Here is a 71,296-nt window from a genome sequence, read left to right on the forward strand (position 1 = left end):
AATTTTTTGAGAATAATCCACTCGAAGGTCTTCATTTCATGCCCTTTTTCTGAGAATCACCCTCTCTTCTTGCCAAATGCCTTAGAGGTCAGCATTATGTTATTGATATTATGCTTTAGAGGTCAGCATATATTTTGTCTTTGAGGCCGAGTTCATGATCTGCCCATATCTTGCTAGGTAGTGCAATTTATTTGATCTGCAACTGATTGGACGTTCGATAGACGTCCCCTGGCTAGTCTTCATGTCGCTTCTATCGATCAGACTTGTACTTCACCAGCTATATTTAGCTTTCCTTTGATCCTTACTGATATCTCACTTTTGTCTTGAGGTATTCATTGCATGCACTGCACGGATGTGACAGTTTTGAAAAATATACTGATAATTCCTAGGCATCCCCCCCAATGGGTGTAGGCAAGGGACGACTTGGTACGCTGAGTGTTTTATCAAACTGCTTCTGAGAAGTAATTTGATGTGACCGCGGGTGTAATCATATCGCCCGCGCAGTTGACTGGAGTCCCAATGGGTGTTGTGTTGCGTGAAGCGGCGTCAGCCGCCTAACGTGTCTTCAGACGGTTTGAAGTGCATATTGAATTTTTGCGACTGTTCAGTGACTGTGGTAGGAGGTGAGCGGTTGCCTTCTTCTTCTATAAATAGTGCCTTTTGCTTCTCCGGTTTTTTCACATCTCTTGCTGTTGTTTACTCTCCTCTTCTTCCCTCCACTGCCACCATGGGCAAGAGTAAGAAAGGTAGCGGTTCTTCTCCTCGCTCTGGTGACAAGCACAAATGTGAGCCGACTCCTCCTTCGGAGGACTTCGGCGACTCGGAGTACTCAGAGGAGGAGTTCTCCTCCAAGTCCGAGGGATCTCCGGCTCCCGTCTCTCCCCCGGCGTCGTCTGATGATTCAGATGACTCCCAGGGGATTGCCGCGGAGGTCTGGACTTACATCTGGGTCGTTGAGCGCTCCGGGCTCGAGGGCTCGGATGAGTCGGAGTACTCCTGGGACGAGGAGGACTCCTCGGACTCGTTCGAGGAGAGCAGCGGCGGCGATGGCGGTGATGACGGCGACGACGGAGGCGACGGTGGTGGCGGAGGCGACAGCGGCAAGAGCGGCGACGACGGCAGCAAGGGCGGCAGTGGCAGTGGCAGCAAGGGCAGCAACAAGGCCAGTGTCTAGATGCCACTGGTTTTTTAAATGTTAGTATAGATTAGAAGTAGTATAATGAAATAATGTAGTAGTAGTTAGTAGTATAGAGTAGTGAAGTGTAATGTAGTAGTAGGGAGGTCATCAACTCATAACGAGTTGATTTGTAAGTTCTGTAGCTTCCCTTTATAATGAAAAGTGATTTCGCTCCACTTCTGTGTGCGTTATGTTGCTTTCTTGATGTTCGCCAATCTTATCATTGCGCGAGGAGTATTTGTGATCATCGAATCACATTTCTGATTGCCTTATTTGTAATGATAGCGCTTTGGTGGTTGCGGCCGAGTCATCCGAAATCCCGTCGTTGCTTTAAGAATGACGACCGAGTTACGGTGGGCCGTGTCGGCGTTTTAGAGATAACAACCGAACGGTTGCTGATGATACCAGCGTTTTAGAAGTAATGGCCGAATCCTTTGGAGCTACCTTACCGATTTAGTGATAGCGGCCGAGTGATGGATGTGACATCGGTGTTTTAGAGGTAATCAGCCGAGTGACTAATGGCAATGTCGGCGTTTTAGAGGTAACAGCCGAGTGATTTACGGCAACGTCGACGTTTTAGAGGTAACAGCCGAGTGATTGACGGCAACGTCGGCTTTTTAGAGGTAACGACCGAATGACTGATTGTGACGTCGGCGTTTTAGAGGTAACAGCCGAATTAGAACGGGCCGCGTCGACCGTTTTTGAAATAACGGCTGAGTGATGACATGGCACGCCAGCTTTTTTAGGAATAGCAGCTGAGTGATGACATGGCAGGCCAGCATTTTAAAAATAACTGTCGGGTGATGACTGGGCGCTTTCTGGAAACGGTATCTGGCCTGGGAAAACCCCATATGTACTGCATTGTTGCGCGCCTCTGCTTTCCGTGCCCTAGTTCTTGCTTTTCTGCATCCAAGCCTTCTTTGCGCCCGTGCGATACTGCTTCCGCTTCGCTTGCCAGCAAGATTGAGATGGCGCCCAAGCGGAAAGCATCAAGTTCATCAGTTGCTGTCATTCCCCCCATCGATCCCAACAGCCAGTTGCCTTTCGCAGGTAACCATATGTCTGTTGTTTCTGAGTCTGATCTTCTCCATCTCGTGTCCATCGGAGTTCTTCCTCCGAAGGAGCTCTATTCTTGGCGGATTCGCCACGGGTCACTGTTCCAATAGAGGACACCCACGAATCCGTTGTTTATGTTCCTTTTCTTCTCCGCGGTCTTGCTCTTCCGATATCCCCCTTTTTCTGCGGTCTTCTTGATTTCTATCACTTGAATCTGACCCATCTGAACCCCAATTCTATTCTGCAAATCTCCATCTTTGTTCATTTATGTGAGGCTTTTCTTGGCATCCTGCCACACTTTGGACTGTGGAAATATTTGTATCATTGTCGCCCTGGGATGGCCGGAGGACAGCATCAGCTGGTGGGGGCACGAGCTTGGAGATGCACCGCGGAAGGAAGACTGATTATCTCAACATCCCCCTCAAGGACAGCATTAAAGGATGGCGCTTGGAGTGGTTTATCATTGAGAATCACGGAAATTCTCTCCCTCCACGGTCAAGTAGATAGCCGGATGTTCGTGCTCCTAGCTGGACCGAATCCCCCACAGACCAGGATGTGGCTGAGGCAGGAGTTCTGCTAGCTGAAGTTGGAGTGTTGAAGGAGAGGGGTCTGACTGCAGAGGATGTGGTTGCTGACTTTGTCTTCAAGAATATTCAGCCATTGAAGGACAGGGCATACCCGGCCTATCTGTACCGAGGCCTAGCTGACTCCACCCGGGTCACCAATAGAAGAATTCCTGCTATGGACTTGGTGAGCCAGCTCGAAATGATACTTAGAGGCAAGGTATCAAATGTTGGTGCCCCTGTTGCCTACTCGGCCTGGAACTTGCCTCCTTCCAAGGCCTTTACCCATTTCGTGTCAAATCCTCCTGCTGGTGATGGCGGTTTGGGCCTTAGAGTGCGACCCTCTGCCGAAGAAGTTAGTGCTTTGGTTGCTTTGCATGAAGAAATTCCTGATGATGAACGGCAGGTTCACTTTGAGGTGCCTTTGGATCCCAGTGATGCAGAGATAAGTGCTATGCTTGATATGTTAGCCGAGGATTCTTCTGATGCTGCTCCTGCTGGAACATTGGCAGTGGCGCCTCTCCTAGAAGCTAGTAAAGCCTTGGATATTCAGAGGTCTGTCAGTGTTCGCCCAAAACGCCCTTGCCGAGCCAATCAGCCTGCTTCTCCTGCTGATGGGCAGAAAAAGAAGAAGAGACGTCTTCACCGAGTGTCTAGCTTGGATCGGGATGCTGGTCCTTCGACTCCTGCTGCTGAGGAAGTGCCCGTGCCTGAATTTACTGAAACTAATCCCAATGGGTGTGACCCATCTGACGCTGACCCCAATGGGTGTGCTGTCCGTGTTGCTGATGAAAATGAGGAGGAAGAAGAAGATGAAATCCCTCTGATTCGGAAGAACAGTCGGCGCTACATAGCCAGTGGGGAAAGTAGTGGAGTTCCTTCTCCTGCTTTGTCTGCCCTCATTGGTCTACAAGAATTATCTCTGGCGAACTTTGATCAAACTCTTGAAGATATGGTTCCAGAGGATCTGTTATCAGAACTGGAGGATGGTGATGCAATGGATGTTTGTGCTGATGTGCTTGACGCCGGGCTGGGGTCATCCTGGGCAGCGTCCCGCGCCTCATCGACCTTGGAGCGCGGTCTTGAGGGTCAGGAAGCTGGCTTGGATTGCCCTGCTCCCATGGAAGTGACTGAGGGACCTTCAGCCTTAGAGGTGGTTGTTGTAGAGAACTCGGCCTTCAAAGGTGGTGTTGGCGCTCACCCAGCCCTCGAGGGTGTTTCCGGGGATGATTCGGCTCGGATGGGTAGCGCAAGCTGCGACCCAGCCCCCGAGGGTGTTGCCGGAGATGATCCGGCTCGAATGGGTAGCGCAAACTATGACCCAGCCCCCGAGAGTGTCCGAGCGGGTTCTCCCTCTTGCACTTCCATGGATGTTCATGTAGGGTCTTCTCCTCCACACTCTGGTTGCATGGTGGTAGCTCAAGCCTTTGGTCAAGGAGTCGCTTTAGAGGACAGTGTACCCGACGACAAAGTTTTGGGTTCTGCTGATGACACTGAATTGGCTCCTGCTGATTCATTGCAAGTTGCTCCGGGTGGTGATCCTTCGTCGAGCCATCAGTTGATCTCTCACGATTTGGGAGTCCCCTCATTCTTCTCTAACCTCCAGGTATTGTGGTTTATCCTAGTCTGACTTTTACGTCGGATAAACTACTGTTATTATACTCATCTGTTCTTAATGTCAGGCATTAGTGGACGGGATGGCTAGTCAGCTGAAGTTGCAGGGTGCTTCTGTTCCAGAAGGAGCTTTGTCTCTGGCGCGTTGGAATCTGGTGCTGCTTCAGTAGCGTGTTTCTGACTTAGAGGCAGTGAATGCTGGTTAGAGCTCTTCTGCTTCCTTTTGGCTGCTTTATTAAACTGCTTCTTACTTTAACTCTTTTGCTTGACTGTTTCTCGCCAGATATGGTTCGGCAGTATTCTGTTCTTGAAGAAAAACATTCTCAAAGTCAGGCTGAACTGGTTCGGTGGTGCTCTGATCTTGAGGAAAAGTATTACCAAAGCCAGACTGAGCTGGCCCAGGTCTCTGCTTCTCTGAATGATGCTAACATGTTGAACTCTACTCTCCGCGCTCAGCTCGATTCTGAAAAGGTGACCTGTGAATCTGGGCTTTGTTTTGCCATGTTCTTATTGCTTGCTTGACGTTTGAAGAATCTGATTCTTGTTTGCAGGAAGAAAAACGTGCCCTTGTTACTTCTCATGATAATCTTGACAGGATATACCGTGATTCCAGCAACTCGTTGACCATCTTGGAGAGGAGTCATCGCTTCACCAGGGAAGAGTTAGACAATCATCGTTATAAGCTGCAAGAATCCTTGGATGACGTGATTCGCCTTAGACAGTTGATATCGGCTAAAGATGCTGTCATCAAGGAACTGCGTGCTTCCAAGAAATTCGTCGCCCAGGAACTAGAGACCGCTCAGTTGGCTGTCAAGGTTGCTGAAGAAACTTCCGCTATTCTGAGGGCCCAGCGCAACAGAGCTATGGATAAAGACATTCACGTAGGGCGGATCTTGATGAGGAGACCTGGTGTGGTTGTCCCCGACGACATAAGAGCTGATGTGAACGCTGCTCTTGATTCCTCAAGCCGCCCTTCTTCGTCGGTTGCTCCTGAGAAGAATGTTGCAAAATAGAAAAACATTGCGTGCTTTGAGCGCGCGGTTAATGTGCTCGGATATTTTGTTAGAGGGCACCTTCTTAGTATTGAATGCTACTATTATTCGCCTATTGTTTAGAATTCAGCAGTATCTAAATTTGTAGAAGTAAAATGCAGCGTGATGGTTTCGAGACTTCTTCATGGGACATAGAGGCCGCCCCTGGATGAGTAACTGTATGCGCGCCGAGTGTGCTGCGCCAGTTTAAGCTAGAATTAACTCAGACCGATCGCTCCGTTAGTGTGGTTTAGTGGCCACCCCGAGTTAAGCAAGTGCGAGCATGTTGCACCGTCTTAAGTCATCGCCGACTTAAACCGATTGCTCCGTTGACAGGGCATAGTGGTCACCCCGAGTTAAGTAAGCGTGAGCATGTTGCACCGTCTTAAGTCGTCGCCGACTTAAGCCGATTGCTCCGTTAGCAGGGCATAGTGGTCACCCCGAGTTAAGTAAGCGTGAGCATGTTGCACCGTCTTAAGTCATCGCCGACTTAAGCCGATTGCTCCGTTAGCAGGGCATAGTGGTCACCCCGAGTTAAGTAAGCGTGAGCATGTTGCACCGTCTTAAGTCATCGCCGACTTAAGTCGATTGCTCCGTTGACAGGGCATAGTGGTCACCCTGAGTTAAGTAAGCGTGAGCATGTTGCACCGTCTTAAGTCATCGCCGACTTAAGCCGATTGCTCCGTTAACAGGGCATAGTGATCACCCCGAGTTAAGTAGGCGTGAGCATGTTGCACCGTCTTAAGTCATCGCCGACTTAAGCCGATTGCTCCGTTGACAGGGCATAGTGGTCACCCCGAGTTAAGTAAGAATGCAGGTCGACAATGAATAATTTGAGCGCTCTTGAAGCCTTTCTATTGATGATATATTTCCCAGTTTACAGAGTACATTGTCGCCCCAATAGCTTTTGGAATACAGCTAGGGGTAAAACTTCCTGAGGTGTTCTATGTTCCATGAGTTCCCAATTTCCATGCCATCCATCTGAGTGAGACGATATGATCCCGGCCCAGTGACTTCTGCTACTATGAATGGTCCTTCCCATAGAGGTGACAACTTGTGCTGTCCCTCCCCCGTTAGAATTCGGCGGAGGACGAGATCTCCTACTGCGAAGGATCGATGTCACATGGTCTTATCGTGATAGCGCCTCAGAGTTTGTTGGCACCGTGCTGATTGAATTACCGCGTTCAGTCGTTCTTCTTCGAGTACATCAACATCCTCCAGCCAAGTAGCCTCGGCTTCTGCTATGTTTTCAAAGATCAACCTTGGCGCCCCAAATTTGAGATCAACGGGTAGTACTGCCTCTGAACCATAGACCATGAAGAAAGGAGTATTTCCATGCAGAGCTCGACTGGGTTGAGTTCTTAGGCTCTGTTGGGGACTTGTTCTCAAGTGCTATGAATTAAGAACAAGGCAACATAAAATGTTAAATATTAATGCCCTTCGTCCGCTGAAGCATTATCTCCCCAAGGATTTAATGAACTTCGGACGAAGACCATGGGTAGATTATCACGAAGGTCGTACCTTCGTGATTAAAACTTACAAAATAATATGAGATAATATATATAACATGAAACATTAAAGATAGATGTATTAGAAATAGGTAACATCATTCACATATTTTATTATATGAATCTAAAATGTCAGAACATAGTATTTAAGTACATTTATACCTTTGCCTTGACAGATAATAATTTCCGAGCAATGCGTTTGCAATTACAGGAATGCGTGAACAGTAAAGGAATACTGTTCACTATTTATAGACACAGGACATAGCCTGTAAGGAATTACAATCATGCCCCTTATAAAAGTTTACAAAAATGACTCAAACCCTTATGGGCTAAAAGGTCATTCTATCTTTAAGTCGGTTCGATCCTTCGTCTTCGGACATGCTATAACACCGAAGCTTCATGAGTGGTAGCTTCGGTCATCATGTATAAACAGCTTTAGCCGAAGCTGTTTCTTCCTGCAGGACCTTCGGCGACGAAGCATGGTCCCAACAGGCTCCAAAACGACGTAGGGCAACTCCCTTATCCACTTTCCTGCGAACTTTTCATTTTTATCGAAGACTTTTTTCCTGAGTGCCTCCAATATCATCCTGTTAGCTCTTTCAACCTGCCCGTTGGCTCTTGGGTGTGCCACCGAAGCATATTTGATCTGAATGCTCTTTTGTTCGTAGAAATCGAAGAACTCTGAACTTGTGAAGTTGGATCCCAGGTCAGTTATGATACTATTTCGGTATTCCAAATCTGAATATTATGTCTTGTATGAATTCCACGGCCTTAGCTGAAGTTAAAGAAGCAATGGGTTTGAACTCTATCCATTTAGTGAATTTGTCGATTGCTACCAGTATATGAGTGTATCCTCCTTGAGCTTTCTTGAAAGGTCCAATCATATCCAGTCCCCAGCATGCGAACGGCCAGGTGACTGGTATGGTCTGCAGTTGCTGCGCTGGTAGATGATGTTGTTTTGACAAGTACTGGCAGGCTTCGCACCTCTGAACTAACTCGGCTGCATCACTTTTTGCTGTTGGCCAGTAGAATCCAGACCTGAAGACTTTCCCGACTAGTGTCCTGGATGCTGCGTGTATTCCACATTGCCCAGCATGGACCTCATCCAGAAGTTGCTTTCCAGTAGATGAGAGGATGCATTTCATGAGGACGCCCGATGCGCCCCTTCTGTATAGTGTTTCCCCAATGAGCGTGTAGTGAGCTGACTGTCTAGCAATGCGCTCGGCTGCACTTTTGTCATCTGGTTCCTCTTCATTCTTTATACATCTGATGATCGGCTTCCTCCAGTCATCAGGATCTGAATCTAGCTGGCTCAAGGTAATACATTCTTCTGCCTGATCCAGTGAGATGCTTGGATGTGGTATTTCTTGAACAAAGACTCCAGGTGGGACCTGAGTTCGACTGGATCCTAGCTTGGACAATACATCAGCTGTCGTGTTTCGATCTCTCTCTATATGGTGAAATTCCAGACCTTCAAATTTATCTTCTAGTTTCCGGACGGCAGTGCAGTATTTTCCCATTGAATCGCTCGAACAATCACATTCTTTGTTTATCTGGCTTATGACTACCATAGAATCTCTATATACCATCAGTCTCTTGATGCCCAGTGATATAGCAATGTTCAGTCCATGAATCAGAGCTTCATATTTAGCTACATTGTTAGAGGCTGGAAATAACAACTGAAGGGCGTATCTGAGGTGCTCGCCTCCAGGTGCGGTAAAGAGGATCCCCGCGCCTGCTCCCTGTAGCTTTAACGAGCCATCAAAATACATTCGTCATACTTCTGTGGTTTCTGGGTTATCTGGTACTTGTTGTTCAGTCCATTCTGATACGAAATCAACCAGTGCTTGAGTTTTGATGGCGGTGCGAGGTCGAAATTCAATGTCATGAGACCCCAGCTCGCAAGCCCACTTGGCTATTCTGCCAATGGCTTCATTGTTGTGAAGAATATCCCCTATCGGAAAACCAGTGACTATTATGACTTTGTGGTCGTCAAAGTAGTGACGTAGTTTGCGTGCAGTTAGAAGTACTGCATATAATAGCTTCTGAACTTGAGGATATTTTTTCTTCGAGGGACCTAGAACTTCACTGATGAAATAAACAGGATGTTGCACTAGGTAGGCATGTCCTTCTTCTGTTCGCTCGACTACCAACGCGGTGCTCACCACGTGAGTCGTGCAAGAGATATATAGCAGCAAATCTTCAGCTGGTTGAGTCGACGTGGCCCGTCGTGGCGATTTCAGCACTGGTGGTGTTGTCAAGAACTTTTTCAATGTGTCTAGGGCTTCCTGTGCTTCTAAAGTCCACTGAAACTTGTCCACCTTCTTGAGTAACTTGTAAAATGGTAAGCCTTTTTCTCCCAGCCTGGATATGAATCTGCTCAGGGCTGCCATACATCCGGTAAGTCTTTGAACTTTCTTTTGTGATCGTGGTGCCTCCATTTTCATGATAGCTTATAACTTTTCTGGATTGGCTTCAATTCCCCGGTGGCTGACAATAAACCCGAGTATTTTTCCCGCTGGTACCCCGAAGACATATTTTTCGGGATTAAGCTTCCATCGATATCGCCGTAGACTGTTGAAAACCAACTGTAAATCTTCAATGAAATTTTCCGAATTTTCTGTTTTGATTACCACATCATCCACGTAAGCTTCCACACGCTTGCCCCAGTGATCGGCTAAGCATGTTTGAATAGCTCTCTGATAAGTCGCTCCAACATTTTTGAGGCCGAACGGCATGGAGGTATAGCAGAAAGCACCGAATGGAGTGATGAACGCTGTTTTTCCTCATCTTCTTTCGCCAAGCTAATCTGGTGATATCCAGAGTAGCAATCCAAGAAAGACAGCACAGAACATCCAGCGGTGGAATCTACCACCTGATCTATCCTAGGGAGCCCGAAGGGATCCTTTGGACAGTGTTTGTTGAGATCCGTATAGTCGACGCACATGCGCCAATCCACTTTATTCTTTTTGAGTACAAGAACAGGATTGGCTAACCACTCGGGATGTAACACCTCTCTAATAAATCCAGCCGCGACCAAGCGAGCCAGCTCAGCGCGAATGCCCTCTCTTTTGTCGGGCGTGAAACGACGTAACTTTTGTCGAATAGGCCTCGCCTGGGGGTAGACCTTCAGTTTGTGATCGGCCAGTTCTCTCGGGACTCCCGGCATATCCGCAGGTTGCCATGCGAATACGTCTCGGTTATCTTGCAGGAACTGGACGAGCGTGCTTTCCTATTTGTCGTCCAGGCTGGAGCTGATGATGGCGGTCTTGCGTTCATCAGCAAACCCGAGGTTGATCCTTTTGGTTTCTTCAGTCGGCCGCATAGAGGTCACGGCTTGAGCTTCATTTGCAGGTACTGCAAGGTCTTCCTCAGGCTTAGAGTTTGCCTGCACAGAAGAAGTCGCCGATGGTTTGGTGGTGAGGGCCGCCTGGATGGCCACTCGGAAACATTCTGCGGCGCCTTGGAAGTCAGCGTGCACAGTTATGATCCCTTGCGGCCCTGGCATCTTCAATATCATGTATGTGTAATGTGGAATGGCCATGAATTTCGCCAATCCAGGCCTCCCGATGATGGCGTTGTACCCGCAGTCGAAGTTTGCCACTTCGAACCTTAGGAACTCGGTTCTGTAGTTCTCCGGGGTTCCGAAGGTGACCGGCATGTAGATGTGGCCCAGCGGGTATTCTCCTTCAGTCGGCACGATGCTGAAGAAAGGAGTATCTGACTCGTGGAGCTCTTTGAGGTGAACTCCCAAGCCTTGGAGTGTCCGGGGGAAGGTGACGTTGATGCTGCTCCCCCCGTCCACTAATACCTTCTTCACCCTGCTCTCTCGGATCATCGGATCGACGAGGAGCGGGTATTTGCCTGGGTGGTCAAAGTTGAGCCACTGATCCGCCCGAGTGAAGGTGATCAGGTGCTCTGACCATCGGTACGGAGCGGGAGGACCGGTGGTCGCCACCAGTATTTGGCGATCGTTGAGCTTTTGTTGTCTTTTGTTCTCCTATGATCCATGTCCGCCGAAGATGACGTTGACCTCTCTGTCGACGCGCGGGAAGGCTCCACCTCCTCCCTCCTCCTGTTGCTGGGGTTGTCGCAGTTCTCCTGGTCCTCCCTGCAGCGGAGGAGGAGGTAGAGGTTGGAAGGGTCGGCCGTGCCCGACGGAGTGCTTGAAGTCTCTGCAGTTCCAAAGGGTGTGGCGCATGTCCTTGTGGTACGGGCACTGGGCGTCGAGGATGTCGTCCAGCGTGCGTTCGCCTCCACGAGGTCCTCCCCGAGCGCGAGAGGCGGGTGGTCCGGCGGCGTGAACTTCTTTGCGAGGCCTCTTCTCCCAGCGTTTGTCGGGTTGCTGGTTCGTATCGCGTCGTGGTGCTGCTGGTGCAGGCTTCGCTCCTCCGATGAGGTCCTGAGCTCGCTCGTCGACGGTGATGTAGAGGTCGGCTTCCCGGAACAGTTGCTCGGAGGTAGTCGGCGCCTTCTGTAATATGGTGCGGACGAAGGCCGAGTCGTTGAATCCTCTGTAGAAGTCCTCGATCACTGCCGCCTCCGCGACCTCGGGGATACGATTTCTCATGGTCTGGAACCTTTTGAGGTATGACTGGAGAGTTTCGTCCCCCCGGCGCTTGATGGATTTGAGGTCCCATGGTTGCGTCGGTTTGTCGGAGAGGGACTGAAAGTTGGCGGTGAAGCGTCGACTGAAGTCGCTCCAGTCGTCGATGCAGTGTCGGGGTAGATGTCGCAGCCATTACAGCGCGTCTTGCCTGAGGACAATGGGTAAGTATGCGGTCATTACGTCCTCGGTCGCCCCGGCAGCTCGAGCAGCGGTGGTGTAGACGACCAGCCAGCCTCCTGGATCCTACTTAGGTTCATATTTGTCGACATTGGATACCTTGAAGTTAGGAGGCCATTGAATGGCCCTGAGGCGTGGAGTAAGTGCAGATACTCCACACGTGTCTTCCTGTCGTCGGGGATGATGTCTGTCCCGGGGAGGGGAGTGGTTGTCGTGGTGCCTCGACCGTCCCCGAGTGGTACCGCCAGTCGAAGCCGTTGTCAACTCAGTCCTGGCGACTTGACTCCGGGCTGGGATGCCGTGGTCCCTGTCGTACTCTTCCCGGCGGCGGATCTCGTTCTCGTGTCGTCGTTCACGTGAGGCATTGATGGAGCTCCGTGCATCCCGGTGACTGTTGATGGCGTGTCGTAGATCGTTCGGCGGGTGAGCGAGAGGTAGAAGGTGATTGGCTGCCTGAGTGAACAGCCGCCGATAGCCCTCGGCGTCGGGAGTCCGAGGAAGCCCATCAGCTATCCGAGCCAGCACCCCTCCGACTTCACTCGGCGTGTTCATGGCTCGGGCGAAGTCGGGGTTTAGGTTGCGCCCGAAGAGTGGATTTTCCCGACGTTGCCTTGCCTCCTGCTCGGCTTGTTCCTGAGCCCGTCGGCGATCACGCCGTCGAAAATTCCTTCGTTCCCTGAAGACATGTTCCTCCGGAGTTTCTCCTATCTCTAAGACCTCGTCTCGCGATACAGGCTACTCCGGGTCCCGCTCTCCGGCCTCGTGATGTCGTCGGATATTTCGGCGTCGGTTCCTTCGTCGGCGGGATTCCCGCTGAGGAGGTTCCTCTCCGGGTGCAGTCGGCTCGTCGTCGGAGACGGGGGGCGACTCCACTCTCCCGATGAAGAGGACGTCGGGGTAGAATGGTGCAGCTGTTGTGGCGATCTTCTTTCTATTCTCCTTTGAGGGTGGAGGCACAGAAAGAACAACTTGCTTCCTCCCGGTTTTATTTGTTTCTTTCTTACTTGCAATTTGTGTCCATTCTTTCGTCGGAGAGGTAGATAGTGGAGTTCTCCGGGTCAGCGGGCCTTCGGCTCCTGGCTTGCTGGAGGCGACCTTTTTTCGGAGCGCTGGAGGTTGCGCTTTTCCCTGCTTCACCCCGATATTTTCGGAGGTTGTTGGAGGAGACTTCCTCCTTGGCGGATCTACGATGCGATGTAGAGTTCCTTCCTCATCCGCTACAGATGAGATAGTTCCGAAGCTGAACACGGATTCGGGGCGGAGGATGATATTGTGCTGGAAGGTGACGGCCATTGAGCTAGCTTAGATCGGCGACACACCCCCTACCTGGCGCGCCAGCTATCAGTGTTTTGGGTCCGACCGCACACCCGAGGTTGCCCCTCAAGGTGTTTTTAGGAGTAGGACGGTGTTACCGACTGTAGCTCAATGGTTCGTGTCGGGTGCATGAGAAATAGTAAACAATGGTTTAGAGGTTCGGGCCGCTTTGGGATGCGTAATACCCTACGTCCTGGCGAGAATGCTTTACGTGACTGGTTACAAGGGAGTTCTCTAGTGTGAGAAACATAGAGAGTTGAGGTGGATGGCTGAGTAGTGAGTTCGATTGTTCTGAAGGGGTGCCCCCTAGGCCTTATATATTCGATCGTGGGGCATTACATGCGGATATGATAACAGTATGCGCCTAAATGATAGTGAACCAATTGAGCCTATCTTCCTATAGTTCCGCCGACCCATCCTCGCTTGGTTCCGTCGTACGGGGTTCCAACGCGGGAAGGTCGGGTCACTGTTGTGATTACTTGCTCGAAGTCATTGGGCCATCTGGGCTCGCACCGATCCGGCCTTACGCCAATCTGCTTCACTGGTCGTTCCTCCCCAAGCCCACGAAGGGATGACCTTATGATTTATTGGGCCCTTGGGCCTTTCGTGAGGTCTTTTATCCTTCCAGTGGACCCGGGGGATATCTGTCCCCCACACTATGTGTCTCAATAAATTCCTATTTATCTGAATAACCTACACTTGTTACAGCCTCCAATCAATGTTCGCACAGCATGGATCATAAGTATCTTTAGTATGTACTTAGAAAAGGAAACACATGGCAAGTTAGATGACAGTAGAAGGGGGAAAATAATGAAAAGAACATGTTAGCTATTAGCTGCAAGAAGTGGAGAACAATTAGGGCATGTTTGGACCACAGCTAAAAATTGAGCCATTTTGCAAGACGATACTGTAGACTGCCCCCGCCAAATACATAGGAGGTGAGCAAATGTTGTATGTTCTCCTCTTCTTGATCATACAATGGACAACTCTCATGATGCTCAAGTCCCCAGTGAGCTAACCTGACTGCAGTCCAACACTGATTTAGAGCAGCTAACCAAATGAAAAACTTGCATTGGAGGTGCAGTCCAAAACTTCTAGATTTCTTTCCATGGGTCAAAATCAACAGCCCCGAGCCCCCGACAAAGAAACTACAATAAGCAGATTTGGTTGAGAATTCTCCTATAATGGATGGTGATCAAATGTGCCAGTAGGTCGTGTATTCCCGGGTGAAGATCAATTTCTGCTATAATATCCCTTAGATCGATGGAGGTATTCCATCAAGGTTGTAGCTGACAGCCCCCTGATGTACCATACTCAAGCATTACTGTCCAATGCATCCTGCACCATTCTTCTTTTGATTGCTCTCTTTGCCACATGTGTGAACGGTAGATTTTCTCTGAAACCATTTATCACACCAAAAAGGTTTTCGAAGCCTCAAGTAACAAGTAAGAAAACACGACAAAACTTATATCTTAGTAAATAAACAGTGTACAAAACTGCAATATATATAAGTGTAGATCACTTCTGCTTAAAGCCAAACTAATTACTGCTCTGCACAATCATGCAATTAAATCAATATGAAATACAGTAGACACCAGCCAAAGAAGACTCGGATTCTCACCAGTGATAGGATAATGCTGCCCACAAACATTGTCAGCTTCTTTAGGGATTATCAGATGATCTTCTGTTACAGAGGTACAATTATGTTGCTGGGGTTCAACAATTTTAGGTGTTGAAGAGCAAATGCCTGTACCAACTTTAAGTAAGTCATCATCTGCATCAACAATGATAGTTAAGTTCTCAACTGGGTTGGCTAACATAAGCTTGCTCTGTTGATTTGATTCAATTTCACCATTCAAGGTTTCTTCGTTACGAATGATATTGAGTATCTCTGTAAAGTTTGAAGTATAATATGAAGTGATATTTATGCCTGAGCATATAAATTTCAGCTTAACATAGAAGTTGGCAGTGAAATAGACTTCTATTTAGCATATAACATAGGTAGTGAAACAGACTTCTTTTTACTGAAGGATAGGCAGATGTGGCAACATGATTGCATATTATATAGTATATACTTGCATTTTAGCTGCCATGTAAAAAACTTAAGGTAGATGATGAAATGATAGATACCATCATAGTAAAGTACACACAAGTCAGAATTACTACCAAGAGTTCATCTATAGAAGATTGGACATGCATATCCATCTTGGGGTGTGCAATTTGGATGTTTACACTTCACATAAACAGCTAAACAGTTCTGTGTCATTAATAGCACAATCATCACAAAAAGATGACAGCAAAGTAAACACATTCATCAAGGAATTACTAAAACAGTCATAATATTATCGTAACACCAAAGATGACAATGAAGTATGCACATTCACTTATTCACCCAACCCAACAGATAAGAACACTCTATTCCAGGCTCCAGTGCAGTACAATTCATAGAACCATGGAAGTTCTTTACACGGGGAATTAGAAAGAAAGAAAGCAAGAACTCGTTGCCTAAGACTGGTCACTGTCAAGACTGCTGGAGCTACCCCTTCCCTCGCTATAAAGTCCTACCAGCAGCAAATCAATCTGGAACAGTCACATGCATAGTATGAAATGTTCAAAGATCAATAGAAAAATATGAACTCCTGTACACAATGGGTATTGTACATAAAACAAAAAAAATGTGAAATATTATTGCAGAGTAAAACTGAAGCCCCAAGATGGTAACAAAGGCACATCACCCAATCCTGAGTTTCAACAAAACTTAAAAAAAATGAACAGGAAGTACCTCATTATAATTAATAGAACCATTCTGAGAATCTATAGGCATAAAGTCTTTTTACTGTCTTCTGAAGAACATGATTCGCAACGCAACTTAGAGAGAGAGAGAGACTGCCTTTACTTCTTTGACTTGTGCTAAACTAAAGTGTACATATATATTCTTTAATACTCACAGGACAACAACCTTTCATATGTTAGCTAGGTCTAAAAATTGTGTGAGACCATCCATAGGTCAATTTCACGCTCTCTCGCTGCTATACTCAACTTATGAGATAAGGATCACAACCTAATGTGTCGGTTGCTTACTAATGAAACTAAAGAGAAATTGATGAATTGATTATAATGGATCTTAAAAAATGGAATAAGACAGGCCCAACCAATTGCCTGACAGCATAGACACATCAGGTTCAAGAAGGCAGATCAGATTGGACCTAGAAAGAGCGAGCAAGGGGTGTCACACCTTCTGCTGGAGTGGCCTCCGACACCTCCGTCTCGTCGATCACCAGCTCGGTGTACTCACGCAGCGCGATCTCGCGGATGTTGTCCGGATCCTTGGAGACCAGCACTAGGCCGCCCGGTGGTGCCCCGTGCGTCCGCGAGACCGGCCTACCACCGGCGCCGTCCCCGAGGTGGCAAAACAACCTAGTCAACCTTAGTAGCCGTCCCAAAACCCTCTTGACACACTTTGTCTAGAGACATATTTTCTATATAGCTATGGGAAAGAGGGGTCAAAATGAAGATTTTGATGAGATACTGTACAAAGTGCAAAATAAAATGAAGTAAAATGTTGGTATGAAGCGTTTTACTAATACCGTGACAGAGTAGGAGTTTTATGTCAATATTAAAATTTGGGATGAAAACTCAAAGTACAACCCAAGGGTTTACTTAAAAATCATTTATCCAGCTAAGCAGTAGGTACGGTGCAAAAATCAGAAGTAACAATTAGCCATCAAATTCACACCTTTCTTCTTCTTTGTCCCATCTTGGAACTGCTGTCATCAACACCAATAGTAATTCTCAGGTAATCAAAAGTTACAAACGTGAAACAACAGAGAAATAAGATAATTCCCAACAGAGGAACTGATAAACTCAGAGTCATGAACCAATATCTTACATGGAATATTTGCCAACTGTTTAAGATGGAGTCTCAAGAGATTAGATACATTTCCTGCATCTTGTTTGCGCAGGTCAAGGCAAAATTCATTTTTGACTCCGTTTTCCTACAGGAAGCAGATAGCTTGATCATATAAGTACACATTCTGAGGCAACAAAAATAAAGAGCAGTCCAATAATTCCATTAAACACAAACATCATATGTCCTTAGAAACTATTTTTTTTGTTTGAATTCCAGCACGATGAATGCCTTATAGGACTGTGACAAGGTTGTTGAGAGAGGAAGGCAATTATATGCTGATTTCAAAATGATCTCAAAGGAACTTACCATAAAAGAAAATGCTCTTGCCGAACTTGCTAAATCATAGGGATACTATGATGCTGCCATTGAAAAAACTATATGATGTAGAACGAGCAAAGAAGGAGCTGGAGCAACAAGAGTATTATAGTGCAACAAGAATTGTTGACGAGTACTATGTCGGAGGCTGCATGCTGAAGAAATGCAATAGCGACAACACTTGTCGGCAGGGAGTAGAGAATCAAGAACTGAAGCGATGCAACAAGTAAAGTAATCAGGTTGTTGCTCAGGTGATGAGAATTGAGAAGTCTGTTTTTCGATGTATGTCAATTAACCGGTTTTTATGTTGGGGAAATCTAAAGATGGTATTCTCCTTACTCTATTTCCTATAAGCTATTGCCACCTGCTTCATACACAAAGAAATGCACCAAGACATTCTTTTAGTGGAGTTGCGATGCAACAGAAAGCTAATATAATGTATCAATGGTTCTCTTGGCTGATAGGTTGTTTCAGTTTTTTCTATGTTGTCCATACATTTGAAGAAAAATTGGATCAGGCTCATACAAAAATGGGACTTTTCGGTTCACTTTCAATCGAGGTTGTGCATATGCTAAAACTATCATAAGCACTATATATAGCTTGCAGGTAGCTGTCATCTGCACTACGATACAAAAATGCAAGGAACCTATTGCGAGTTTATATTTTTGAAGCAGGATTTCTCCAAATATATATATATAGGTCACTAAATTGTGGCCTAATATAACTCATATAACTCTGAATCTTCAGAGAGAAATCAAATCTATAGTTGTACGACCCGTATCTCTTGCCACCGCGCTCATCGCCCTTTCCTACTAGTGGAGGCCCATGAAATGCCTTCAACAAGAAACAGATAGTGAAACACTGCACCGCGCCCCCTCAAGAGGAAATTAAAAATGATAAAACCAAGGACTTATGTGTGTATCCACCCAGCATAGTCTCTGCTTTCTGATAAGTATTAACTAATTGGTAGGACAAGAAGATTATAAGTACCAGCTTTCATTGAAGAGTCAGTCTGGTCCATCATGCTAGTGTTGCCAACCCCAGCCTTATAGTTGGCCTTAAATATTGCTGCTTTTGAGGCTGCAACATTAGCTGCATTCACCACTGATGAAGGTGGTACAAGAAGTCCTGAATATTGGATCAGATTCTGGAGAGATGATATAAGCCCTTGTCTTTGTGGAAGAATTTTGTTCCCTTCAACTCCAAACATATCACTTTCCTCTTGAAGATTCGCAGCAATTGATAATGGTATAAGAGCTAACAACATGCATAACCTTGCATCTAGATGAGGAATCGGTCCTTCAAGAGGTTCTCTAGCCTAGTTATAACACTTTGCAAGTGAGAAAGACACATGGATGTAAATACTATAATCCATAATTATCATGGGAAGATCCATTTACCCGTTGTACAAGACGAAGGGTGGAAATCCAAAGAGCTTTAAATGTTTCCTGCCAGCTTGCTTCATTAAGCACTTGCATTGTCTTGGTCATTTCTGAATAAAAGGAACACTATTTAGTAACAAAATCATGTCATTCTTGCAAGAACTGAATAATTTGATTGCAAACACGCAGATCATTTTCTAATCAAACACGCAGATCATTTTCCACGCGGGCGCCATCGCGAGTGGGGGAGCGGACGGATCCGGCGCAGAGCGGATTGATGATGACAATCTCGGGCGGAGGGAGGAGCTGATCCGGTGTAGAGAGGTAGGAGATCCTCGGATCCGTGGGTGAGGGCTCGACGCGGGCATAGCTGGGGCTGCCATCTCGAGGGGGGAGCAGACGGATCCGGCGCGGTGCAGACTGATGACGGCAAGCTCAGGCGGAGGGAGGAGCGGATTGCGTGGCGTGCGGGCGGTTCGGAACCGGAGGGATTCGCGGGCGCTGGCGTGTGAGCGGTGCGGTATCGGAGGGTTTCGCGATGGCGGGCGTGCGGGCGAGATTCGCGGCGGCGGCGGGCGTGGGGGCGTTCGGTTGTGGCGAGTTTTGCGGGGGCTGGCAGGCGTGCGGTAGCGCGGGGCGTTGAGAGGAGCGGGGGCGGTCTACAATAACTCTTTGACCTTGTTTGTTTCGGCTTCTGGCAGCTTCTGGCCACCAAAAGCTGTTGCGGACTGCCAAACGCTGAGCTTTTCGGTTAGCTTCTATAAAATTCGTTGGGGCAGAAACCATCCAAAATCAACATAAACACATAATCGGTTTAGTCGTTGTAATAGTAGGAATCTGTCACTTTCTAGATCCTGAGCCTTATAACCAACTTTATCTTCCTCCACACGTAATCGTAATGATACTCAGATTCTTCTCACAGCCAGATTCTCTCCACAACCAGATTTTTAGAAAAGCTGGTCAGAAAAAAGCTGAACCAAACAGGCCCTTTAATAGTTAGTACAGATTAGTTTTATAACTAGAGTATATTTAATATAAGTAGTTATTATTTAAATATTTAATATGATAAAGATTAAGATTTAGTAACAAACACCCTCTAAATTTGGTTAAAAACGAGATCTTAAACTAGTTATGATTTTTTTGTAAAACTGGCAGGGTGTGGATAGATAAGATGGGGACGCAGACGAACCGAGTCAAGCAGGCAAGCAGCCAAGGCGCAACGGCAACAAAAACTAGAGAGGAGAAATAAGAAAAACGGCCTAGCCCTATCCTACCAAAAATAATCTGAACAAACTTCCAAATCCTCCTTGGAACAGTCAACAGCCAAACCCCCAAGAACACACCGTCTCATCCCAGAGTCCCGGCTTCCGATCTCTTCCCTTCCCCCCGCCGCCGGAAAGATCCCGGCTTTTTGGGTTCCGCGGCGAGGGATAGGCCCCAAGAAGGAGGAGGGGGCCTCACGGCGGCGGCCTTGCGGTCGATGCGATCGGTTGACGCGGCGGGGGCGGAGAGCTCGGATCACCACAACCTCAAGAAGCCGCGCCTGGAACCCAGGACCAAGATGCCGCTCGCGGATGCCGTTGCGGCCGGTGACAGCGGCGGGGGTGTGGATGCCGCGGCGGCGGGCGCCGACTTCTTTGGCATGACGGTCGAGGAGATCGTGCAGCACCCGCTGCCGGGATACGGGGCGCCGGCGGTTCTCAGCTTCAGCCCCGACGACCGCCGGGTCGCCTACCTATACAGCCCCGACGGCACGCTTCACCGTAAGGTGTTCACCTTCGATACCGCGCGGCGTTGCCAGGAGTTGCTCTTCGGGCCCCCCGACGGTGGCGGGCTCGAGGAGGGGAACCTCTCCGCCGAGGAGCGTCTGCGGCGCGAGCGCGCACGGGAGCGCGGCCTCGGGGTCACCCGCTACGAGTGGCGCTCTCGCCATTCTGGTGAATCCTCACGCGCCGGCATTGTCGTGCCGCTCCCATCCGGGGTAACTAAAATAAAATTCTCCTTCGTCTCAATTTACTGGAACAAGTCTTCTTGATCGATTGCAATGTGTTTGCACTAGACTAATTGATTGCGTTTTCGTTGTGTGCAATAGAAAAATGTTTTTGAATATCCGTTGCATTGAGCTGGTTGAAATTACTTATACTTCACTAGTTTAATCGAGGGGGGATAATGTGGCAAGATGCTTTTCAAGATGATCGCTGAACTTTCATAAAAAATCACACTTTGATTGGTTGACCTCTCTCTTTTTCCTCTGTGGATTTAACAGAAGCTTGCTGTTGGTTTCGCTGAGCAGATTTAACAAATTGGAGCATGTACCATATATTCCCATGTTTTCAGAAAATGAAGTTTAGCAGGCATACTGTAGCACAAAATCTTAACACGTCGAAAAAATCTATATGCCATTGTAGACTTAAGTTTCAATTGGAATTTAAAGTGCTCAGCACATTTTGAGTTAAGACATGTCTACACTGTTACAAGGTAAATATTGAATTATAGTTTATGACGACAACCACATTCACTTTCTTTGGTTAACCTTTCTTGAGCACCCATGTTGTTATTAATTGAGTTTTTATGCAGTAATTTCCTTAATAGTTATATGTGGCAACTGCTGTCTGCTGATACTATTAACTATTTTTTTCTGATTTTAGGAAAACCAAATTTGGAATATGTGTTTTTTTCATCTGTGGATAGTTTAGTGTTAATGTGCTTATTTCCAGGATGTTATGATACTGATTCTGTGTTAGCTATTTCTGAAAATAAGGTATATATGCTATTTTGTCAGAGTAATATTTGACTGTACTTTCTACATCAACAGGTTTACTTCCAGGATTTATCTGGCTCTGAACCAGTGCTGAAACTACGAAGTTCTCCCACATCTCCGATAATTGACCCATTTCTATCTCCAAATGGGAGCATGATTGCATACGTTAGGGATGACGAACTGCATACGATGGGGTTTTCCAATGGAGAAACTAGGCAATTAACTTACGGTGCAAGAGAAAATAGGAAGGTAACTGCTTACAATATCATGATAGAACAATGCTATTAAAAATTATCTAGTGTTGGCCAGCATTTTGCAAAATAGCATATTGTGTTGACTAATTAGAAGCATCAGAGTGCTTTCTTAGCATGTTCAATGTGACTGCCTCAAACTGTAATTTTATTTTGATATTTATCGTAACATGCATAAATGCATTATGTCAATCTCTAGGTAGTATTTTGTAATTAAACCATCCACCAAGCTGTGGTACTTGTGCTGACTATCACAGGTCTACTTGATCCTGTTGAAGCTTAATCTGGAATCTGGAACCCGAGAGACCTGTGTGTGTGTGTGTGTGTGTGTGTGTGTGTGTGTGTGTGTGTGTGTGTTTGTGACTTGTGTCTTGCAGTGCTTAGATAAACTTAGATTTTACAAGGAAGCAACAGCCTTTGAGGGTATTCTACGGTTTTAGGAGTTTCCTTGTAACCACGTATGTAATGAATAAATAAGTTATTGTATATGATATAAGCTGCTAAATATTCCTGCATCATTCTTCCACAATAATGTATTTTCTTTATTAAACATACCTATCCTATGCAACATGTGTGTTGTTATACTAGTTCATTCGTATAACTTCTAAAACAACAGATGACTTGTTTATTTTAGTTGTCAGTGGTATATAAAAGTTCATGTTATATGTTATTCTTCTTGCTGCTTTAGAAGTTGACACCTTGTTTTTTCAATCTTTTCAGGTCCACGGGCTTGCTGAGTATATTGCACAGGTGCCAATGATGATCCATCAGCTTTTGTTTCAAAATTGTGTTGGCTGGTATCTAATATTTGCATTTATCTCATTTTAGGAAGAGATGGAAAGGAAGGTGGGATTTTGGTGGTCTCCTGACAGCAAGCACCTTGCATTTACTGAAGTGGATTCAACAGAGATTCCACTGTATAGAATTATGCATCAGGGCAAAAGTTCTGTTGGTCCAGATGCTCAAGAAGACCATGCGTACCCTTTTGCAGGAGCTGCTAACGTTAAAGTGCGGCTTGGTGTTGTTCATTCCCATGGAGGGGAAGTAACTTGGATGGATCTCCTTTGTGGAGATCCAAATGGTCCCCATAGTGATGAAGAATATTTAGCTAGAGTCAACTGGATGCATAATAGTGCTCTTGCTGTTCAAGTTCTCAACAGGTCACATACGAAACTTAAATTACTTAAGTTTGATATTAGTACAGGTGAAAGAGAAGTCTTACTAGAAGAGCAGCATGATGTATGGATCACATTGCATGATTGCTTCACTCCACTAGACAAAGGAGTGAATAATAAACATCCAGGTGGCTTTATTTGGGCCAGTGAAAAAACAGGATTCAGGCATTTATATGTTCATGGCAATGATGGAGCATGCTTAGGACCTCTCACACAAGGTGATTGGATGGTTGAGCACATTGCTGGTATCAATGAGAGTAATGGACTTATATATTTCACTGGAACATTGGATGGACCATTGGAGACAAATCTCTACCACACCAATCTCTTTCCAGATTGGAGCCTTCCCTTGCAAACCCCTAAAAGGCTGACTCGTGGAACTGGCCGGCATTCAGTAATTCTCGACCATCAGTTGCTGAAGTTTATTGATGTGTATGACACAGCAAAATCTCCACCTGTGATCTTGCTGTGCTCTTTGCTTGATGGAAGTGTAATTATACCCCTGTTTGAGCAGCCACTGACTATTCCGCCACTTAAAAAGTTCCAGCAGTTGTCTCCAGAGATAGTTGAAATTACAGCGAAGGATGGGACCAATTTATATGGCGCTCTCTACCTTCCTGACGAGAGAAAATATGGGCCACCTCCCTACAAAACACTGGTTAATGTTTATGGTGGCCCCAGTGTCCAGCTTGTTAGTGATTCATGGATGTGTACAGTTGACATGAGAGCTCAATATCTACGGAGCAAGGGTATATTAGTTTGGAAGGTAAAATGTTATATTCTTGCTTCTTTTGGTAGTTGGGCATAAATTTTCTTTTGGAGATCATGCATTTCTTTTATGTTAATTTATAAGTTCACCTATGAGGACAACATGGCAATAGATTATGTCAAGGGCTCCAATGCCCAAGACAGCAGGGCCCCGACTACGGAGCTTGTAGTCGCGGTCAGCAAAGGCACCGGGGATTTTGCCCGGTAACCCAATTGTGAAGGAGGTGAGATTGGAGAGGAACAATAGGAGAAAGGAGATAGGAAATTCTTGCTTGCCCTATTGAAACAGCCACCTGCTTTATATATAGCCAGGCTGGCGTAACCAACCCCTATTTATTCTCTATACTTATCTAAACTTCCTAACAACTTATCCCTATTTGCTAGCAGCGGCCAACTTTGATCTGTTGATGGTCGTGAGCTTATCTTCTAAATAAATCTCCTATTTTCTAGCTACTAGCAACTACCAGCTATTCCTGCGCCCTGATCTGTTGCTGGCCGCGTGGCCGACGCTGGTAGTGGTGACCCCACATGACATCTCTCCCTCCCTCGATGAGCAGCTCGTCCTCGAGCTGGAAGCTGTGGTAGCGCTCGATAAAAGTGTCGGCGTCTTCCCACGTGGCTGATGCGGCGGGCTCTCCTTTCCAGTGAACCAGAAGCTGGCAGACACCCCGGGCCAAGCGGGAGCGTAGAACGTGATCCGGTTCTAGAACAACAACACCATTGTGGATCTGCGGTAGGGCCGGTGGGTTGGCCGGCGACGTGCCCACGAATTTCTTCAAGAGTCCGACGTGGAATACGTCGTGGAGGCGGGCGCGGGGTGGAAGCTCCAGGCGGTAGGCGACGTCGTTAATGATGGCGGTGATGCGGTACGGTCCGTAGAACCGTGGCTTGAGCTTCCCTGACGTGGGCACGTGTATTGAAGAGGCAGCATGGTGGCGCAGACGAAGCCACACCCAATCGCCCACCGCATAGCGGACGTCTCGGTGATGGTTGTCGTAGAAGCGCTTGTAGACGGCCTGGGCCTGCTCCAGGCGGTGACATACTTCGCCAGGAACTCGTCACGTTCCGCCATGTGTTTGGCGACTGCCGCCACCCTCGTTTCGCCGGGCTCATACGAGCGGATGGAGGGTGGATCTCGGCCATAAATCACCCGGAACGGAGTGTCGCGGAGCGCCGACTGGTAGGCGGTGTTGTAGATGTACTCGGCCCAGGGAAGCCAGCACAACCACTGTCGAGGTCAATCCCCTGTGAAGCAGCGCAAGTACATGGTGATGACTTTATTGGCGGCCTCCGTTTGGCCGTCGAATTGCGGATGAAAAGTCGTGGTCATGTGCATCTTGGCTCCGATGAGGCGCATCAGTTCCAGGAAGCGGCGTCCCCAAAGGTACGACCGCCAGTGGAGCACGACGAGGACTACGCCAATAAGCTCGTGCTCATATGCCGCCAAGGAGCGATGTCGAGGAGCAACGGGCCGACTGAAGAATGCCACCGGGTGCTGGTCTTGGAGGAGCACGACGCCGAAGCCGTGTGTCGAGGCGTCGCACTCCACGATGAAGGGCTGGCCGAAGTTGGGCAGTGCGAGCACCGGTGCTGTAGTGATGGCTTTCTTGAGTGCCGTGAACACCTCCTCAGCCTAGGCGGACCAGGTGAACCCCTCCTTGCGGAGAAGAGCGGTGAGGGGTGTGGCGATGGCCCCAAATGTCTTGACGAACTTGCGGTAGTAGCCAGCTAGGCCGAGGAAGTCGCGCACCGCTCGTGGGGAACGAGGGATCGGCCACTCGGCGACGGCTTGGGCTTTGGCCGGATCCATGGCGACGCGTGCCACATAGATGACATGCCTGAGGTAGGAGATGGAGATGACGCCGAACTCGCACTTGGAGCGCTTGACAAAGAGGTGGTGGTGGTGGTGGAGGATGTCGAGGACGGCGTGCACATGTCGCAGATGATCGATCCATGTTCTGCTATAGATGAGGATGTCGTCGAAGAATACGAGGACGAACCGGCGCAGGAACGGTCGCAGGATGTCGTTCATGAGTGCCTGAAATGTCGCCGGGGCATTGTAGAGCCTGAACGGCATGACCAGGAACTCATAGAGGCTGTCATGTGTGCGGAATGCCGTCTTGGCGATGTCGTCGGTGCGCATCCGGACTTGATGGTAGCCGGATCGGTGGTCCAGTTTGGAGAAGAAACTGGCCGCCGTGGAGCTCGTTGAGCAGTTCGTCGACCACCGGGATCGGGTATGCGTCCTTCACCGTGATCGCGTTTAGGGCGCGATAGTCGACGCAGAAACGCCATGTGCCATCGGCCTTCAGCACGAGCAGTACCGGAGGAGAACGCCGAGGAGCTCCGTCGAATGATGTCTTGGTCGAGCAATGGTGGCGCACTGACGCTCCAGCTTGTCCTTGTGCGCCACTAATAGTGGTAGGGCCGTACGACCACTGGCGCTGATCCCGGAAGCAGGGTGATGGCGTGGTCGCGGGAGCGGGGCGGTGGCATGCCCTTGGGCTCGGTGAAGACTGCCGCGAATGCGTCCAGGAGGGCCTGCATGAGATCGTCGCCCGTGCATGCACGCAGTGCTGGACTGGACGGTCCTGCCTGCCCGCGCTAGCACACCTGATGGTCGCTGTGCCAGAAAGACATGGTCAAGGCGCCAAAGTCCCATAGGATGGGACCCAACAAGGCGAGCCACTAGGTGCCGAGCACCACGTCGTAGCCGGCGAGGGGCAGGATGAAGAAATCAGCGGAGCATGCCTCGTTGTTGATGAAGAACGGGACGCCGTAGTACACGCCCGGGCATGGCACTCGGTCGCCGTTGGCCACCGTGACGTGGAGGTTGCCGCCTTGGTGACGCGGAAACGTGGTGCGGCTGGCGGCTTCATCGGCGATGAAGTTGTGGGTAGAGCCGGAGTCGAGGAGGGAGATGCCGCCCAGCTTGATGCGCATTTGCATCGTTTCCCTGGTGCAGATGCCGGTGATCGCGTGCACCGAGATTTGTGGTTCGTCGTCGGTCGGAGCCTCCACGCTCGTGTCCGTCTCGTCGTCTGCCGGCGCCAGGTCGATGAGGAAGATGCGCTGGCAGACACGGTTGTGGCCGCGCCCGAACTTCTCGTTGCAGTTGAAGCACAGCCCCAAACGGCGTCGTTCCTCCATCTCGGCCTGGGACAGTCGCCGGACCTGGCGCCCCTCCACGGTCGCCGGAGCCTGCTGGCCTGCAGCTGGCGGGTGGGGAGCCGGCAGCGCCAGGCGTGGTGGAGGTGTTGTAGAAGCCCTTGTTGTTGTAGATGTCGAGGTTGTGAAGCGAGGGCCGCCGCGCACTGATCACGGAGTTCCAGCTTGCGGGCGAGGCTCATGGTGACGGCGTTTGATTGTGGGTTGTGGATCTCGACGTCGAGGCTGGGGGGGGGCTGCAGCCCGGCGGTGAAAAGTTGCACCTTTTGGAGCTCCGTGAGCATGCCGGCGCGGGGAAGGAGGGCCTCGAACCGCTCCTGGTAATCTGCGATTGCCCCCGTGCGTTTGCACGCTACGAGTTCACCGAGTGGGTTGGCGCGCAAAGGTGGCCTGAAGCGTGTGTTGATCTGTTCGACGAAGCGTCTCCATGACGGCGTGCCTTCTTCGCTCTGGATCTGCATAAACCATATCTTGGCGCCACCCTCCAGATTATAGGAGGCCATCCATACCTGCTCTTCGGCCGCGATCCGTTGCTGGAAGTATGATTGACACCGGTTGATGAACGCCAGGGGGTCGGACTTTCCGTCGAACTTGGGGAAGTCTATCTTCTGGAAACGTGGTGGACGGTTGCTGTGGTGGTCGGCTCCATGCGTGGCGCGGAAGCCGGACGCGGATGTGTCGGTGGGGCGTTGTTCCAGTTCGTCGAACTTGGCCTGCAGCGTCTCGACGGTTGCAGTCAACTTGGTGATGAGGGCTGCGAGGTCTGCTGTTGATGGCGCGGCCATGGTAGTTGGTGTGGCGTGTGGGCTAGGCGGATGTGGGTCAGAGGATCGACTGGATCGCGATACCAGGTTGTCAAGGGCTCCAATGCCCAAGACAGCAGGGCCCCGACTACGGAGCTCGTAGTCGCGGTCAGCAAAGGCGCCGGGGATTTTGTCCGGTAACCCAATTGTGAAGGAGGTGAGATTGGAGAGGAACAATAGGAGAAAAGGAGATAGGAAATTCTTGCTTGCCCTATTGAAACAGCCACCTGCTTTATATATAGCTAGGCCGGCGTAACCAACCCCTATTTATTCTCTATACTTATCTAAACAACTTCCTAACAACTTATTCCTATTTGCTAGCAGCGGCCAGCTCTGATCTGTTGCTGGCCGTGAGCTTATCTTCTAAACAAATCTCCTATTTACTAGCAACTACCAGCTATTCCTGCGCTCTGATCTGCTGCTGGCCGCGTGGCCGACGCTGGTATTGGTGACCCCACATGACAGATTACTTTAGAGAGTTGTTGAGCCAGGTGACCTTCCAAAGCAAATTGTCAGTTATTGAGGTGTTGATAAATGCCATGGCCTCAATTAGTATAATTTCCGTAACTTTTTTTGACTGTATATCTAATGTTCTACTGGCATGATAATATTTTAATTCATGAGAGAGAATTTCCACATCACCCTTCTGCCCACCCTCCAAAAAATGCTTGCCTTGCAGTTCTAAGTCACATATCTGTTTCTCAGATCCCACTCATGTGGGAGCCTCCGGCACCGGGTATGCCCTAGTATAGTCACTTTTATCTTTCATCTCGAGGTACATATACAATATAATATAACTTCTGGCATTGGTTTGGTGTATGCTGAGTTCATGGCAACAATTTTGATGAGTAACTAATAGCTGACTCTTTTTCTTGCAGATGGATAATCGAGGATCGGCAAGGCGAGGGCTGCATTTTGAGGGACAACTGAAGTACAACATTGGTCGTGTTGATGCTGAAGATCAATTAGAAGGGGCTGAGTGGTTAATAAAGAAGGGCCTTGCAAAACCTGGCCATATTGGTATCTATGGCTGGAGCTACGGAGGATTTCTCTCAGCAATGTGCCTCGCAAGGTTTCCAGACACATTCTGTTGTGCGGTGTCTGGTGCTCCGGTAACAGCATGGGATGGTTACGACACCTTTTACACAGAGAAGTACTTGGGTCTGCCCGCGGAGCATCCGGATGCTTACGAGTACGGGTCAATAATGTACCACGCCAAGAACCTGAAAGGGAAGCTGCTCCTCATCCATGGGATGATTGACGAGAACGTGCATTTCAGGCACACGGCAAGGCTCATCAACTCGCTAATGGCAGAGGGCAAGCCCTATGAAATCCTCCTTTTCCCTGACGAGAGGCACATGCCACGACGCCTTGGTGATCGGATCTACATGGAGGAGAGGATCTTTGGTTTTTTCGAGAGGAGCCTTTGAGAGGGCGTTTGTATAAATTTGTTGCCCACATCTGGGCTGTGATTGGGATGTTTTTGGCATATGGATTCAGGTTTTCTCATTCACACCTGTATTTATCACTAGCGCAGTTATCTTTGATTCTTTTGCCAGTCTTGGATGGTTATCAGCTGTTTGGCTGCGTTTACAGGTTTCAGAATAAGCAAAAACTTCATATCATTGTGGTACCTCTGATGAAGTTTATTTTCTCCGGTAAAGTAGGGAACTCTATGATATCTGTGCTCTCTTTAATTTATATTTGATATCACTAGCGCAGTTATCTTAATTTATATCATTGTGGTACCTACGATGACGGTGGAATGGTAAGATTAGATATCTCTACTAGTTATTAAGATTACAAGGGTTTGTTCTGTCATTCTCAGTTCTTGTTCTGTCTTTCCTATTCTCTCCTCCCCGTAAGTCTATTCCTATGTTCTGCCATCAGTTCTTTGTTCTGTTTTTCCTATTTCCCTTCTTCCCGTAAAGCACATTCCCATTTTCTCGTATAGTCTATGTCTAGCTAAAATTAAAAAACACACATGGTCTCAAGGAGATTCGAACCTGAGACCCCCTAAGAAGAGCAGTAGTTACCGCTACATCACATGTGTGTTTATATCTACATCTATGATAGAAAAAACATCTACTACATCTCTCCCTAAGTCTACTTGCTACCCTTGCACAATGTGTAGTAGTAGATAAGTATCACCGAGATTTTTGAATTATATTTTTGGATGGAAGAAGTAGTAGTTAAAAAAGAGCCTTGCATGCAATTTCTTTTGTTTGAATAAAGTTTTCAACTTAAATTTCTTTTTTGCATGCGTGACATTTATTTTCCGTAATATTTTTTCCATGGATCTGATGAGTCATTTTCATAAACCAACGACAAGGATGAATCCATGTTTCTTGGAAACCCCGAACAAAACACCACTAGCAGGAGCCGCTCGCGTTGGCGTCGCTTATCGAACAGAGAAAATACGGAATTGTCCTAATATCATTTGTAGATAGTGTATGTAAAACCTTGATGGACATTATTGTAATTCTGTACAAAGGCGGTTCATATTCTAATATAAAATGATGAACAGTGTCTTGCATAAGATACCTTTTTTGAGGGCCATTGTTTTGTGTCGCTTAAGGCAAAGAAGATGAGTTTTTATACTCTATTGTCTTGTCATTTCTCTACGCATCACTTTCGTTTATATTTCTATCCGAAGACCTTCCTCCTCCACGTGTTGATCTTAGGACGAAGGTCTACATTCCTAAAATATGTTGCTTTGATTTTCAACATCTTTAGAGATTGAAATCAAGTATCCAACACCACAAGCTTGCTGGTAATGTCCCTTTGGAAGGAGAACGAAACCTAGACGTCACGGTGACGGCCAAAGAAAACACTCCTACCACTGTAGATTCCATGGATATGAATTTGGATTAAGAAGAAAAAAAATCAACGTTTAATGATAGAGATGTTGGTCTGCTGCCTGCTGGGATCTACTACAATTTGTGGATGTCAACTGGGTACCGCCGGCTGATATTTCTATAATGACGACAGCTAAGAGAGTAGGCAGGGCAGGGGTTTGGTTTTGTGAGCACGTCACGAAGCTACTAATTATCATGTTTGTTCTGTTCGCAACTTCTGTGTTAAGAAACCTGGTAGGCCGGTACTAGGTGCGGGTGCGACAATAATGACACCTATACATCAGCGTTTCCGCGCCTACTCCTCACCTTTAAAACCGATGCTGCTGACACGCGACGATGTGACAACTGACAAGCCATCCAAATTTTCGTCCACAAGTCAACGATGATCCCTTTTGTGTCTGGCGGCAGATTTGACTTCCAACTTCCAAGAGAGGAATCGAAAGCCTCTTTTGACTCCTGCTCTTTGTCCTCCATTTCCATCGTCACCAACACCCAACCCAACCCAACGCACACTGACTGAACCAGAGCGCGAGGACAGCAGCTCGCTCGACCATGGAGAACCGACACCAAGTGGCTGCACCTGCACGAGGCGAGGTGTGGGCCGAGATGAAGAAGCAGGTGCGCCTCGCCGCGCCGCTCGCCGCGGGGTTCCTCCTGCAGAAGGTGATCCAGACGATCTCCATCATGTTCGTGGGGCGGCTCGGCGAGCTGCCTCTCGCCAGCGCGTCCCTGGCCACCTCGTTCGCCAGCGTCACCGGCTTCAGCCTGCTGGTGTGTAGGCAGAGAGGCAAATCTTGCGACTAATCTCCTAGAACGGCTCGATTAGCTAGACATGCACTGAGCACCGTTCGCTGTGGCAAGACCAGACAGGCATGGCGAGCAGCCTGGACACGCTGTGCGGGCAGGCGTTCGGCGCGGCGCGGCACCAGCTGCTGGGCGTGCACAAGCAGCGGGCGATGCTGGTGGTCGGCGCGGCGAGCGTCCCCGTGGCGCTCGTGTGGGCCTACACCGGCGACATCCTGGTGTGGTTCAGGCAGGACCGGGAGATCGCGGCGGGCGCCGGCAGCTACATCCGGTGCCTGATCCCGGCGCTGTTCCTGTTCGGGCAGCTGCAGTGCCACGTCCGGTTCCTGCAGCCGCAGAACGTGGTGGTGCCGGTGATGCTCAGCTCCGGCGCCACCGTCGCGCTGCACGTGGCCGTCTGCTGGCTGCTGGTGCGCAGGCTGGGCCTGGGCGCCGACGGCGCCGCGCTGGCCAACGCCGTCTCCAACCTCGCCAACCTGTCCGCCCTGGCGCTCTACATCCGGCTCTCGCCGTCCTGCAAGGACACCTGGGCGGGGTTCTCGCGCGAGGCGTTCCGCGGCATTCTCGTCTTCTTGAAGCTCGCCGTGCCTTCGGCTGCCATGGTCTGGTGAGCGTCCATTGATTATCCCATTATTCCCATAGTGTTATTGTATTTGTAGTATATATGACTTGAGGAAGACGATGCTGGGGCGCAGCATGGAGTGGTGGTCCTTCGAGCTCCTGGTTCTGCTTTCCGGCCTTCTCCCTAACCCCAAGCTTGAGACCGCCGTCATGTCGATCTGGTGGGTGTGCCGTGAAAGCCTAGCTCTATATATCTCTGAAAATTCCTATGCTTAATAATGTTCTATGATTCTTGCAGCTTCAACACTTACGTCTTCGCATTCATGTTCCCAATGGGGCTCGGTGCTGCAGCAAGGTTAGTAAGTGTTAGCCACACAGATCTTGATGACGTTGACAATGCTCACCATACATCTTTCTGTTGTATAATAACGATCTCTGCGCAGCATACGCGTCTCCAACGAGCTTGGTGCAGGACGGCCACGCGAGGCCCGCCTGGCGACTCGGGTGGTCATGCTCCTGGCCTTCTCCCTGGGCGTCTCGGAAGGCCTTGTCATGGTGCTGGCGCGCAGCCTGCTCGGCTACGCCTACGCCAACGACAAGCAAGTCGCCTTGTACACCTCTAGGTTGATGCCGATCCTCGCCGCCTCCACCCTGTTTGACTGCCTCCAGTGCGTCCTATCAGGTACCGGAGTTTTCCGTACTCGAATATTTATCCGTTCGTTAATTTATTTTTAAACTAAAACATGGCAAACGAAAAAAACATAGATTATTTTTTTCTGTTAGTAAATTGCATTCATTATGCACAAGTAAAACACAGCATATTATGAGTTTCTATGAGTCGTGGCGTTTGAAATTTACATGTCCTCCATACTTGATGAGCAGGTGTTGTCAGGGGCTGTGGCCGACAAAAGATGGGCGCCTTTATCAACGTTGCGGCATTCTACATTGTCGGCATCCCTGTAGCGTCCGTTTTCGCCTTCGTTCGTCACCTCGGTGGAATGGTGCTTACGGCTTCTCATGAACCTCTCATTTGGAATAAGTTGATTTATTTCAAAACATTCTAAAAGAGATCCCCTGTTTGAACTGAACAGGGTCTTTGGTTTGGGATCTTGTGCGGAGTAGCAGTGCAGATGATCCTGCTTCTTTGCATCACCTTGTACACTAACTGGAACAAAGAAGTAAGCTAGCTGAGGCCAGGGTTTGAGTGCATTTTTTTTAATTCAGATTCTTTTTTTTTTCTTTTCATATGTCCCAACGTTGCTTGTTGGGTCTGCAGGTATCGAAGGCAAATGACAGGCTTTTCAGCTGTTCTCTTCCTGTCAACGACACCATAACATCGGGTGTTAGCGAGCAGGGAAATGGATGTAGTTTTGTTGGGAACAAGGATGGTGCTAATGGAGACATTGAGCTGACAAGTGGTCTCAACAAAGGTTGATGGCTACAATGCTACTTTTCTACTCATCTATTTAGCTTAATTGTAGGCTGGTAAATAGCATCCAGTGGAATGTACGTACTCACTGCTTAGCCTTCAGTTGAAAGCAGCAAACCATGGTGGTCGTATGGACCTCTTTTTTTTTTCTTCCCAGTAGGTTCAACATTTTTCTGTAGTCTTGCTAAGCCATGACGATAAGAAAAAAATAATAGATCCGTTAAACAAGTAGTGATGAAAATGTTGACAGTAGATTGAAACCGTATCATACATCAGTAACGCTAGAATTAGTGAGATCGATCTAGACTGATTTAGAGCCCATCCACCAGACTCAGAAACACCTCTCCGTAGGACCTGTCTACGATATGCAGCTAAAAGAGCAGGCATTCAGCATGCTGCCTGGCGTAGATACTTTGCTGTCCATCTATAATACAGCTCTTTTCAACGGTACAGCAAAAATAGCTTGCCTTATGCTCAATTGCTCATACACAAGAATGGACCCACCAATTTACATCAAAGAAGTCTGCTTGGTTCCTGTCCAGCCATAATATCTTTTCCATCACGCTATCTCTAACAACGTCTCCTAAATTCTATCCCTAAAGAAATATTCTCTGTCATATATAGCACGCTCTAAAAGATTCTATCATCTATATTTTCTTCATCTCCAGCAATGTCCCCTAAATTCGGTCCTCTTATATCTATACAGGGTTTAAAATAGTGGGCTATAGCGGCGCTATAGCCCAACTATAACCTTTTGGAGGACCTAAAGTTACGATATTTTATTTTCAGACGCTATTTCAGCTGCAACCGCTATAGCCCGATTTAGCTCCACTAAATGTCATAGCTTTAGCACCAAATAGCCACGCTATTTCTATTTTTCATGGTGGGCCAAAAAATAATGAATGTAATGAAGAAGGATGAGGATGCTCAATGATATTAATTATTGTAATGAAGATAAATCTAAACTTGCTTGATACATAACAACCTAAACTTGCTTTATACATAATAAGATTATGCACATGATATTCATTCTTCTTATTCAGATGAGTCTATACTTGATCAATAGATTGCACTAGTAAGTTTTTTGGTATTGTGTTGCTATCATGTTAGCGAAATGGTAAATTCACTACTCTAGTATTTAGAACTAAGTAAACCTATTAATTATCATGTTGTGCAACTATCTAATAGTGGCTAACTATGTTATTGAAGTGCCAAATACTTGAATTCCATGAATCATGTATTGTGTACTGTCTCTAGTCTCCTAGAGCCTTGAAAACATATTAGTCTTAATTAAATATCTTGACTTCAATATAGTTTTTGCATAAATCACGGATATTTTTATGCTTTTCTATAAGTTCGCTATTTGCTATATCTGCGCTATAGCCGCGCAATAGCTTTGTAGCCTCGAAAAAATGATCCCGCTATTTTGCATAGCCCGCTATTTTAAACCTTGTATCTATAGTGTACCGGATTTCATAATGCACATTGTTTTTACGTGTCACTTATAGAAAAATTAATTGCATTTGTTGCGAAATAAAATACTTCTTACAATACATTTTCATTTTTTATACAAATTACTCATTGGTCATATTATTTAACAAAAAATTGTATTATGTATTTTCCTTATCATACGCACGGAAACGAAAAATCGTTCATGTGATCCAAGACTTAATTAGAGACTAATTAATTTTAAAAACCGACTACAGCCAAGCAATAGGAGACAAATTTGCACGGCCTCAGACAACTGTCACATGCGCATGAGAAAAAGTAGAGAGAGGAAGAGGCTGGACTGCGTGTGAGAGCAGGATAGCGGATGAACAAGTACACTCTGACTTTAGCGTTCGTCGAAGCCATCCGCTATTTTACAGTTCCTCTTACAGGTTGCTGCTGGAGCAGATAGCGTACGTCTTATCTGCTAAATTTAGAGTACAGGGTCATTTAACAAGGATTGCTGGAGACAACCTCACTTGCTATAGAATTTGGCTGCTCTGTTTGCGTTCTCTGTTGAATGAAACATGCATGATGCTACAGTGAATATAAGAGATGCATGGTGCTACATTGAATATAAGCAACCATAATAGCTTTGCATGGCCTTTAGGTGCTCCGTTGGAGGCAACTTTATAGTGCGTTTGGTTTAGTTGTTAGTTGTCCGCTGTGAAAAAATTGATGTGGGAAAAAAACTAAAACTTGTTTGATTTAAACTTCTGTGAGTTGTCTATGGCAAACAATCTGTATATTGTTTATATGCAATTTATTTAACTACATCTCTTAATATATCTAGTCAAAAACACATTTCACATTTGTGTTCGTGATACTTTTACAAATAAACCAATTTTACAATTATATTTTTTATTTTTATTAAAAATATATTTTTCATTTATTATAAAACTTAATTATTTTTAATTCTATTTTAATTTCTATCTGTTATATCTATTTATTAATATAACGAAATAGAATAATCAGCAAAAGCAGGGTACAAACTGCTTTCAGATTTGTACTACAGAAAAACTGCTTTTCAAAGTAGCTATATAGACAAACTAGATCCTTTTTTCAGCTTCTGCTTTTTCAAAATAGAAGTAGGTTCAAAAAGCTAAATTAAACGCACAGTTAGAATCAACATACCATCTAGGATAGCGTCGAATCTTATGATTTAAAAGACGATTAAGTATTGGGTGCTTCAATTCACAATGGGGGTTGTTGGCTAAAGTGAATCAACATTAAAGCTATATCTAACAATATTTATGTTTAAACTTTAGGATTTTTACGATCATGAATACAACACATCAGAGTTAGCAACGTCTCTTATGGTGACTTGGTATTTACGGTCAAAATTGAGGATTTTACACTCAAAACTGAAGATTTTCACCCTCAAACCTAGAGCGCATTCACCAGTGTACCACATACCATATTTTTCGTGTACACATTGAAAAAGTAATCCCTTGATTTATGATGTTCAAGTGTCACACCTAGATTTAAGGGGTAACCCGGGTGCTCATATGTGCGCCAAAGAAGAACAACACATACAATGACCAAGTGTATAAGGATAAATGTCACAAACATTATTACATAACGAGAACGTCTTACAAAATAATTGATAATAAATAAAGTGAACTAATAGTATTTCCTTGACGGCATTAAGTCGACTGAGAGACGACTCCTAGACCTCGTCGAACTCCTCGTAGTAGTCTTCCTTCAGGGCCACCTGCTCTTCACCTATGGGGGAAGAGTTTTATCGCAAGAGTGAGCTCACAAAAGTTCATCGCTCAACAAGTGTGGGGAAAATGTGTATGATCTTACTTAGGGTGGGGGCTCATGTATAGTGTCAGGCTGATCAACAAATAATGATTAAGGCAAAACATTGCTTTTAATATGTTGATCAAATTTTATTAGCAGTTATTAAGTATAAGTAAATACCGTCCCAATAAAGTAATAGATCAAAATTAATAATAAAACCACAATGTGATGCATATGGCAAATTAATAAGTTAATCATGCGAGAGTCCTGAGTCGCTCTTTGACCGCGAGCACGACTGATATACCAATTTTACACTCTACAGAGGATGCACATGTTTACCCACAAGACGTGTTCCCTTTGTCGCCTCGGGTTGATCAAACCCTTAAACACTACCAAGGTGAGTAGACGAGGGTACACTGTGAGGCATTTACAAAGTCCCACTAGAGGAGAGAACCTGCTACGTGTTCCCTTTATTATTGATCTTTCTTCTGAACAAACAGGACCGACGCGCTCCAAGGTGAGGAACTAGGGCGAATATACCCCGAATTCTGTAGCTCCTTCAATTGCTTCTTAAGCTCTTTCAGTTCCTCTACTAACATTCTATAGTGATGTTTAGAAATAGGAGCGGTCCCAAGTAAGAGGTCAATAACAAACTCAACTTCCCTATCCAGAGGCATCCCAGGCAACTCTTTCGGAAAGACATCCGGGAAATCTCTAACCACACGGATATGATCACCCACAAATTTGCCATCTAGTATGCATAAGTAGGCTTAGTGGATGGTGATAGGGTGATTTTGACTTCGAATCTATCTTCATCTAGACTAGTGAGTTCTGATAGTCGCCTAGAGGGGGGGCGTGAATAGGGCGAAACTGAAATTTACAAATATAAACACAACTACAAGACGGGTTAGCGTTAGAAATAAAAATGAGTCCGCGAGAGAGGGTGCAAAACAAATCTCAAGCAAATAAGGAGTGTGACACAAGGATTTGTTTTACCGAGGTTCGGTTCTCGCAAACCTACTCCCCGTTGAGGTGGTCACAAAGACCGGGTCTCTTTCAACCCTTTCCCTCTCTCAAACGGTCCCTCCGACCGAGTGAGCTTCTCTTCTCAAATCAAAACCGGGAACAAAACTTCCCCGCAAGGGCCACCACACAATTGGTGCCTCTTGCCTTGATTACAATGGAGTTTTGATCATAAGAACAAGTGAGAAAGAAAAGAAGCAATCCAAGCGCAAGAGCTCAAAAGAACACGACAAATCTCTCTCGCTAATCACTAAAGCCTTGTGTGGAATTGGAGAGGATTTGATCACTTGGGTGTGTCTAGAATTGAATGCCTAGCTCTTGTAAGTGGTTGAGAAGTGGAAAACTTGGATGCAATGAATGGTGGGTGGTTGGGGGTATTTATAGCCCCAACCACCAAACTAGCCGTTTGGTGGGGCTGTCTGCCGTATGGTGCACCGGACAGTCCGGTGCACACCGGACATGTCCGGTGCGCCAGCCACGTCACCAAAACCGTTGGGTTCCGACCGTTGGAGTTCTGACTTCTGGGCCCGCCTATATGTCCGGTGGCGCACCGGACATGTACTGTTGAGTGTCCGGTGCGCCAGTATGGGCGTGCCTGACTTCTGCGCGCGCTGGCGCGCAATAAATGCGTTGCAGGTAGCCATTGGCGCCGAAATAGCCGTTGCCCCACAGTTACACCGGACAGTCCGGTGTACACCGGACATGTCCGGTGAATTATAGCGGAGCAGCTGTTACGAATTCCCGAGGCTGCCAAGTTCCAGAGCCGCGTCCTCTTGGAGCACCGGACACTGTCCGGTGTACACCGGACAGTCCGGTGAATTATAGCACGCCGGCTCTGAAAATTCCCGAGGCTGAGGAGTTCAGCGTGAAGTCCCCTGGTGCACCGGACACTGTCCGGTGGCACACCGGACAGTCCGGTGCGCCAGACCAGGGAGCCTTTCGGGATGCCTTTAGCTCTCTATTTTGAACCCAACATTGGTCTTTTTAATTGGCTTGTTGTGAACCTTTGGCACCTGTATAACTTATACACTAGAGCAAACTAGTTAGTCCAATTATTTGTGTTGGGCATTTCAACCACCAAAATTATTTAGGAACTAGGTGTAAGCCTAATTCCCTTTCAATCTCCCCCTTTTTGGTGATGGATGCCAACACAAACCAAAGCAAATATAGAAGTGCATAATTGAACTAGTTTGCATAATGTAAGTGCAAAGGTTGCTTGGAATTGAGCCAATATAAATACTTACGAGATATGCATGGATTGTTTCTTCATTTTTAACATTTTGGACCACGCTTGCACCACAGATTTTGTTTTTGCAAATTCTTTTGTAAATCCTTTTCAAAGTTCTTTTGCAAATAGTCAAAGGTAAATGAATAAGATTTTACGAAGCATTTTCAAGATTTGAAATTTTCTCCCCCTGTTTCAAATGCTTTTCCTTTGACTAAACAAAACTCCCCCTAAATGAAATCCTCCTCTTAGTGTTCAAGAGGGTTTTGATATTAATTTTGAAAAGGGTATACCAATTTGAAATTATATCACAAGTAAGATATCAATTCGAAGATAAACTAAAATTTTTGAAAGTGGTGGTGGTCCTTTTGCTTTGGGCTCTTATTCTCTCCCCCTTTGGCATGAAGCACCAAAAACGGAATCATTAGAGCCCTTAAAGTACTTTCTTCCCCTTTGGTCATAAATAAATGAGTGAAGATTGTACCAAAGACGAAGTCCTTTTGCTTTGAACTCTCTCCAAAAAGATGGAGAGATGCGCGGAGCGACGGCGAGAATGAGTTGCGGAGTGGAAGCCTTTTGTCTTCGCCGAAGACTCCAATTCCCTTTCAATATACCTATGACTTGGTTTGAAATAGACTTGAAAACACATTAGTCATGGCATATGAAAGAGACATGATCAAGGTATATAAATGAGCTATGTGTGCAAATCAACAAAAGAAGTTCCTGGAATCAAGAATATTTAGCTCATGCCTAAGTTTGTTGAAAGTTTGTTCATCAAGTGGCTTGGTAAAGATATCAGCTAATTGATCTTTAGTGTTAATGTAAGAAATCTCGATATCTCCCTTTTGTTGGTGATCCCTAAGAAAATGATACCGAATGGCTATGTGTTTAGTGCGGCTATGCTTGACGGGATTATCCGCCATCTTGATTGCACTCTCATTATCACATAGCAAAGGGACTTTGGTTAATTTGTAACCGTAGTCCCGCAGGGTTTGCCTCATCCAAAGCAATTGCGCGCAACAATGGCCTGCGACAATGTACTCGGCTTCGGTGGTAGAAAGAGCTACGGAATTTTGCTTCTTTGAAGCCCAAGACACCAAGGATCTTCCCAAGAACTGGCAAGTCCCCGATGTGCTTTTTCTATTAATCTTACACCCCGCCCAGTCGGCATCCGAATAACCAATCAAATCAAATGTGGATCCCCGAGGGTACCAAACCCCAAACTTAGGAGTATAAGCCAAATATCTCAAGATTCGTTTTACGACCGTAAGGTGAGATTCCTTAGGGTCGGATTGGAATGTTGCACACATGCAAACGGAAAGCATAATGTCCGGTCGAGATGCACATAAATAGAGTAATGAACCTATCATCACCGGTATACCTTTTGATCGACGGATTTACCTCCCGTGTCGAGGTCGAGATGCCCATTGGTTCCCATGGGTGTCTTGATGGGCTTAGCATCCTTCATTCCAAACTTGGTTAGAATGTCTTGAGTATACTTCGTTTGGCTAATGAAGGTGCCTTCTTGGAGTTGCTTGACTTGGAATCCTAGAAAATACTGCAACTCCCCCATCATCGACATCTCGAATTTTTGTGTCATGATCCTACTAAATTCTTCACATGTAGATTCGTTAGTAGACCCAAATATAATATCATCAACATAAATTTGGCATACAAACAAATCATTGTCAAGAGTTTTAGTGAATAAAGTAGGATCGGCCTTGCCGACTTTGAAGCCATTAGCTATAAGGAAATCTCTTAGGCATTCATACCATGCTCTCACTACACGACGGTTCACTTACAGCGACCTACGGTTGGTTGCTAAAACGGCCTTCAGCGACCTACGGTTGGTCGCTAAAAACCTTTAGCGACCCATAAGGATGGTCGCTGTAAGTGCCGTCGCTAAAGGCTTTAGCGACCGACATCTTTTTAGCGACCGACCGTCCGTTGCTAATATTGTATATTTAGCGACCGACCGTGAGTGGCTGTACTGTAGATTTAGCAACCAACCGTCAATCGTCATACTATACATTTAGCAACCAACAGAAAGTCACGGTTTCTACAGTTTTTATTAATAATAATATGCATTTAATTAAGCACCACAAATCACAGATTTTTATACACAAATCATAAAGACATACACAACAGTATACCACAGTCATAGATCCATCACATAAACACAAAAGCACCACAATTATATGACAAAAGCATCACAATTATAATATCATTCACAACTAGATCATTTACAGATAGCTAGCTAGATTATTCACAAAAGCTCCAGAGATAATCAGTCACAAAAGCACCGCAGCGACATCACTCCAGCTTGAAGCAGTTCAAAAGCCCACAACTACATCACTAATGTTTCATATCACTCTAGCTATTGTTCAAAAGCCCACAACTACATCACTCTAGCTGCTCCAGAGCTGATCAGTCACAAAAGCACCAAAGCTACACTAATACTTCAGGCAGTTCAAAAACCTTCAGACAACCACTCCAGCTTCTTGTATCCTCCTGTTTTAAGGTACAAGCTTTCTTTGTCCAGAACACCCTAGAAAAAAATACATCAAATTAGTATATTGTTGCTACATTTGCAAATAAAAATACAGTTTTGATGCCTTGTCTACCTTCAGTAGACGGTGTTGCAGCCTTATGCACCAACTTCAGCTGGTGCAATCAAGGTTAATCATCATTAAGTTGATGGCTCATATAAATCTAAACATAAAAACGATAAGATATAGACTTACTTTCTTGTACGGCCATGCAACTGACATCATGTAAGCATCAGCCATAGTTTCCACATTGGCACAAGGGCGAGGCAAAATTGTATCTCGTTTTAGCACACAAGTTACAATAACTTCACAATATTGCCTTCCAAGGATCTGGCCTCCAACTGTTGTGCTTGGTTTAGTTGAAACAATTGTCCCTTTAGCCACAGGCAAATCAGATCTCAACATAGCATATAATATGACATCTTTTCCAACCTGGTGCAAATGATTAAGAATAATTCACTTCAATGTTTTTGAGGGTTTATGAAAATAAAGGTTAGAAAATGTATGAAATGAATGAGAGCATTACAAGATCATCATGTTTAGAGTGTGAAGCTTCAGCAAAGTGCCTTGTAGATCTTGGTGAGTTTGCACCTTGCATCTGATGAAATATTTGATCATCCTCATCATCTAATTTCTCATCTTCAGAAGCACAATATTCTTCATTGTCTTCCTCATCCTCAGCAGCAAACTTGTTCCTCATCACCTTAAGAAACACAATTTCATAGCATAGTACAAGAAATCTAGAAAATTAGGATAAAGAGCATGAATGAAAATATTGAATACCTTATGTTGAAATGAAGTAGAGCCGCGATGTGACGTGGGCTCTTCACTTGCCCGGTCTGGTTGAGCCCTTTGCTCAATTTGAGTCTGTAGCTCAAGTACACGCTGTTCTAAAGCAGCCTTCTCACTTTGAACCTTTGTACGAGCAAGAATCTCCATTTGTAGTCTTGTTGCAGTATAAGACTTCAACCCTGGAGTGCCAATATCTTGAGGAGTAGGGCCTAAACCCAAAACACGAACATATCCTTTTGGCTCTTTCGTTCCACAAACAACAGAGAATACATCACCCTCTTGAATTGACCGGTCCTTTAACTCTGGATATACTCCAACAACATCATTAAGTTGGTCCTATAGAGAATTAAAGATGATTCACATCATAAAAAGTAATTCAGATAGAAATGCATATTGTACTAAAAATTAACAACAAAGCCTTACAATTATTGGTTTTGCCTGTTCTGTAGGAACTCCATTTTTTCTTGTATGGGTTTGGATAAAGTTTTCATCTCTTCGTGGAGGACGTCCTAGTTTCACAGCCTGCAAACATACTTTGTTATTTGGTGCCCACATTTTAGTAAACAATGAATGATTATCAAGTGAGTTCATTGAAAACAGCAAGGAATCATCTTTGGTTAAAGCTGGACTACAACAGGTGGTTTAGGAGTGAGTTCTGAGGAAAACAGCACAGTAGCACAAGTAGTCAAGTGGTGAAAGCTGGACTACAACAGCACAAGGAACACAAGACAGCAGCACTAGTAGTAAAATACATCTAATGTGGAGCAGCAGGATGTAATCATGAATAGAGATAGTAAAATACAAAGAACATTACCAAATCATATTCTGAACATGCATAGCTCACACTGCCGGCTGTATGGTGCATCTTTAGCTTTTGTCGATTTATTTTAGCCTTTTCTGAGCGATCCTAAAAATAGAATAAAAAATATGTGTTACAGGATTGAAGTATGGTTGCTTTATTAGAACTAAAGTGTAGAGCTTACCTGAAATTCAGAAGACATCCAATAGTTGTACATAGAGTGCCAATCATCATCATTAACCCTCTTATCAGGACATTCTGGAATTTCTTTTATAGACAATTCAGGATTGAAGTATCGTTGCTTTATGGATGCTTTAAATTGCTTCCACTTCTTTCCAGCTGTGCGCATCACCCAGTTTAAGGCAGCATCATCTACATCATAATATGTCTTTATATCCTCCCACAGCTCATACTTCTTGTTAATATCAACAAGCCTCCAGTCCGTGGTAGCAATAGACAATTTCTTTCTAACTTGACACCCAATAGCACTTGAAAGTTGTCTAGCACTTTTACCAATAGGCTGACCTCGATCATTGAGTAAAATTTTGATTTTTGGCATTTCAGGTGACCTTGAGAATATTCCCTCCATCTTAGTTATGCCCCTTGCAGGCCTCTTTTTTGTAGCATTGATTGGATCATCCTCGGTAACTTCAACTTAAGCAAATGAAAAGCACACATTGGTAACTGTTAAAAGAAGTTGCATGTACTAAATGATATACATGATATATAAATATGAGGATTATGAGTCATCACCATTGTCGGTGAGAAAATCTCCCACCGTCTGCAAATCAGCAATCGCTTGTTCGTCTTGAGGTTGAGCATTTTGTCTTTGTGGCCTTGGTCGCAAGTTTGGAGGTTTAGTTGTTGGAACACTTTGTCTTTGCGGCCTTGGTCGCAAGTTTGGAGGTTTAGTTGTTGGAACACTTGTCTTCTGTTTTTTCTACAAGCAAATGGATTCAGCAATATAAATACACACTAAAACTGCTAGAACTAAAACTGCTATAAAACTGAAACTGCTATATAAATACACACTGAAATGTAGCATCTACAGAAAATGTGCAAGTGAAACTGAAACTGAAACTGAAACTGAAACAGATGATACACAGAAAATGTGCTAAGCCATCTGCAAGTGCTATATAAAACTGCTATATAAAACTGAAACATGCTATACACTGAAAATGATACACTGAAAACTGCTATATAAAACTGAAACTGAAACAGCAATCTGCAAGTGCTATAAAAAATGTAACATGCTAAGCCATCTACAGAAAATGTAACATGGCATATCAATTTTCTGTAGATGGCTATCTGTGCTGTTCTTAATTTTGTTATACTTATCTCCCCCCATTCGTCTCTCTCCCCCTAGTATGTCACTGTGTATTTGTGCTCCTCCTAGTGCTCCCAGTCTGTAATAGTATTTGTGTTCCTCCTAGTATGTGACTGTGTATTTGTAGTAGTGCTCCCAGTCTGTAATAGTATTTGTGCTCCTCCTAGTGCTCCCAGACTTGACTGTAATGACAGTATGTTCTGTGTATTTGTTTCTGTTAGTGTTTGTGCTCCCAGCTAGTATTTGTGCTCCCAATCTGTTAGTATTTCTGTTAGTGTTTGTGCTCCCAGCTGAGTTCTGGGAAGTTACTGAGTTCTGGGAAGTTACTGGGAAGTTACTGAGTTCTGGGAAGTTACTGAGTTCTTGAACTGGGCGATGGTATGAAGTCTGGGAACACTAGGAAGTTACTGAGTTCCCAGCTAGTGCCTCCTTCTCAGCTGTGGATCCAACGTGTCGCTGTTCCCAGACTTCTAGGAACACTAGGAAATTACTGAGGTCAGAAAATTACTGAGGTCAGAAACTACTGAGGTCACTAGGAAATTAGGAAATTACTGAGTTCAGAAACTGGGAACACTAGAAAATTACTGAGGTCAGAAACTCGTCGCTGTTCCCAGACTTCTGGGAAGTTACTGAGTTCCCAGCTAGTATGTTTCTGGGAAGTTACTGAGTTCCCATCTAGTTTCTGTTAGTGTTCCGCAGCCTGTATGATCAGCTAGTATGGTGCGGCGGAATTGCATATATGGAAACGGAATTAGCGACTCAGAAACGCTATATATGGAAACGGAATTGTATGAAACAGAAACGCGACAAAAAGTAATTCAGATAGAAATGCATATATGGAAACGGAATTGTAAGTACAGGAGAACAAGTTCATGGCCTACTACATTTCCCTATCCAATGTCTAACGCTAAGTGAACCATCCACCATGCATTTCAATATGTCCCAACCTAGTGAACATTCCTTTATGATGACATTTGCTGTGAGACATGATTAAAATTATAGCGTGGCTAATTCAAATAGCAGTGTTTATTGAAGATAAATATCGTTAGTGTCCATACTCTGAAACGCGACAACACTAACTGAGCTTATTCAGACTTCGGAATTTATTTGCAATAGCAACAATCAGCAGTCGGTGAGAACAAAACTGTATAAACTGAAATTCAGTTAAGAGATGCCAACCTTTGAAATTTTTTTGGATGGACCTTGGTGCTCCATACTCTTGACGATTTCAGGGATGTTAAGAGATGCCAACCTCCTTTTATTTCTTTCAATATTTTCTTGCTTCAGCTGCTCGTATTCACTACATGAACCATCTTTATTGCTTTCTCTTGCGCTTGCCATTTTTTTTCCTGAAATATCATCAAACATGGAATCATCAAACTTATTCAAACAATGAGATTAACTATTTATACTCAAACGATGAGATTAGCTATTTATACTCAAACAACAAGTGCATGCATATATTAAAAAAGATCATCAAACATGGAATCATCAAACTTACTTTCTAGATTTTTTTCCTTGTTTTACTCCACTAACGATGACACCATCTATATCTGTTCTAGCACATGGGACACATCCAACAATAAGACTTTCGAATACATTAGATTGCAGATCAAGGATTGGCGGAACTACATCATTTTCATCATCAATGATACCATAATCAACATCACTTCCATACAAATCTCGCGGTTTTGGCTGAACAACAGCAACCCATTCAGTATCAATTGGATCAGCAACATAGTAAACTTGCGTTGCCTGTGATGCTAATATGAAAGGTTCATCCGAGATCTTTTCACCAGTATTGAATAAATGTTTGAAATTCACTGTGGTGATTCCAAATTGATCCGTTCGAACCCATTTGTTGTTTACACGGTTATCAACCCAATCACACTTGAAAAGCACAATATTTCCTTTGTGGTGGTAGTTGAGTTCAAGAATTTCTTTTATGATACCATAAAAGATGTTTTTCCCTATAGTATGGTTGTCATCATTTCCTCTTTCGAAATGAGTTGTCTCAGCAGCTAACACTACCCCACTACTTTGGACAGACCTATTCTCATCATATGACTGTGTATGGAAGTTGAATCCATTTATTGAGTAGCTCTTATACTGATGTGCAATCATCATTGGTCCCTTAGCTAAAATTTTGATCTCTCCTGAGGCCTCCTCACATGTTTCCTCAACCTGTGGTACCAATACTATTGTTAAAGTGAAAAACTTTATGAGATTGTAAATTCAATTCTCCTTTTATACTTACATGTAACCTGAACCACTCATGGAAGGTTTTATGTTGCATGTGGTTGATCTCACGCTGATTTCGAACACCAATTGAGGAGAGGTATTGAGCATGTTTGCTGAAATGGCCAACATGAATTTTCTTTGAAGTATGGTATTGAGCAAAACGAAGAGTAAATAATCACACGATACTCGTTGAGTTAGATAGCTTACTTTAAATATGTTTCTATGTTGTAATAGTTGAAAAGGACATATCTATGTGCTTGAAGCCATGTCTTGTGATCTAAATTGACAACACACTTTCCAGCCAATGCTCGACCAATTTTGTGAAAGAATGGAGTTGTAACACAAATTTGTGTTGGTAAGCGATTTCTAACTCTATGGTTGAAGTGGGTCTCATCTTGTAAATACCGAGAACAAAGCGTGAGAGCCTCATCAAACAAAGAACCCTCCATAATTGATCCTTCCGGGTGACTTTTTGTACGCACATAGCCCTTGCATTTTTTTAGAAACCTATACATGTAAACGACATCACTCATCATGTTATTGAAAAATTATATCGTTATTTGTTTGCTATGTAATATACCAAAGAAAATTACCTCTCCACCGGCCACATGCTTCGAAAATGGATTGGGCCTGCCACTCTTGCTTGGGTAGGAAGATGTACCATCAAATGTACATTAATGGTAAAAAATGATGGAGGGAAAATAATCTCTAAAAGGCTCAAGATTTCAGCTATCTCAGATTCTAACCTTTGCATGTCACTTATTCGAATAACAGGAGAGTACAATTTTCTAAAGAACATGCTTAAACGAATCAGCACAGCACTAACTTCTTGAGGGAGAACTCTCCGGATAGCAAGTGGCAGTAAATCTTGTAGAAGAATGTGGTTGCCATGAGTATTAAGATTAACTATCTTTTTTTCATTGACAAGAACATTATGTCGTATATCAGCGGCATATCCATCAGGAAACTTGACCCCTTTTAATACTTGACAAAACAATTTCTTCTCAACAGAGCTCATTGAGTAGGGTGCAGGAGGCAAATAAAATTGATTAGCTTCTAGTTCAATAGGATGAAGGTCGCTTCTAATACCTAAAGCTTGAAGATCCAAGCGAGCATTCAGATTATCCTTAGATTTTCCAGCAATGTCCAACAAAGTATTAATTATATTTTCACACACATTCTTCTCTATGTGCATGACATCAAAATTATATCGAATTTTCAAGTCCTTCCAATATGGAAGAGTGAACCAAATAGGTCTCCTTTTCAAAAAGACTAATGGTTTCCCATCCTTGCGTTTCTGATTCCTTATTGGCTTACCTGATGACTTCTTGCCATAAATTGTTCTCAAATTTTTTGTACAATCTAAAATTTCCTCTCCTGAAAGAGGAGTAGGTGCTGGCCTCAACTCACTTTCACCAAATGAATCAACATCAGACCTAAATGGGTGGTTTGGATGTAAGAACCTACGATGTCCCATGTAGCAAGACTTGCTACCATTTCCAAGTCTGAGAGAACAAATCAATGAGTGGCAATCAGGACACGCTGCTTCACCAGAGGTGACAAATCCGGATACACTGCCTAGACCAGGGAAATCAGTGATGGTCCAAATTATTGCAACACGCAACTGAAAATATTCACCCTTTGAGGCATCATAGGTCTTCACACCATTAACAAACATATCAAGCAGATCATAGACAAGGGGCTGAAAATAAACGTCCATATCACTACCCGCAGAAGATCGACCAGGAATTAAGACAGACAAGATAAAATTTGAATCCTTCATGCACATTGATGGTGGAAAGTTGAGTGGAATCAATATGCCAGGCCAAATACTATAACTAACATTCATTGTCCTATATGGATTGAAACCATCTGTAGTAAATGCTAGGCGGATATTACGACTATCCATAGCAAATTCTGGATACTTTTGATCAATATCTTTCCACAAGGGTGAATCGGCAGGATGCCTAAGCAAACCATCTTTTACTCTATCTTCATCATGCCACCTTGTGAGACTTGCAAATTTAGAAGAAACAAACAATCTTTGGAGTCTTTTTTAATAGGGAAATAACGAAGCACCTTCCTAGGAACTTTGTACTCACGTTTCCCATCTAGACTCTTCTTTTCTGATTTCCAACGTGAGACACTACATACCGAGCATGAATCAAGTTTTTTATGCTCCTTCCAAAATAGAATGCAATCATTTTCACATGCATGAATTGTAGTGTACCCGACTCCTACAGATTTGACCACTTTCTTTGCTTCATGAAAGTTTCTAGGAAGTGCTGAACCCTTAGGTAGTGCATCAACAAGTAAATCTACCAACAAATCAAAACTTCTATCTGTCCATCCTCCAAGAAGTTTGATGTGAAGCAAACGAACTAGGAAACATAGCTTTGAGTAGTTTTGACAACCCGGATATAATTCTTGACTATTGTCTTCTGCTAGCTTACGAATGGCTACTGTGTCTTCATTAGGTTCTTCAAAAGACCCATCATCCTCCATATCCCCTCCATCATCTAAACCACAAGCTAAATCCTTTAACAACTCAGATATTGCATCATCTTCTGTAGGATGCTCGCTAAACTCATCACCATTGTTACCATGATTCACATAAGAGGACGAAGCTTCTCCATGTAAGGTCCATGTTGTGTACCCTTTTAGAAAACCATCACATATCAAGTGTTCTCGCACTTCACCGGCCTCTCTCCAAAATGAGTTAACACACTTCTTGCAAGGGCATAGTATCTTGTTTCCTATTGCCGAATGTCTAAATGCAAAAGCTAGAAAACCATTCACCCCTTGTTTATAAACCTTTGTCTCCCTACATACAGTTCCTATGTTACATATCAATATAACTATAGAATAACATAAGAGTTGCTATGAAAAGTTGCTTTGTACCTAGCCTCACTTGTGATCCATGATTTATCCATACTCTTTATGTAGGATTTGAAACGACTTTCAACTCGAATCTAATATCATATAAGCACAAAGAACACAGTTGCATACTATAGTCATGTCCATACATAAACAAACCATGAAATAAACATACAAGCAATATTAAAAAGAAATAAATCACCACGCAAATTTTCTAAAGAGGTATAGAGCATATGCACATGAGAAAGAAATATCAATTTTAGAGGATCATAGATGATTACCAGCTGAATAGTGAAGATTCCTTGCCAATTTCCTAACACATCCTGAAAAAACAATTCATAACTACTTTTAAAGTAAATAAACCAACTTAGGAGAAAGGAAGCTTTGATTACAAAAAATAGACATGATATGACAAGGATTAATAACTTAGATCACCTAGGCCTAGGTTTAGTACGAGCAACAAGTCATCCTAATTTGGAGTTAAAAGGCTAGACACAGCCACTCGATCAGGTTGTTCATGCAGCAAAGAAGTTTGAACCGTGACAAATAAGAACCTACTGTATAAATCAAGCACAACACTAGACTTGTTATTCATTTGCAACCAAATTAATGCCATAGTATATTACCTCAACAAGCTAAGTAAAACATATAAAATTATCCTTCATACTAGTATTGTTTCTTTATTCTCTTTGCACAAGCACGCAACCATTGGCCATGGCGCTACGACAGCAACAACACTGATGTGGTCTAGTGGGCTACTACTAGCTAGATAAGCCATCAATGAGCTAGGGTTGACATGGCGTATGGCCTGGTGCCTCTCGTCACAGGCTTGACCGCCCGAGGAACAACCTGATGTGCGTGCGGGATGAGCAAGCGACGAACGAAGAGAGGAGGAGGGAGGTCTGCATACCGGTGATGGATAGAAGCCAAAAAGGGCTGTGCTCACCAGATCAGAGGATGACGACGGCTGGATCTAGACGGGGAGTAGTGTCTTCATCCTAAGCAGTCAACCCTCGGATCCATGTCTTAGATTTGCGTCTTCTTCCTCAGATCGGGTGGACGAGGCAGGTGGCGACGGCGGTGGGTGAGGGCAGCGGCGAGATGGGGATTGGAGGGTGCTGTGTGTCTGGCCTTGGAGCCGTGTTTTCTCTGCCTATGAGAACCGGCCTCGATGCGAGCGACACTTTCCCTCTCGTGGGCTTCCAAACACCCTCACACGGGCTTTCCCTTACACAGGTACGTTCAGGTTGCTCTATAGCGACCCACCGCTAGTCCCCGACGATATCTATAGCGACCAACCATAAGTTGTTAATTTTCTGGACTTTTAGCGACCAACCGACCGTTGCTACAAAAGGATTTAGCGACTGACCGTCGGTCCCTAACCTTTAGCAACCAACAGTTGGTACCTAATAAGGGTCGCTAAAGATCAACCGTCGTGTAGTGTCTTGGGGCTTGCTTGAGCCCATAAAGCGCCTTAGAGAGCCTATAGACATGGTTAGGGTACTCACTATCTTCAAAGCCGGGAGGTTGCTCAACATAGACCTCTTCCTTAATTGGTCCATTGAGGAAGGCACTCTTCACGTCCATTTGATAAAGCTTGAAGCCATGGTAAGTAGCATAGGCTAATAATATGCGAATTGACTCAAGCCTAGCTACGGGTGCATAGGTTTCACCGAAATCCAAACCTTCGACTTGGGAGTATCCCTTAGCCACCAGTCGAGCTTTGTTCCTTGTCACCACACCATGCTCATCTTGCTTGTTGCGGAAAACCCATTTGGTTCCTACAACATTTTGGTTAGGACGTGGAACTAAATGCCATACTTCATTCCTAGTGAAGTTGTTGAGCTCCTCTTGCATTGCCACCACCCAATCCGAATCTTGAAGTGCTTCCTCTATCTCGTGTGGCTCAATAGAGGAAACAAAAGAGTAATGCCCACAAAAATGTGCAACACGAGATCTAGTGGTTACCCCCTTATTAATGTCGCCGAGGATGGTGTCGACGGGGTGATCTCGTTGGATTGCTTGATGGACTCTTGGGTGTGGCGGCCTTGGTTCTTCATCCTCCTTGTCTTGATCATTTGCATCTCCCCCTTGATCATTGCCGTCATCTTGAGGTGGCTCAATTGATTGATTTTCTTCTTCATCAACTTGAGCCTCATCCTCATTTTGAGTTGGTGGGGATGCTTGCGTGGAGGAGGATGGTTGATCTTGTGCATTTGGAGGCTCTTCGGATTCCTTAGGACACACATCCCCAATGGACATGTTCCTTAGCGCGATGCACGGTGCCTCTTCATTACCTATCTCATCAAGATCAACTTGCTCTACTTGAGAGCCGTTAGTCTCATCAAACACAACGTCACAAGAAACTTCAACTTGTCCAGTGGACTTGTTAAAGACTCTATATGCCCTTGTGTTTGCCCCAACAAACTTGGCAACTATCTTGCCGGATTTGTTAGTCAGAACATATGATGCATCAAAAGTTTTGAATGAAATGTCATGATCATTTGATGCATTAGGAGTTCTCTTTTTAGGCAACTTAGCACGGGTTGGTTGCCTAGAACTAGATGTCTCACCCTTATACATAAAAGCATGATTTGGGCCAGAGTGAGACTTCCTAGAGTGAATTCTCCTAATCTTGCTCTCTGGATAACCGGCAGGGTACAAAATGTAACCCTCGTTATCCAGAGGCATGGGAGCCTTGCCCTTAACAAAATTAGACAATCTTTTAGGAGGGGCATTAAGTTTGACATTGTCTCCTCTTTGGAAGCCAATGCCATCCTTGATGCCAGGGCGTCTCCCATTATAAAGCATACTACGAGCAAATTTAAATTTTTCATTCTCTAAGTTATGCTCGACAATTTTAGCATCTAATTTTGCTATATGATCATTTTGTTGTTTAATTAAAGCCATGTGATCATGAATAGCATTAACATCAACATCTCTACATCTAGTACAAATGGAAGTGTGCTCAACGGTAGATGTAGAGGTTTTGCAAGATTTTAATTCTACAACCTTAGCATGCAATATATCATTCTTAGTTCTAAGGTCGGAGATAGTAGCATTGCAAACATCAAAATCTTTAGCCTTAGCAAGCAATTTTTCATTCTCAATTCTAAGGCTATCAAGAGAAACATTCAACTCATCAATCCTAGCAAGTAAATCAACATTATCATCTCTAGGATTGGAAGTTGAAACATTACAAATATGAGAATCAACCTTAGCTAACAAATTAGCATTTTCATTTCTAAGGTTGGCAATAGTGTTATGGCATGTGCTTAGCTCACTAGTTAATTTCTCACATTTTTCTACCTCTAGAGCATAAGCATTTTTAACCTTAACATGTTTCTTATTTTCCTTAATTAGGAAGTCCTCTTGGGAATCCAAAAGGTCATCCTTTTCATGAATAGCACTAATTAATTCATTTAATTTTTCCTTTTGTTCCATGTTAAGGTTGGCAAAGAGGGTACGCAAGTTATCCTCCTCATCACTAGCATTATCATCACTAGAAGACTCATATTTAGTGGATGATTTGGATTTAACCTTCTTCCTCTTGCCGTCCTTTGCCATGAGGCACTTGTGGCCGATGTTGGGGAAGAGGAGTCCCTTGGTGACGGCGATGTTGGCGGCGTCCTTGTCGTCGGAGGAGTCGGTGGAGCTCTCGTCGGAGTCCCACTCGCGGCACACGTGGGCATCGCCGCCCCTCTTCTTGTGGTACCTCTTCTTTTCTCTCCTCTTGCCCTTCTTGTCGTTATCCCTGTCACTGTCACTTGATAATGGACATTTAGCCATAAAGTGACCGGGCTTACCACACTTGTAGCAAACCTTCTTGGAACGGGATTTGTAATCCTTCCCCTTCCGTTGCTTGAGGATTTGGTGAAAGCTTTTGATGATTAAAGCCATCTCCTCGTTGTCAAGCTTTGAAGCGTCGATTGGTTGTCTACTTGGTGTAGACTCCTCCTTCTTCTCCTCCGTTGCCTTGAATGCCATCGGTTGTGCTTCGGATGTGGAGGGATCATCAAGCTCGTTGATCTTCTTTGAGCCCTTGATCATACATTCAAAGCTCACAAAATTCCCGATAACTTCCTCGGGAGTCATTAGTGTGTATCTAGGATTACCACGAATTAATTGAACTTGAGTGGGGTTAAGGAAGATGAGTGATCTAAGAATAACCTTAACCACCTCGTGGTCGTCCCATTTCTTGCTCCCGAGGTTGCGCACTTGGTTCACCAAGGTTTTGAGCCGGTTGTACATATCTTGTGGCTCCTCCCCTTGGCGAAGACGGAAGCGACCGAGCTCCCCCTCGATCGTTTCCCGCTTGGTGATCTTGGTGAGTTCATCACCCTCGTGCGCGGTCTTGAGTAGATCCCAAATCTCCTTCGCATTCTTCAATCCTTGCACCTTGTTATATTCCTCTCTACTTAGAGAGGCGAGGAGTATGGTTGTGGCTTGGGAGTTGAAGTGCTCGATTTGGGCTACTTCATCCTCATCATAGTTTTCATCCCCTACGGATGGTACCTGTGCACCAAACTCAACAACATCCCATATACTTTTGTGGAGCGAGGTTAGATGAAATCGCATTAAATCACTCCACCTAGCGTAATCTTCACCATCAAAAGTTGGTGGTTTGCCTAATGGGACGGAAAGTAAAGGTGTATGTTTAGAAATGCGAGGGTAGCGTAGGGGAATCTTACTATACTTCTTACGCTCTTGGCGCTTAGAAGTGACGGACGCCGCGTCGGAGCCGGAGGTGGATGCCGATGAAGAGTCGGTCTCGTAGTAGACCACCTTCCTCATCCTCTTTTTCTTGTCCCCACTCCGATGCGGCTTGTGGGAAGAGGATTTCTCCTTCTTCTCTTTGTGGTGTGAAGAAGATCTCTTCTCCTTCCCTTTGGAGGAGTCCTTCTTATTCTCCTTCCTCTTGGTGCGGGACTCTTCCGATGAAGTGTTCCCGTGGCTTGTAGTGGGCTTTTCGCCGGTCTCCATCTCCTTCTTGGCGTGATCTCCCGACATCACTTCGAGCGGTTAGGCTCTAATGAAGCACCGCGCTCCGATACCAATTGATAGTCGCCTAGAGGCGGGGGGGGGGGGGGTGAATAGGGCGAAACTGAAATTTACAAATATAAACACAACTACAAGCCGGGTTAGCGTTAGAAATAAAAATGAGTCCGCGAGAGAGGGTGCAAAACAAATCTCAAGCAAATAAGGAGTGTGACACAAGGATTTGTTTTACCGAGGTTCAGTTCTCGCAAACCTACTCCCCGTTGAGGTGGTCACAAAGACCGGGTCTCTTTCAACCCTTTCCCTCTCTCAAACGGTCCCTCCGACCGAGTGAGCTTCTCTTCTCAAATCAAAACCAGGAACAAAACTTCCCCGCAAGGGCCACCACACAATTGGTGCCTCTTGCCTTGATTACAATGGAGTTTTGATCACAAGAACAAGTGAGAAAGAAAAGAAGCAATCCAAGCGCAAGAGCTCAAAAGAACACGACAAATCTCTCTCGCTAATCACTAAAGCCTTGTGTGGAATTGGAGAGGATTTGATCACTTGGATGTGTCTAGAATTGAATGCCTAGCTCTTGTAAGTGGTTGAGAAGTGGAAAACTTGAATGCAATGAATGGTGGGTGGTTGGGGGTATTTATAGCCCCAACCACCAAACTAGCCGTTTGGTGGGGCTGTCTGCCGTATGGTGCACCGGACAGTCCGGTGCACACCGGACAGTCCGGTGCACACCGGACATGTCCGGTGCACACCGGACATGTCCGGTGCGCCAGCCACGTCACCAAAACCGTTGGGTTCCGACCGTTGGAGTTCTGACTTCTAGGCCCGCCTAGATGTCCGGTGGCGCACCGGACATGTACTGTTGAGTGTCCGGTGCGCCAGTATGGGCGTGCCTGACTTCTGCGCGCGCTGGCGCGCAATAAATGCGCTGCAGGTAACCGTTGGTGCCGAAATAGCCGTTGCCCCGCAGTTACACCGGATAGTCCGGTGTACACCGGATAGTCCGGTGTACACCGGACATGTCCGGTGAATTATAGCGGAGCAGCTGTTGCGAATTCCCGAGGCTGCCAAGTTCCAGAGCCGCGTCCTCTTGGAGCACCGGACACTGTCTGGTGTACACCGGACAGTCCGGTGAATTATAGCGCGCCGGCTCTGAAAATTCCCGAGGCTGAGGAGTTCAGCGTGAAGTCCCCTGGTGCACCGGACACTGTCCGGTGGCACACCGGACAGTCCGGTGCGCCAGACCAGGGAGCCTTTCGGGATGCCTTTAGCTCTCTATTTTGAACCCAACATTGGTCTTTTTAATTGGCTTGTTGTGAACCTTTGGCACCTGTATAACTTATACACTAGAGCAAACTAGTTAGTCCAATTATTTGTGTTGGGCATTTCAACCACCAAAATTATTTAGGAACTAGGTGTAAGCCTAATTCCCTTTCAAGTTCAACTGTTCCCTTAGCACAGTGTATGACTGCATTGCACTCTTTTAACCACTTCATACAAAGGATTAGATCTATTTGACTTTCTTCTAGTATTATAGGTGTAGACCCAAAATTTCTTCCCAAAATAGTTATGTCAATTTTGCAGCATGTATAGTTTGCTTCAATAGGTCCCTTAGGTGTGATGACTACCATGGGTTTACGCATAATTTTGTAAGGCAACTCATGTGTATTAGCATAACGAGCAGATATGAATGAATGCGAAGCTCCAGAATCAAATATTATAGATGTCAGAATTGAATTAATAAGGAACATACCAATAACAATGTCAGAACCATCAGCGATAGCCTCAGCACTGATCTGGTTAATTCTGGCAATATCGAATCCCTTATTATTAGCTGGAGTCTAATTTTGCTTGACCTAATTACTGTCTCGAGCTAGTGTGTTAGGATTCCTCTTAGGACAGACATTGGCGTAGTGCCCAATCTCGCCGCACTTGAAGCATGTAGTGCCAGTAGCAGTGTTCTGGCCAGCAAGTCTTGCCGAGGTGCCAGTTGGGGCAGCCTGACAAGGCGTGGAGTCTGAGGTGTAGCCTAAGGTGTCTGCTGAGCAGGGCGCTGGTAAGACTGCTGTCCACCTCTCGGACGAGCTGGTGTACCCTGGGGTGGAGCATAGCAAGGACGACTGCTGCTGCTCCCCTAGCCCTAGGTGATGTCCTTCCTCTTCATCTCGCCAAGTTGAACACATTTGTGTTCAAGAGCTATGGCTTTGTGTAGAAGCTTCTAGAAAGATGGGAAGGTGTGAGACATCATCTAGTACTAGAGTGGCCCAATAAGTCCCTCCAGAAAATGTCCCTACTTCCTCTCATCCTCAGCAACCTCCTCTAGAGCATACATTGATAACTGAATGAATTTATCTCTGTATTCACTTACTGTCATATTCTCCTACTTGAGAGTGAGGAATTCCTTTTTCTTGATCTTCATCAGCCCAGCAGGAAATATGATAATTCCTAAAATTAGCAGAAAACTCTACCCATGTGATGGTGTCAGCAGCGGCATGAGCAGCACAATAACAGTCCCGCTAGTCTGTAGTGGGGCCAGTGAGTCAGCCCGATGCATATAGGACCTTCTCCCTATCGGTGCACTAAGCAATGTTGAGCATTTTATCCACTGTCTTAAGCCAATCATCTGATTGTAGTGGGTCTGGAGATCTAGAGAAGGTGGGTGGCTTATGACTCATGAACTCTCGATGCTTGTCCACGGGTGGTGCTAGTGGTGGTGGAGGTGGTGGCTGCTGTCAATCTTGGAGGATTTGAGCTTGCATCTCTGCCATCGTGTTAGCCATCTGTTGCAACAGCTGCATCTGAGCGGCAACCACAGCATCAGTCCCAGCCGGTGGAGGATTTGGAGGAGGATTCATCTCCGGTTGTGGATTAACAACTGCCCTCCTTCGAAGAATACGAGCAAGTAGATTGATACCGCCTCCCTTCCTGGTATTGACCATCTAGGTTAGAAACACATGGTAAGATAGATTTGCAGATAAGACGAATAAGTACGAGACACCCTACTTTTAGGTCATGGTCTTTTGGGTCATAATAGCTCAGTAGATTAGAGTGTCACCTAGTGAATACCAATATATTACTCTATGGTGGTACATGCTAGGATGCCCTACTATACTATTTCACTCAATCAAAGAAGCAAATCGAGCAATTATCATCAGAATAAACATTCAAACACTTAATTATTGATAAAAATTATTTTTTGTCTTGGGTCTCCTATCTCTCTAGGGGTTCGTAAATATAGGATTCCAAGGTGTGAACTCCTTCCTGTCTATCTTGAGTAGAAAAGATAAGAGTAGTCAGAGTAGAACAACCAAAAGGTGAGACAGGATCAAGAAAAGTATAGAAAGAATCAGAGTAAAGGTAAGTAGGTAAGGGTTTTGTCCAGTTCTATCTAGGTTTCGTCCTATAGTCAAAATTCCTCTGATACCACTTCTATCACACCCAGATTTAAGGGGTAAACCCTGGTACGTCTCATATGTGCGCCAAAGAAGAACAACGTATACAATAACCAAGTGTATAAGGATAAATGTCACAAACATTATTACATAACGAGAATGCCTTATGAAATAATTGATAATAAATAAAGTGAACTAATAGTATTTCCTTAACGCCATTAAGTCGACTGGGAGACGACTCCTAGACCTCGTCGAAGTCCTCGTAGTAGTCTTCCTCCGGGGCCACCAGCTCTTCACTTGTGGGGAGGGTAGAGTTTTATCGCAAGAGTGAGCTCACAAAAGTTCATCGCTCCACAAATGTGGGGAAAATGTGCATGAGCTTGCTTATGGGGGGGGGCTCATGTATAGTGTTAGGCTGACCAACAAATAATGGTTAAGGCAAAGCATTGCTTTTAATATATTGGTCAAATTTTATTAGCAGTTACTAAGTATAAGTAAATACCATCACAATAAAGTAATAGATCAAAATAAATAATAAAACCACAATGCGATGCATATGACAAATTAAGTTTAATTCCATAAGTTAATCAAGCGAGAGTCCTGAGTCGCTCTTTAACCGCGAGCACGGCTGATATGCCGGTTTTACACTCTGCAGAGGTTGCACATCTTTACCCACAAGACGTGTTCCCTTTGTCGCCTCGGGTTGATCAAACCCTTAAACACTGCCAAGGTGAGTAGGCGAGGGTACACTGCGAGGCCATTACAAAGTTCCACTAGAGGAGTGAACCCGCTACGGTTTCTGGGCCGAAAGCTGTATAGGAATCCCTCGTCCGAAAAGCTAAAAAGACAATCCGACCCGAGGATCTCCCTACACCTGCATCCTCAACCCTGATTGCCCCTTTTGGGAAAGGATTAACTCACACTAGCTTTCCTAATTAATCAGCCAAGTGTTTCCCATTCCACCCTTGTGGTACCATTGTTATCTCAAGTTAAGCTCCATGTTCCAGTTAACATCGTAATCTTATCATGAACATTTAAATAATTCAATAACAATAGTAAAGCATGATCATGAATCATGTGTATCTTAACACCCAAAACCACATAGAGCAATAGCAGATACTACCCATAAGTTCAGTGGCAAGCAAGGTATGAAGTAACTCAAACTAGGGTGACCTATTGGGTCCCATCAAAATTAACCTAAGCATAGCATAGTGATTAACATGAAAATTATTGGGTAAATAAGAGTGGTCAAGGGCACAACTTGCCTTCAATGAGCTCCTGCTCAGTAGTTTCCACCCGCTGAGTACCAGGGTCCTGGGTCACTTGCTCGTCTACTCGCAACAATACAAACAAACATGGTATAGGAGAAATTAACATCCCAACAAACATGAGCACAAACTGCATACTAATGATCTACGAGTTGCTACGAGATCATAGGTTCGAGACCACTAAAATCGGAGTTAAAGTAAATAAGATATGGTTTTCCAAATTGTAAGTGACTAAGTAGTAAGAATGACTTCCATGTTACTAAATTCATGTGAAAAATATATTAAACAATAGTAGCTGATATATTCCAGGTCACAACTTGATACTAACTCTTGGTCAAACAATAATTATGGGCAATTTAATTCTTGCTAAAAGTGATTCAAATAAACACTAGCTACACATATATCTAATTATAAAAGTATGGGAGATGTCATAACTAGTACTATTAGTGCATAGATAATTTTATTATGAAGCTAACACAATTGGAACGGGTCAAAAAGGAATTGAAATGACATAGTTATGCATTTTCTAAGTTTTTTTAGAATTACTTTTGTATTAAAAACCATTTTTCAAATTAATTTTATCAATAAACAGAGATCAATGGAGTGCGCTCACTATTTTAAATAAGTTCAAGGCGCGCAGTGTCATGTTTTGGACTTAGTTATAATTTCTTTTGAACTAATCTAGACGGCAGGCTGAATGCAGCAAAGGGTAGTGTTCCTTTTGTAAGATGGCGCGAGCAAAGGGGTACGAGCATGCTAGGGTCGCGTGATTAAAAATCTACGGTTTCGATTACATCGTGCCATGCGAAACGATATTGAACCAGCCCCCCTCGATCTAGAACCAATGTCCCATAAAGAGGGCCCGACAGGCGGGCATCGCACGTCGGCGCCAAAAGGCCCATGGCTAGTGCGCGAGGGAGCTGGCGCTGGTCTCCAAGTTGGGCTGGGGTTAGGAGAATTTGGCCCAGAGAGGTTGGTACCCTTCTTTTTCCCCTATTTCCATTTAAATCAATTTCATATTTCTATCTTGAATTCAAATTCCAGTTTTGGGATTAGAGTTAAACTTCAAAATGCACAACCCAAAATACCAACATGAGGCAAAATTTTCCTCTTTTTGTTTCCCCTTTTTTATTTTGACCAAAAAGAGTAATTATGCTTCCATGATGAAACACCATAATAAAAATAATACTAATATTATTTTCTTGAACAACTAAAATCCAGCATGAAGCATAGTATATGTTTATTTAATATGCACTTAGAAAAAATATGGCTCTCAAATAACATTGATTAGTTTAAATTCTCATTTATTTCCTAAAGAGTTAATTAGTACATTAATGCCATGCTCATATACATAGATATATTTAAGGGTCTACACCAAGACTACCATAAAAATCAAATTCACTAATCAACTCCCATGACCTGCTATAATTTTCGGATCTACCATAAAAATAGAAATCGCATGCATGCGCCTGGTGGGAGGATGTTGACAAGTGGACTCATCAAGCACAAATAAGGGTAGAAATAGAAACTCCCATTAACAAGAGAACTCCCCCTGAGAAAATGCAGAAATGTAAAAGATAGGAGAAAATGGAGAAAAGATACAGGATGCGAACACAAGGTTGACTTGTCCCTTGAGGTTCGGGTTGATGATGAGTGATTGTCAATGTGTAGTACTCTAGGGTAGTGAGTGCACTAACCAGAGTGTGAGATTATGTATGTGCAACCATATTGATCAGCTTGTGGTGTGCATGTGTGGAGCACAGGGACAATGGTCGATGGATGAGGTGAAGATCATGCAGATTCGTGCTGATGGACCGGGAGCGATGACGGACGAGTGCTGGGTCTTGGCTAACGGACTAGAGCAGCCGGGTGTCCAATCGTGGTGGTTGACATATAGGACACGCACTCGCTCGAGGACATGGCGGAGTGGACCGTGTTACCTGTGCGATCGAGGACTAGCAGAACATACGTCTGTTCGCGGAGGACGCGCACACGACGGTTTTGTGGTTGAGCCTCAAAACCACCCTGCACTATGGATGGCAAGTTTTAGTGAGTTTGGGCCTCAAAACTCGATGGCGGCGGTTCCTGAGGGTATAAATGGCATCACATCGAAGAGTGCGTCAAGGTGAAGCAACTTCGTGTGGAGCGCGTGGCCATCGTGCCTAGGAGTTGGTCTATTTTACCCATGGCGTAGTGGATAGACTCTATGTAAATAGGAGTAGTTTAGAAAATAGAATAACCCTTTATAAATAGAGGGGAGGGCTTGTTAGTTTAGCATCACTTTGTTGCCATTTGTTTAGGGTACTCATTTTAGAACTCCTAGTTTTCTCTATAGGTAGTCACCAGTTGAGCCTAGGGATCCACAACGATTTTGTAATTGTCGACTGCGTTGGTGACTGTCGACTATGTTTTTTATCTTCAAGTTTAATCTGAGGTAGGGTTGCCGGTACGGCCCATAGGTTTTGGTCACTTCTCAATCTCAGTTTTGATCCTTGCTGAAATTCTGAAGTTTTGTGTTCTTGGTTTCTTCCATTTCCCTCTCTTCTGGTTGTGTGAAGAACTCTTGGATTCTTGTGAGAGGATTTGGTTTGGGGGTTGATTGGTGGTGAGTTGCACTTCTCAAACCACTGCATACACTTAGTTCTTGTAGTTTTTGGTCGTGGTTTAGGATGAACTCAATTTGAATTCGAAACAGAAAACCCCATCGAAACCCCAACCAAAATGGGATTTCTGATCTGCGATTTAATTTTTATTTTTCTCGGGTTCATACATCTCCGGTGAACATCTTCTACCCCAGCAAACTATATATGAAGTTTGAGATCATTCTGTGTAGTTTGAGGTGCCTGGCACTACCGGACCTCTATGAGGCACCGTCGCGGCCCGGCACTGTCGGCCATAAGCCCAACATTACCACTCATGTTTCCTAGGGTTTCTAACTCTGATATTTTCTAGGAAGTTAGGTCTTTACTTCTTACTTTTTTGGTGCATACAAATGACACTGGTTTGTAGTGTACTCTGATCTTCTTCTTTAAGTCCCTAGAGGGTTTTCAGGTTGAACTTTGGGATCAAAGTCACGTGCTCGCAAGTCAAGAATTTTTAGTGGTCCCATTCAACCCCCTATGGTCGCCTCACCGGTCCTACAATTGGTATCGGAGCCGGTTAAGGTTTTTCCTTCCCTAATCGGTCTGAAATCCATGTAGGCGACATGGAACGTGGTGTTGACAAGACACCGTTCTTTGATGGGACTAACTACCCATACTTCAATATTCACATGTCTGCGTTTCTTCAAAGTATTGGATATCGAGTTTGAGACATATGCCTCGATGCTATGTTCAATGCTGCAAGTAAATGAATCACTCTAATTCAAGTGGAGTTCCATGATTTGAACAACAAAGCTCGCAACACTTTGTTCTCATGCCTCTCGCTGGGTGAGTTTGAGCGAGCTGGACATTTGGCTACAACTCACGAAACCTGGTCCACCCACGAGAAATTCCATGAGGGCAATGATCATGTGAGAACTAGACTCTTTGAGATGTACCGGCGAGAGTAAAAGAACTTTGTTCAGGTGGCTGGAGAGACTATAGTGTTTTCTCGGTTCTAGTCCATCGTGAACAAGATGTGTGGCAACAAGGAACAGTTACCTATGAGATCATGAGAGAGAGCTCAAGCTACTGCATGCTCTAGATCGAAGGGTTTGGGAGGTAAAGGTCTCAGCGACCATCAAGTCACCCAACTATGAGACCCTCACCGTGGATGAGCTGTTCAGCAAGATCAAGTCCACCGAGATTGACCACCAGACCCGAGCCAAGATTGAGAACCCTAGTGCACCCACCATGGCCCTGGTCTCTAGAGGTGGTTCTGCTTGTAACCATTCACCTGCTATGTTTGTTGACCATTACAGAGGAGCAGGTGGAAAGCCATGGGGATGAGGAGTTGGCACTTATGGCCAGTCGATTCACGCGGTGACACAATAACCGCCAGAAAACCGGCAGCATGGCGGGTCGAAGGATGGATGCTTCAACTAAAGCAAACCCGACCACTTCATCTCCAGTTGCCCCCTAGAAGGGCAAGCAGGAGGATGGCCCACGTGGCCATCACTCTAGTCAACGCAAGGGAAAGCGGGAGTACACCTCCAGAAAGTCAAAGTCCAGGAAGGGTTTGACATGGAAGACCTCAAGAAGAAGTACCTCTAGAAGGCAAAAATCAAGGAACGTGCCTTCCTCACCTCCCTCAGCAACCTCAACCATGACTTCGACGACACAATAACCGGTAATAAGCCCTCCTACTATTTTGTGCTCACCTTTGCATCATGTACCACCAGTTGACATAGGGTTTGGGTCACTTGAATGCCGTCGAGGGTATCTTCGGCGAGACCGCCGCCGCAGCATGCGGGCGACGCCACCCCTGTCGGGTAGGAGGGGGTGGAAGGGTTGTATGCCTTCCGATTTGGGTGGACGGTCCAGATTAGAACCACGTACCCCTTTGCCTAGATTGAACTTAGACCATTAGATTAGACCGAAGGGATGTAAATGGATAAGAGCTTCATAAAAGTCATAACAATCGATCGTTGATCCGGTGGCCACCTGTCGGGGACCATAATTAGGGGTACCCCCAACACTCCTAAACTCGGCTGTTAATCACCATCAGCACAAGCTGCAGAGCTTGATGGGCACAATTCAGGTCAAGGCTCCGTCCACTCAAGGGACGCGATCTCGCCTCACTCGAGCCCAGCCTCGGGCAGGAACAGTAGACCTAGGCAGATTCACGCATCGCCCGAGGGCCTCCTCAAGCAACGGGCGCACCCTCGACTCGCCCGAGGCCTAGCTCGGGCAGGCTTTGCAGTGAAGCAACCTTGGCCAGATCGCCTCGCCAACCGACCGTATCGCAGGAGCATTCAATGCAAGGATCGCCTGACACCTTATCCTGACGCACGTTCCTTAGTCGGCAGGGCCGAAGTGACCGCAGTCACTCCGCCCCTCCACTGACTGACCTGACAGGAAAATAACGCCGCCTGCCCTGCTCCGACTGCTGTGCCACCCGCCAGGGTGAGGCTGACAGCAGTCGAGTCCAGTCTCAGGCACCACAGGATGCTCCGCCTCGCCCGACCCCAGGGCTCGGCCCCCGCCTCGGCCTTGGAAGGTGGTCTCCGCCTCGTCCGACCCTAAGGCTCAGCCTCAACCTCGACCTCGAAAGGCGGTCTCCGCCTCGCCCGACCCCAGGGCTCGGACTCAACCTCGACCTCGGGAGGAATCGCGTCCTTGCCCGACCCCGGCCTCGGCCTCAGGAGGAGTCTCCGCCTCGCCCGACCCTAGGCTCGGACCGACCACACCGCAGGGGGTACATCATTGCCCTACCCCTAGCTAGCTCAGGCTACAGGGGAACAAGACCGGCGTCCCATCCAGGCTCGCCTCGGTGACAAGTAATGATGGCTCCCCGCGTGCGCCCATGACGACGCCGGCTCTCAGCCCCTTACGGAAGCAAGGAGACGTCAGCAAGGTCCCGACAGCCTTGACAGTTGTGCTTCTACAGGGCTCAAACACTCCTCCGACGGCCACGACATCGCATGCACAGGGCTCTAGCACCTCTCCGACAGCCACGTTGGCATGTACATAGGGCTCTGGCTCCTCTTTGCCGGACACGTTAGCATATTGCTACACCCCCATTGTACACCTGGACCCTCTCCTTACATCTATAAAAGGAAGGTCTAGGGCCCTCGTACGAAAAGGTGGGTGGCCGCGTGGGAGGACGGGCTGACGAACAGGCTCTCTCTCTCTCCCTCGCGAACGCTTGTAACCCCCTACTGCAAGCGCATGTGCTCTGGGCGCAGGATAACACGAGCCGCGGTTCTCTTTTCCCCCTTGTGTTCCATCTCGCGCCGACCCATCTGGGCTGGGACACGCAGCGACAATTTACTCGTCGGTCCAGGGACCCCCCGGGGTCGAAACACCGACAGTTGGCGCGCCAGGTAGGGGCCTGCTGCGTGTTGACGAACAACTTCCCGTCAAGTTCCAGATGGGTAGTCTCCAGCAACCTTTTCAGCCCGGGACGCTACTCCGTTTTGGGAGTCTTGAGTTCATGTCCCTCGATGGCAGCTACGACATGGTACTCCTTCCTCCGCCACACGCCAGCGACAACGAAGGCCGTCAGCCCGCCCGGCAGCGGCGGACTCGACGACGTCTTCCCTCCATGGCGGAAGAGAAACATTCGGGTTTGTCCCGTCGCCTTCCTCGCCGCAGGAGGAGGCGGGACAACCATGGCCAAGCAGGAGGCGACACCTCGTTGGATGTCGAGCGAGTCGATGACGCCGGCGCCCCAGCGGGGGACACGTCGGGCGTTGACCTCACGCCTGAGACGATGACGAGCGCCGTTTCCCCGCAACACGCCAACCCCAAACGGACAGACGACGCCAGCGCGCTCACGAAGGGCCTATTGGGCGTTAGCCTTGTACCTGAGATGACGGTGCCGTCCGTCCCCGATGCGACTTTGTCACCGTCCGTCGATCAAGAGGTACCGTCCGCTTTCCACCCTGTGCCTTTTAGATTCAGCTTCGACCCACCAAGCGACCCCGCTTCGGTGGACGCTTTCATAAAGGCATATCCTAACCTTCCGGGGTACCATATGTGGTCAACCTGGGACCGACTGACGGTCGTCTCGACCTACGGGCCACCGGGCTCCGAGGAAGACGACGAGCCCAACTCTAGTTGGGATTTCTCCGGGCTCGGTAATCCTAGCGCCATGCGAGACTTCATGATCGCATGTGACTACTGCCTCTTCGATTGCTCCGATGATGGCCACAGCCTTGATGACAAGGGCTATGGCCCAAGTCGCGAATGTTTCAACGTCGATCTAGGGGGTCTCGACGAAGGCAACAACCTTGGTATGCCGGAGGACGACGATCTCCCTAGGCCTGCGCCTCGCGTTGACATCCTGCGGGAGCTAGCTGTGGTCCCAGTCCTTGCGGGGGGTCAGGACACACAGCTCGAGCAAATCCGCGAGATGCAGGCCAAGCTCGACGAGGAAGCAGGACAACTTGTGCAGCTCCGGCAAAACATTGGGCAGGAGTGGGCAGGCCGAGCACTAGCCGGAGAAGCGCGTCATCGGGCCCAGGACGTCCAGCACCGCATCGCTGACGATGCCAGGGTAAGGCTGCCCCCAGCTTCCAGTGGGGTCGGCCAGAACCTGGCTGCAACGACAATACTACTCCGAGCGATGCCGGAGCCATCCACCACCGAGGGGCGGCGTATCCAGGGAGAACTCAAGAATCTCCTGGAGGATGCCGCGGTCCGACGGGCTGAGAGCTCTGCCTCCCGAAGGCAAGGGTACCCCCAGAGCATCGCGCCGCGACTTCCTGATTCATGTGGGAAGCCTCGGTCCACACCAGGCGCACGCGGGACGCGACGCCTGCAGCCCCGGGTCGCCTCGGCAACGAGCACCACCGCCGCGACCGTCGAGCCCACCTCGACGAGAAAGTGAGCTGAGGCTACCACCCCAGGCGTGGGGGACACTACGACAGCGGGGAGGATCGGAGCCCCTCGCCCGAACCGCCTGGTCCGCAAGCCTTTAGCCGGGCCATACGACGGGTGCCGTTCCCGACCCGGTTCCGAGCCCCGACTACCATCACCAAGTACTCGGGGGAAACAAGGCCGGAACTGTGGCTTGCGGACTACCGGCTGGCCTGCCAGCTGGGTGGAACGGACGATGACAACCTCATCATCCGTAACCTCCCCCTGTTCCTCTCCGACACCGCCCGGGCCTGGCTGGAGCATATGCCTCCTGTGCAGATCTCCAGCTGGGACGACCTGGTCAAAGCCTTCGCTGGAAACTTCCAGGGCACATACGTGCGCCCTGGGAACTCCTAGGATCTCCAAAGCTGCCGCAAGTAGCCAGGAGAATCCCTGTGGGACTACATCTGGCGATTTTCGAAGCAACACACCGAGCTGCCCAACATCACCAACTCAGATGTCATCGGCGCGTTCCTCGCTGGCACCACTTGCTGCGACCTGGTGAGCAAGCTAGGTCGCAAGACTCCCACCAGGGCGAGCGAGTTGATGGACATCGCCACCAAGTTCGCCTCTGGTCAGGAGGAGGTCGAGGCCATCTTCCGGAAGGACAAGCAGCCTCAGGGACGCCAGCAGGAAGACGTCCCCAAGGCGTCCGCCCAGCGCGGCGCAAAGAAGAAGGCCAAGAAGAAGTCGCAAGCGAAACGCGACGCCACCGACGCAGACCTTGTCGCCGCCACCGAGCACAGGAACCCTCGGAAGCCTCCCGGAGGGGCCAACCTGTTCGACAAGATGCTCAAGGAGTCGTGCCCTTATCATCAGGGTCCCGTCAAGCACACCCTTGAGGAATGCGTCATGCTTCGGTGCTACTTCCATAAGGCCGGGCCCCCGGCAGAAGGCGGCAGAGGCCACGACAACGACAAGAAGGAGGGCAACAAGGCAGAGGAGTTCCTCGAGGTCCACGACTGCTTCATGATCTATGGTGGGCAAGTGGCGAACGCCTCGGCTTGGCAACGCAAGCAGGAACGCCGGGAGGTCTGCTCGGTGAAGGTGGCGGCGCCAGTCTACCTTGACTGGTCCGACAAGCCCATCACCTTCGACCAAGGCGACCACCCCGACCGCGTGCCGAGCCCAGGAAAGTACCCGCTTGTTGTCGATCCCGTCATCGGCAACGTCAAGCTCACCAAGGTCCTCATGGACGGAGGCAACAACCTCAACATCATCTACGCCGAGACCCTCGGGCTCTTGCAGATCGATCTGTCCATGATCCGGGCCGGTGCGGCGCCCTTTCACGGGATCATCCCCGGGAAGCGCGTCCAGCCCCTTGGACAACTCGATCTGCCCGTCTGCTTCGGGACTCCCTCCAACTTCCAAAAGGAAACCCTCACGTTTGAGGTGGTCAGGTTCCGAGGAACCTACCACGCAGTGCTAGGGAGACCATGCTACGCCAAGCTCATGGTCGTCCCCAACTACACCTACCTCAAGCTCAAGATGTCGGGCCCCAACGAGGTCATCACCGTCGGCTCCACATACCGACACGCGTACGAATGCGACGTGGAGTGTGTGGAGTACGCTGAGGCCCTCGCTGAGTCCGAGGCCCTCATCGCCGACCTGGAGTGCCTTTCCAAGGAGGTGACAGATGCGAAGCGCCACACCGGCAACTTCGAACCAGCGGAGGCGGTTAAGTCCGTCCCTCTCGACCCCAGCAACGACGCCTACAAGCAAGTCCGGATCGGCTCCGAGCTCGACCCCAAATAGGAAGCAGTGCTCGTCGACTTTCTCCGCGCGAACGCCGAGGTTTTTGCATGGAGTCCCTCGGACATGCCTGGCATACCAGGGATGTCGCCGAGCACTCGCTGGATATCCGAGCTGGAGCCCGACCCGTGAAGCAGCCTCTGCGCCGATTCGACGAAGAAAAGCGCAGAGTCATAGGCGAGGAGATCCACAAGTTGACGGCTGCGAGGTTCATCAAAGAGATATTCCATCCCGAATGGTTAGCCAACCCTGTGCTTGTGAAAAAGAAAGGTGGGAAATGGAGGATGTGTGTAGACTACACTGGTCTAAACAAAGCATGTCCGAAGGTTCCCTACCCTCTGCCTCGCATCAATCAAATCGTGGATTCCACTGCTGGGTGCGAAACCCTGTCATTCCTCGATGCCTACTCAGGGTATCACCAAATCAAGATGAAAGAGTCCGACCAGCTCGCGACTTCTTTCATCACACCTTTTGGCATGCATTGCTATATTACTATGCCATTTGGTTTAAGGAATGCAGGCGCGACATACCAAAGGTGCATGAACCACGTGTTCGGAGAGCACTTCGGCCGAACGGTCGAGGCTTACGTCGATGATATTGTAGTCAAGACGAGGAAAGCCTCCGACCTCCTCTCTGACCTTGAAACGACATTCAAGTGTCTGAGGGCGAAGGGCGTGAAACTCAATCCCGAGAAGTGTGTCTTCGGAGTCCCCCGAGGCATGCTCCTGGGGTTCATCGTCTCCGAGCGGGGCATCGAGGCCAACCCGGAGAAAATCGCGGCCGTCACCAACATGGGGCCTATCAAAGACTTGAAAGGAGTACAGAGGGTCATGGGATGCCTTGCAACTCTGAGCCACTTCATCTCGCGCCTCGGCGAAAGAGGCCTACCCCTGTACCGCCTCTTAAGGAAGACCGAGCGCTTCACTTGGACCCCGAGGCCGAGGAAGCCCTCGGGAACTTAAAGGCGCTCCTTACAAGCGCGCCCATCTTGGTGCCCCCTGTTGCGGGAGAAGCCCTCTTGATCTATGTAGCCGCAACCACTCAGGTGGTCAGCATCGCGATCATGGTCGAGAGACGAGAAGAAGGGCATGCACTGCTCGTCCAGAGGTCGGTTTACTTCATCAGCGAAGTGCTATCTGAGACCAAAATCCGCTACCCGCAAATTCAGAAGCTACTGTACGTGGTAATTTTGACGCGACGAAAGTTGCGACACTACTTCGAGTCTCATCCGGTGACTGTGGTGTCATCCTTCCCTCTGGGGGAGATCATCCAGTGCCGAGAGGCCTCGGGTAGGATTGCAAAGTGGGCGGTGGAGATCATGGGTGAGACAATCTCGTTCGCTCCTCAGAAGGCCATCAAGTCCCAAGTCTTGGCAGACTTTGTGGCTGAATGGGTCGACACCCAGCTTTCGACAGCTCTGATCCAGCCGGAACTCTGGACCATGTATTTCGATGGGTCGCTGATGAAAACAGGAGCAGGTGCGGGCCTGCTCTTCATCTCACCCCTCGGGAAGCACCTCCGCTACGTGCTGCACCTCCATTTCCCGGCGTCAAACAACATGGCCGAGTACGAGGCTCTGGTTAACGGGCTGCGCATTGCCATCGAGCTAGGGGTTTGGCGCCTTAATGCTCGTGGCAACTCGCAGCTTGTCATCGACCAAGTCATGAAGAACTCCCACTGCCGTGACCCGAAGATGGAGGCCTACTGCGACGAGGTTCGACGCCTGGAAGACAAGTTCTATGGGCTCGAGCTCAACCACGTTGCTCGACTCTACAACGAGACCGCGGATGAGCTGGCTAAGATAGCCTCGGGACGGACAACGGTTCCACCGGACGTCTTCTCCCGAGATCTACATCAACCCTCCGTCAAGACCAACGACACGCCCGAGCCCGAGGAGGCCTTGGCCCAGCCCGAGGCACCCTCAGCCACCGAAGGTGAGGCACTGCCCATCGAGGAAGAGCGGAATGGGGTCACGCCTAATCGAAATTGGCAGACCCCGTACCTGCAATATCTCCACCGACGAGAGCTACCCCTCGACAGAGTCGAAGCTCGGCGACTGGCACGGCGCGCCAAGTCGTTCGTCTTGCTGGGTGACGAAAAGGACCTCAACCACCGCAGCCCCTCAGGCATCCTCCAACGATGCATATCCATCGCTGAAGGTCAGGAGCAATTGCAAGAAATACACTCGGGGGCTTGCGGTCATCACGCAGCACCTCGAGCCCTCGTTGGAAACGCCTTCCGACAAGGTTTCTACTGGCCAACCGCGGTGGCCGACGCCACTAGGATTGTACGCTCCTGCCAGGGGTGTCAATTCTATGCAAGACAGACACACCTGCCCGCTCAGGCCCTGCAAACAATACCCATCACCTGGCCGTTTGCTGTGTGGGGTCTGGACCTCGTCGGTCCCTTGCAGAAGGCACCCGGGGGCTTCACGCACCTGCCGGTCGCTATCGACAAATTCTCCAAGTGGATCGAGGTCCGACCCCTAAACAACATCAGGTCCGAGCAGGCGATGGCGTTCTTCACCAACATCATCCATCGCTTTGGGGTCCCGAACTCCATCATCACCGACAACGGCACCCAGTTCACTGGCAGGAAGTTCCTGGACTTCTGCGAGGACCACCACATCCGGGTGGACTGGGCCGCCGTGGTTCACCCCATGACAAATGGGCAGGTGGAGCGTGCCAACGGCATGATTCTGCAGGGACTTAAGCCGAGGATCTACAACAACCTCAACAAGTTCGGCAAGCGGTGGATGAAGGAACTACCCTCGGTGGTCTGGAGTTTGAGGGCGACGCCAAGCCGAGCCACGGGTTTCTCACCATTCTTTCTAGTCTATGGGGCCGAGGCTATCTTGCCCACAGACTTAGAATACGGTTCCCCGAGGACAAGGGCGTATGACGACCAAAGCAACCAGACCAGCCGAGAGGACTCGCTGGACCAGCTGGAAGAGGCTCGGGACATGGCCTTACTACACTCAGCGCGGTATCAGCAGTCTCTGCGATGGTACCACGCCCGAGGGGTTCGGTCCTGAGACCTCCAGGTGGGGGACTTGGTACTTCGGCTGCGACAAGACACCCGAG

General features: G+C 46.8%; 3 protein-coding genes and 1 long non-coding RNA gene across 7 annotated transcripts; 2 read left to right on the forward strand and 2 right to left on the reverse strand.

Annotated features, from left to right (window-relative positions):
• Positions 1–13,857: 13,857 nt before the first annotated feature.
• Positions 13,858–19,294, reverse strand: LOC103626902 (uncharacterized). Of its 4 annotated transcripts, none has more exons than XR_553248.3 (7): positions 18,675–19,294; positions 18,265–18,592; positions 16,939–17,044; positions 16,786–16,813; positions 16,285–16,536; positions 14,671–14,823; positions 13,858–14,445 (listed from the first exon to the last, which is right to left on the reverse strand). It is a non-coding gene; the product is annotated as an uncharacterized lncRNA (long non-coding RNA). The 4 variants fall into 4 exon arrangements; XR_553247.3 differs by having other exon boundaries at positions 16,786–16,816; positions 18,675–19,289; XR_002262345.2 differs by lacking the exons at positions 16,285–16,536; positions 16,786–16,813 and having other exon boundaries at positions 18,675–19,289.
• A 615-nt stretch (positions 19,295–19,909) lies between these two features.
• LOC100381646 (uncharacterized) lies at positions 19,910–29,207 on the forward strand. Its single transcript, NM_001361461.1, has 5 exons — positions 19,910–20,637; positions 21,472–21,666; positions 22,389–22,418; positions 22,497–23,609; positions 28,461–29,207. Exons 1-5 carry the CDS (start codon positions 20,137–20,139, stop codon positions 29,010–29,012), a joined length of 2,391 nt encoding a protein of 796 aa, NP_001348390.1. The 5' UTR covers positions 19,910–20,136; the 3' UTR covers positions 29,013–29,207.
• Positions 29,208–30,954: 1,747 nt separating this feature from the next.
• LOC100384035 (uncharacterized) lies at positions 30,955–33,364 on the forward strand. Its single transcript, NM_001176643.1, is given in 8 exon segments — positions 30,955–31,211; positions 31,307–31,851; positions 31,940–32,026; positions 32,104–32,160; positions 32,249–32,487; positions 32,688–32,806; positions 32,897–32,983; positions 33,082–33,364. Coding segments are annotated over 8 exon segments (1,512 nt in total). The 5' UTR covers positions 30,955–30,992; the 3' UTR covers positions 33,241–33,364.
• A 7,553-nt stretch (positions 33,365–40,917) lies between these two features.
• LOC103626904 (uncharacterized) lies at positions 40,918–46,248 on the reverse strand. Its single transcript, XM_020537720.3, has 11 exons — positions 45,685–46,248; positions 45,363–45,532; positions 43,610–43,796; positions 43,041–43,510; positions 42,872–42,964; positions 42,481–42,579; positions 42,049–42,393; positions 41,792–41,968; positions 41,461–41,697; positions 41,341–41,380; positions 40,918–41,264 (listed from the first exon to the last, which is right to left on the reverse strand). The coding sequence occupies exons 2-11, from the start codon at positions 45,522–45,524 to the stop codon at positions 41,233–41,235; spliced, it is 1,842 nt and encodes a 613-aa protein (XP_020393309.1). The 5' UTR covers positions 45,525–45,532; positions 45,685–46,248; the 3' UTR covers positions 40,918–41,232.
• Between the last annotated feature and the right edge of the window lie 25,048 nt (positions 46,249–71,296).

This window comes from Zea mays, chromosome 5 (genome assembly GCF_902167145.1).
Source record: "Zea mays cultivar B73 chromosome 5, Zm-B73-REFERENCE-NAM-5.0, whole genome shotgun sequence".
Classification (NCBI taxonomy): domain Eukaryota; kingdom Viridiplantae; phylum Streptophyta; class Magnoliopsida; order Poales; family Poaceae; genus Zea; species Zea mays.

Coding starts and splice junctions, on each gene's coding strand:
- LOC100381646 (NM_001361461.1), top strand. CDS start 20,137: ATGCGATCGGTTGACGCGGCGGGGGCGGAGAGCTCGGATCACCACAAC. Junction 21,667..22,388: donor GTGCAAGAGAAAATAGGAAG/GTAACTGCTTAC, acceptor CAATCTTTTCAG/GTCCACGGGCTTGCTGAGTA. Junction 23,610..28,460: donor AGGGTATATTAGTTTGGAAG/GTAAAATGTTAT, acceptor TTTTTCTTGCAG/ATGGATAATCGAGGATCGGC.
- LOC103626904 (XM_020537720.3), bottom strand. CDS start 45,524: ATGGCAAGCGCAAGAGAAAGCAATAAAGATGGTTCATGTAGTGAATAC. Junction 42,394..42,480: donor AACAGGCAAAACCAATAATT/GTAAGGCTTTGT, acceptor AATTCTCTATAG/GACCAACTTAATGATGTTGT. Junction 41,381..41,460: donor TTGCATGGCCGTACAAGAAA/GTAAGTCTATAT, acceptor TGATTGCACCAG/CTGAAGTTGGTGCATAAGGC.